We start from the raw sequence: 72,089 nt of genomic DNA on the forward strand, positions 1-72,089 counted from the left end.
TTTCCCTTGAATTAGGCAAGCATGGGCATATTGGATCGTCTGAAATTAACCATGTTTTTGGCGAGCTAATGATTTCCAATAGTTTATGTCAGTATCGTGTCCATAAAGTTAATCACGTTGCAGGTTAGTTGTACATTTCTTCCCGTTATCAGATACGACCACCATTCTTCCATATTGCCGTTTTTAGGGGCATAACGTTCGAGATGGAGGGTACGCTGTTCAGTAATTTGTGTACACTCGATTATGAGGTGTTTAATAGATTCAGGTTCCTGCTTACAGAAGCGACAGTTTGCGTCAATAGTCATGGGATCTTTTATTCTTCTTTTATATAGCTTGGTGTTGGACAAATTAAGGCGAAGCCTTAAAAATTGATTTCGATGATATTGAGAGGGAAATTTGGCCAGGTATTTCGGTAGGTTACCTCTTTCCTGTTCACACGGTCCAAGGTCTAGTCCAGTGGATAGTGTTGCTCGCCTTTCGGCATTTTTAATCCACTTGGATTGCATGAATTTTGTTTTTGCCTGTTTTGGCATCCGTAGCACCAGAGGCATTTTTATGTTTGCTTCTTCCAGGATGCTTAATAGATTTTCTTCCCAGTTTTTTAACATAGATGCAGATGCGTCAGTTATTTTGTTAGCCAAGATTGTGTAAGCAGTTGCTACCGGCACCATTCTGATTTTTCTCAACAGTAATATGGATTTCCATTGTAGGGTAGAGTGCAAGGAGTCAAGGCCAAGTTCGTGTCTCACAGCCACCATTGAGACACATTGTGGTAGTTGGAGGACTTTGCGCCAAAAGCAACCTTCAACTTGTGCCCATAGGCTTGCTCTGATATTCCACCCTGTTTCACTCCCAAAACATATTGCTGGGATCACTTTCTGTAAGTAAAAAGTCGTTACGGGTTGGAGTGAAAATTTCCCGTAATTTAAATGTAATTTGCGACCTTGTAGAGCAAACATTTTCATCCGCTGGGTGATTTCGTTTATCCAGCTCCACTCTCTGATTGATCCATTGAATGAAACACCCAGATATCGGATGGCTTCTGTTCTAGCTAGTATTTCTTTATTGATATGCCAGTTAAACCTCGGTTTTCTTAAGTTATTTCCTGATCCAAAGACCATCACTTGCGTTTTATTTGCATTTATCCTTAGATGGTTTTCTGTTAGATAGGTTTGCAAAGCTGTTAGTGATCGTTGTAGGCCTATTTCGGTGCAATCAAGCAACACTATGTCGTCCGCATAGATTATATGTGTTACGTGTGTGCCGTTGATTTTTGGGGGAAAGCATCTCGTTTGAGCAAAAGCTTCGGGTAGATCTGAGATGAAAAGTTTGAATAGAGTGGCTGCTAGAGGGCATCCTTGCTTCACCCCCTGTATAGTTTTTATTTCATCAGTTAGTTCTCCTTCTGCATTTAGACGCACGCGGATACTGGTATTGGTATGTAGTGCCACTAGTGGGGCTAATAGTTCGTTGGGACATCCCCATTTTTTTAGTTTGTGCCACAACAGGTTCCGGTTTATGCAATCAAAGGCCTGTTTTAGATCAATAAACGCTAAATACAACCTTTTTTTCTGTTTTATTGCATGTAGTTTAGCCAGATTTAAGAGTACTAAATTGAGTTCCACTCCGACTCCTTTGGTGAATCCGGTTTGTCTCTCATCATGGATCTTATTCAGTTTTGCCCACCTTTCAATTTTTTCTTGGAGGAATGTGGCAAATATCTTCCCCATTGTGTCAAGCAGAGCTATGGGGCGATAATTTGCAGGATCGTCTTTATCTCCTCTTTTAAACACTGGAACGATTATTGCTTTCGTCCATGAGCAAGGAATTTTGGATGTTCGGGCAATCTGGTCGAATAGCACCTTGATGAAATTTGTCCAGCTTGCTTTGTTAGTTTTGAGCATGATGTTGGATACTCCATCAGGGCCGGCAGCACGTGATGATTTTAGCTTCTGAATTGCGTGTGAGATGTTCTCGAGTGATTCTCTTACATCCCAGATATATTGCTCTGTTTTTAAATTTGAGGTTTTAACATTGCCAGTGTTGTTAAAAACTATATCATAATGAGTTATCCAGGAGGATGCATTCACGCCGTTTGCTAGATAATTTGTTTGAGTCAAACAACCATTATTTATTATTTTCCATATATTGGAGCTGTCTTTTTGAATTAAAAGACGCAGCATTAGTTCTGCTTGTTCCTGTCTTCGAGTGATTTTGAAGGATTTCAGCCAATTCCGATATTTTTGACGCCTGGTAGCTAAATGTTGAAGTAAATGTGACCCTCCGATAGATTTTAGTTTTTTTAAGTCACTGGCAAGTAGCTTCTTTGCTACACTTAGTGCTGGACTAAATGGATGGGTATGATCTCTCGTCGTTTTCTTGTTTGTATTTCTGTGCGGGTCCAGGAAAGGAGTATATTCTGTGTGTAAATTTGTGGTACATGCCTCCATAAAGGCTAAGGTTATTTTGTTGATTTGCTTGTTAGTTATTCTTAAACGGTTTAGGGAGGAGTTAATGTCCAATTGCGTAGGGTAACATTGTGGCGTTGTTATTGAGCCCGTAAACCATGATAGAATAAGTGGGTTATGATCACTATTGGGCATTTGCCTTACTTGTAAATCAGAAATCAGGGCATGCAGGTTATCAGATGCCCATATGTAGTCTAAGGTTTTAGATAGACCACCACATTGCCATGTTGCTGCAGCAGGGATATCTCCTTTTGTACTCCCATTCAGCAATACACAATTTCGAGCTGATATTTCATGTGTCCATTTCGTGCTCCGATCCGACCTTTCAGATGGGATCACTTGTGTAGTATCCATATTAGATTGCTTAGGTGTTTTAAACCAAGAAAAGTTTAGATCTCCGCAGATTAGTATAAATGGCGCGACAAATGCTGTATAGCAGTTATCTATTTGGGTAGTTATTGACCTCAAGTAGTCATCATCTGTAATCATTGCGGGATTCCAGTAAGTATTTACCAGCAGCAGATGTTGTTTTCCTTTTAGTCCGTGTATGGTATGGGGCGATGCTTCAAGCGTAATTGCTTGAACAAATAAATTTGGATTTTGGATGTCGATTACTTTCCATCCTGATGAATTTTTTATCATGGCAAGAAGGCCCGAGAAAGGCCTTCCCAATGTGTTTTTGCCTGCTTCATTTAAGTATGTTGTATATCCGTCGCAGGAGGGGGTCTTTCTAAGCCATGTTTCCTGAAAACAAATAAACAGGCTTCTGATGTCTTGCTCTCTTCCTTCCCGAAATAAGTGAGCAAATCCTCTGGTGTTCCAAGTTGTTAGTAATTGGGTCACTTGTCTGGACCCTCCGTGATCCTATGCGTTATTTTTTCGTCTATTTGTTTCGGAGGCCTGAGGTAAATGTTGTTTAGATTGATTTCTCAGGTCCTCTCTTTTTGTGGTAAGTGTCTTTTTGTGTTGGCCTTTTCCCTGTGTCGATTTGTTTAAAACTGGAGAATCGATTGCTGTGGTTAGATTAAATCCATAGAACAGTAGATCTTCTTTTGCGTCGAGAATTGGGCGCGCCACTGTTTTGGATTGCATATGCAGGATTACCCAATCTGATCTGGATTCATTTTTGTATTCAACGATATTAATATCATCAGATCGGATATTCCTCAAGGCAGGTATACTGTGCAACAGCTTCATCACATTTGTTCTGTTGAGGTTTATTTCATTTTTTTCCTCTAGAATATTTTCAAGCTCCAGTTTATCCAGACAACCTGTATGGTGGATCAGTTTGTCGCTTCTGCATTGTGTGCCAGATAGATTTAGATTTTTGGTTTGGGCCTTTGTATGTTTCGGGTTTAGTTTCAGTAAAGATTTTACAGGTGAGCTTTGGGATCGTCTGTTTGTTTCTGTCTTTTTCATTCCGAAAATGTCTCGCCGTTTTTCAACTTCTTTTGGCCAAAGCCCAATTGGGCCCAAAGGATAGCGCTCTGAATGTGCATCTCTTTCTTCTCTACTAGATGGTATTAAAGTGATCCGTTCTCTTTCTGACGGGTCGTGTACCTTAAGGACATCATCGGTTTCTTGTTCATCGTCGACAGAGTAAGTTGATAGATCACAAAGTTCAATTTCCTCTTCTATGATGTCGTTTCTTCTGCGTTTGATGGGAGGTTCTTTGTTGTTTGTGCAGTAGGCAGCACCCAGCCTGACAGTTTCATGCGCGTCATTCTTTTTTGGCACGACATTAGTTTTTTGTATCACTGGTCGCGGCGGTGTATTCAAATTTCTTATACATTTTTTTGCCTCATTTGTTCGCGGGCGTTTTGTAGCCGAACCTCTCTTTTGAGTTTCCAGGGTAATGGATTGAGTTGTTTTCAATTTCTCTGCTAGTTTTGCTGTTTGTATAGTTTTTGCTGTACCCGAGAAAATGTCAAAAGAGATTTTCTTCTCTGTTGGTGCTGCTTGATTCACCAGTGTGATCAGTGATATAGGGGGCATTTCATTCTGCTTTTCTCCAACTGTCACCTCTGCAGCTTCTTTTCGTGTGGTAGATCTTCTGTGTACATCAATCGCAGAAGCTGAGCCCGTTATATTGTTTGCTTTAAAGCCGGATCCAACACTTGGGGGCATTGCTTTCTCGAATTGGTTGCTTTTCTCGTTCTTATTTGCCATTATGTCACCGCTAGTCGCAGTATCTGTGAGTTTTTCCTCCAGATCGATTTGTTGCTTACGTGGGTGATCAAGACTCCCTTGTTGTTTAGACTTCTTCTCATGATCAGTATGCCTCAGGTTGGCTACTGTAGGCTCTCTCATTAGGTTGATGAGTGGTTGAACTGTAACGTTATGTCTAAGCCACTTGGTGCACTCTACTAAGGCTTCAGCAAGATCTGATTTTTCGTGTGCCTCCCGTCGTGTGATTTCATTCAGACGTGAGTGCCATTGGTGGGTCGACGCAGCCTCAAGGTCCAGACGATTGCTTAGATGTTCATTTCCCTTTTCTAAAGTCAACAGTTTGTTGTTTAGCCCTGCTAGAATGGCGTTTTGGTCCTGTACGGATTCTTTTATTGACTCATATAATTTCATGAATGGCATTAGTGCTATTGAAGTGGCCGCTAGGACATTATTATGGATCTGAATTCCTGCTGCGATGGAAATGTTTTCTTTGCAGTTCATGTGATTTTCGGGACCTTTAGTTTCATTTTGGTTCAATGTCCCGTTTTCAATCGAGTTGTTTTCTGACTGATTTACATTTTGTTCATCGTGTTTTTTGCGTTCCATTTTTGTCTGTCGATTGTTTAGTGGATGGGCATCAGGTACATCCAGATTCAAGTGGCTTACTACAGAACCAAGATTTGGTGAAGAAGGTGTTTTTTTTTCAGAATTATGTTTTACTACTTTACGCAGATTGCTTGCCATACAACCAGATGTTTGTTCATCGGCATTATTGGATGAAAAGCTTTCATTTAGGCGCTCACGCATTAGATTAAAATCTGATTTGAGACGGGCAGTTAGCCGTGCTTCCCGCGCAGCAATGTCATAGGACATGGATGTATTTGCGTTGGGTGTCAACTGTGATTTTAACTTGGGCAGTTTGTTTCCAAGCCTTGCCCAAGCAGCAGGTGCAGCGTTGTTATCTGTGTTGTTAGATGTGCGTCCAACTGCTTTGTCCGCAGTGCATGTTTTTACATGCGTAGTTATATGCATTTGAGAAGCATCTTTTTGAATTGGAGACCTCAGGTCAAAAAGTTTTCCTGTTTTTTGAATCTCTCGTATACTAGAGTGACCATGCAGCGCCTCTGTGTTATTTGATGTGTCGTCAGATTGCATGTAACTAGTATGTTTTTCGGGAGATTTTAGGCTTCCAATTGATGGAGATCGCATTGCCAATAGATCTGCATCAGTGATATCAAATGAGAAGGTCTCAGAGGCGTCTAGGTATACTGTTGGAGGATGTTCTGGCAGATCGATTTGTACAATTTTAGGGAGAGCAGGCGGGCACACAAAACGATCGATCTCGCTATGTTCAGTGTGCTCTTTTTGACGTTCTGCAGATATTGGACCTTTAATGCCGGACGCCGGGAGCATTACAGGCTGCACATTAAAGTTTGTACTTTGCTGATGGGCCATTTCAGAGTTAGTGCCTATATAGGCGTGGTGAGTTTTGTTATTCGCCTCAGGGTACGCCGCTACAGGCGGGATGTCGGCTCCTGCTTCCGCTTCAGCTTCCACTCCCTCTCCTCCCACTCCTGCCTCTGCTACAACTGCAGCCTCAGCTATCGCGGCTGCCGTTGAGGGTGGTAATGTAATAGAAGATGGCAATAATAGACTGACTGGAGATGCAGTTTGTGCCATGCTAGGTAAACCATCATTCAGAGTCTCTGAAGATGTTTCCACTGGGCGATCAAAAGCGCGCAGCTCTGCTTTTTGGGGCAGCATATTTGGCATGAGGTGGAGTGCGTTTATCTTACCTTGCTCCTTTTTTGAAATTTGTTTCCGGATCCGATTTCGCGTGTGTACTCCCACGCCTGATGTCTCTTCGCCTGGGGATAGTTCCATCAGGTCCGCACCCATAGCGCTCTATGGTCAGCCTCGGATGTCTCGGACGCTCAAACTGTTCGAAGGCGTACTAAGGCGGACTGGGCAGAGACGGTCTTTTCTGCCGGGCTTCGCGACGTTACTTTCAGCTGCCTTCCAGGCCCTCCAGAGCCAAACAGCAGCAAAACAGCGAAAGTTCAAAACGAAGCACCGCCCTTGACTCGCACCGGGCTTCACGCCGCAAGGGCGCAGGGCGCTTCGTTTTACTTCCTGGCTCCCGGCTCCAGGGGGCGTGGCTTGTCGCTCAGGAAGGCCTTAAAGGCAAAAGGCTCCTTTTCTGTCCTGTGAGCGCAAGCTCAAGTTTCTCAAAATTGCCCAGTTAAATGAAAGAAAGCTGTAGCTGTAGCTCACACTCCACACCGAAGGTCTATAGTCCAGACCAGAGCCACAGCAGCAAAACAGCGAAAGTTCAAAACGAAGCACCGCCCTTGACTCGCACCGGGCTTCACAAAATTCTAGGCTTTAGCTTACATGGAGTCACAAACCAGACTACAAACCTGAACAATCTGTTTAAAAGGTTATCTCGAACCATGTGCTCCAAAGTAGCAAGGTGCTCCAAAGTGCCAGAGCAAGTCAAGCTCAGGCAGTACCTGCACCATTCCTTGCTATTTGCAGGGGCAGACAGCCACCCGTCGGCATTGATGGACTTTAGAGTACAGCAGAGCACATGACAGTGCAACACAGTGCTCCAGAGTCAGCTTTTAGGATATAGTTGCATAATGCATATTTGTTTCGCCACTTACTGGTGGATCCCACTCGGATCGCTCCTGCCACAGAGACCGTAGGTTCTTGAGTTCTTAGGTCCCCGCAACGGAACTGGGACGAAAGTGACTACCGCAAGGAGCTTGCATGGTAGACTGATGAGGCCGCACTTCAAAGGTGCGTGACACTTCTCTAGCACACTTCACTATGCCTAAGAAGGTTTCCAAAAGGAATATAGCATTTTCAAAACATTTATATTTTTCAACATTTAAATACAACATCTGTTCTCCTTATGATGTAGGGAAATAATACATAACATTGCTGACCCGCTCCCCATTGCCATCCATTATTACACATTCTACAAAATGGTGCATAGTGCACTTTACCCTTACCTGTGACAATCCCCTTAGAAACTTGCTCTGGGATTGTGACTGGATCCTGGTTCATCATAACGTTATACATATTCCTAACTCATATTAGATAACATACTTTTAAATCAAAAGCTCAACAGAGATTTCTGTTCACTACATGTTTACATACGAATCAAATCCACGTCCTGTAGGCTATTATTTCACCTTTTTGGCTTTGCAAATCACTCACAAATTATACATGCATAGGTTCCTTGCAGCTGGAATAAAAGGTCTGGGGAATGTAGTCCTAAATAGTTAAATAATGTTACTTTCTATACTTTTGTCAACTAAAGCATATATTCTCTTTACTCTGTTGTGACAGTATGCGACCAAGGTATTTACTCAAGTCATAGCTGAGAAATCATTTGTAATGTAGACCATATGCCTCACTCGACCATCTGTCTAAAAACAACACATTGAGCAATCAATACAAAAGACTGACGGGGCACCGCGTACAGCGGATTTCATCTCCAACACAGGAACATTATTACCTTGCTTAATGCTACGACGAAGCAGACTGAATCTTGCGCTCAGATTCTTCTGCCCGCCATCTTCATTCCTCTAGAACATGACATTCATAATGCTTGGCTGGCACAGAGCATTCTATCACTTCGCGCATTTTGCCTTATGTTGCCGTGTCACTGCACAGACAATTCTGACAAAACCTTCTTACCCCCAGTCTGTAAGATGGAGAATAAAAGAAAGCAAGTCGTTTAACAATTAGGAACAACAAAATAGCATTATGCTTAAAAAGCTAATCGTGAGTCGCACTCCTAACACACAGGGCACGATTCCTGGAATGATTTGTGCAGAAAATAGGGTACTTGCGTGCCAAACCATGTGCAAATCCACATTTGTCGATTCACAGAATGGAATGCGTGGTGCTTTTCCAGGACTTGCGTGGTGTTTGCACAGGCTTGGCATTTCTCTGAGAGCTCTGAGAGCTGTTGAGAGCGTGGCTGAGGCCTGCGCAGAGTGTGGTGTATGGGCGGGATGGGAAAAATGGGGAGGAATGTGGCGAAAAAGTGGGCGTGATGAGGGACGGCCCACAGGCATTCCCTTGAACGGCCACAATTGCACCGAACGACACGTATTCATGGAACCAACCGCGCCAGAACATTTTTTTTAATGGAGGTTTGCACGCAGATTTCCTGAGTAATTACCGAGTTTCGATTCTTCATACAAATGTTTTTGAGGTTCCGGCAACAGTTATTAACAGCCAGAGCAGCTACCTTAGGGCACGCCCCTAGGTGCGAATACACAGATCAGGGTCCCCGAAATGCAGGCCTGCTTGGCGGGAGACCTCACTCACTGTTTGAAGGGTCTGTGTATTCGCACCTGGTGGCGCGCGCTAAGGTAGCTGCTCTGGCTGTTTAGGCTTTGCGTGTGGGAGTGCTGTGGGCGTTTAGGGCACGACTTGAGAATACGGTTACTTTGTGCAGTAAATTCCATGAATACATGGGGCACGCATTTTTTATTCAGCGTGCAGGCTCATAAGTGTCCTTTTTGGCGTACAGCCCTTGGCATTATTTCTGTGCACATTTCCATGAATCAGGCCCACAGTCTGCCAAGCGTTTGACACCCTTATCCGTGTTTATTTGTTGAGTTGTTTGCATAGTGTGTATGCTGTCTGTAGACTGCTTCAAGTCTCTTCTTATTATATGCGAATGGAAGCAGGGCTGGGATGGCCTGCAGGAAACTCTATTGTGTGGTTACCTATTTTATTTCCAAATGTTCTCATAGGTTGAGCATGCTCAAAATGTATAATATGAGGCCACTTTAAAAAGGATTTCCAGGGCCCATTTTGGTTCCCAGTCCACCATTGAATGGAAGTAAAAGTGAGTCTTAAGATTGACTCTAAGGTGGTGGTTGTGACACCTAAGTGGCCATCATATTGTACGCTGGTTCACAGAGATTTGCAAAGGTGTATTGCTCTATAGGTCAATGCCAAGCAGTGTGCTTCTTTACTTACATGCGACTCTCCGTGTCGATAGAGAAAATAAATGCCTGCATGAAAGCGTTTTATGATAACAGCCGACCTGACAAATACTTGTCTTGCTTCTCCAAAGCAATGTCACACTTATGCTGAACATGCGAGACGAATGTACGAACCATACATTAATCTGGCAAGGACCTTCACATGGGAAGTGTTTTGATGTTTTCTCTTTAAGCCCAGTTGCCTTCGATCCCTAATTTCACTGAGCCTCTCTAATTCATATTTGCATCAGACTGTTCCCAAGATTCTGATTTCTTGAATCTATAACTTGCTACTTTTATAGCCTCCACATACTCTTTAATTAATATCTACTTTCCCAGTGCATCTACCTGGGACCCAAGGCAAAGTTGCCAAGCCATGGAAGATCAGGGGGTCTGCGTGAGAGAGTTCACATACCTAAGCAAGCTGGGCAGATGTGTTGGAGCTATCAGCCAGAAGGGACAGGCATACTGAGCATGCTCAAAGCCAAGAATCCTGTAATGGGAAGGCTGGCAGGTCTGGTCATGAACAGTGCAGCTCACATAATGATACTCACAGAAGGGAGTTTCAATCAAAACCACTACTCCATTTTAAATCCTAGCTGAAAAAGGATTGTGGGAAGAGGCCAGTGTGTGCTGCGTATTGGCGATCTGTGTGTGTTTGTGTGTGTTTCGAGCCTCATTCCTCTAGCTTTTCGGTTCGATGTAGGCACAGCCTGCTGGATGATCTTTCTTGTGTTTCTGCGTGCTACCAAGCGTATTTGTCTCCAGGTCACCGCCTGTGCTTACTGTTTTGAAGTTCCCTTTGGTAAGCTTTGTCTGGCCCGTGGTCCACATCCGCCAGGGTTGTGGGGGGTTGATGGTGAGCCGAGATCGTCAAAGATGGCTGTGCAGCCAGTGATTGCTTTGACCACGTGGCAGGAGAGTGATACATCGGTCCAGCTTGGACGCTGAAGATGTCAAAGGCGGGGAGCACTCTCGGATTGGCAATAACATCAGCGCTAGTTTAAACGTGTAACGGCAGCACTTTAATGCTAAATCATATCCGGAAACGTGTTGCTGCCTAGCTTCAATTGCTAGTTACCCCATTTAAGAGAAAAGCACACAGTGACTATGGAGCAAGTATCCTTTGAGCTGTGTAAATTGTGCGGTGCGTGTTCAGCGAGTGTTGGGAAGGGGCGATATTATTGCCTGAAACTCTAAACCTGAACCTTGAATTTGAGCCAAGTTAAACAATTGAGCTAAGGGCAGCTGATTGTTTCCTCTTAGTGTCATTTTAATTGACAACTTACACTGACACGGCTGAACCTTTCAAGATTTTAAGGGAACTAGACAACCCCCGCACCAAGGAAGTGCCCAGAAGTGCCTGTTAGCCTGGAGGAATCGCTGTTGGACTATACTCTCTCTATATTAAGGATAAGCCCCGCCCCCGGCTCCCAGAATTCCACAAGAAGGTTGGGCTGCGCGCACCTGCGCGCGCGCACCAAGGAAGTGCCCAGAAGGGCCTGTTAGCCTGGAGGAATCGCTGTTGGACTATACTCTCTCTATATTAAGGATAAGCCCCGCCCCCGGCTCCCAGAATTCCACAAGAAGGCTGGGCTGCGCGCACCTGCGCGCGCGCACCAAGGAAGTGCCCAGAAGTGCCTGTTAGCCTGGAGGAATCGCTGTTGGACTATACTCTCTCTATATTAAGGGTGAGCTCTTTTTAGCTCACACATGGACATATTGACCTCAAAATCGTACTAGACAACCCTTCTGCAATCTCCTCCTCCCTGTCTCCCTCCCAGACCCTCTGCAACTCACTGGCCACTCACTTTGCCACCAAAACTCAGAACATCCTGAACTCCCTTGTCACTCACCCTCCCAACCCTTCCCATACCCCCTTGGCTCCCCTGGCCCCTCTCCCTCCACCGTCGACCCTCCCCCCCATTCTCCCCCATCACACCTGAAGTAGTTACCAGAGTTAGCCACTCCATGAAGGTCTCTTCCAAACAGGTTTCCGCTTGCTCATCCAGAACCATCAAGGACAACATTGGCTCTCTTCGCCCCTCACTTCCTATTTCTGAAATCACTCTTTTGCCACTGGATATTTCCACCCCCCCCCCTTCAAGCACTCCTTTGTGTGACCCCTCCTGAAAAAGCCTTTCCAACTGACCGCTCATACCCATGTCATCCTGGGCCCCTTTTCCTCTCCTACTTCCTTCTCCACCTGTGGTGTCCACAAAGGTTCTATCCTCTCCCCTTGGATTTTTAACATTTACCTTGCTTTGCTGGCATGCCTCATCTCCTCCTTTCCCCCCAACTTCCACTGTTATGTAGATTACACAAAACTATTTCTCAAACTTCCTCCTGACCCCATTGCACCTTCCATCACCCCTACTGCCTATCTGCCATCCAGTCCTGGAGCACCTCCAACAATATCTGCCTTAATGCCTTTACAACTGAGATCTGTCCCATCAGGACCCCTGCACCCTCTTTCTTCCACTCTGGCCTTACTCCATGGGCTCTCCCCCTGCTATTTCTTTTGAAGCTAGAAACTTTGGAATCATCGTAAACTCCTCTCTCTCCTTCCTCCGTCACACTTAGGACATTGGCAAGAAGTCTCACCTTCAGCTATTCCTTCTCAAAGAAATTTTCCCTTTTTTCACTTTCCCCAAGAGGCTCAATGTTACCCAAGCCGTAGTTCTCTCTAGGCTTGACTATTGCAAGAGCCTCCTCCTGAATCTACCTTCTTCCACTCTGAGACCTCTCCAGCTAATCCACAATAGGGCAGCAAGACGTATCCTTGGCCTTAAGCCCAGAAATCGCATCACTCCTGCACTAAAAAGTCTTCACTGGCTCCAGGTTGCTGTACAGATTAAATTAAAATCCCTCTGCATCATCTACAAGGCTGTCTGGGCCCAGGGACCTTAATATCTTCAACTTTATCTCACAAAATATTCCCCCTCCAGATCTCTACATTCCTCGGGCACCAACTTTTTGGAGGGCAGGAGGTCGATCGCATTCCTCAGCTGGCTCTCTACTATTGAACAGCCTCCCCCTCCCCCTGCGCTTGAGCAGGACTTCATTAAATTCCGGAAGCTCTGCATGACTTTTCTCTTTACCTGCTCCTTCCCATCTTCTCTCCTCTGCTAATCTCACAGGTGCTGTGATTGGTGTCCTCAGACCTTACGCATCTCTGGGTCCCCCAACCTCCCACACCCAAATTCCCTAGCTTCTGTCTACTCTCAACACTTGTCTTGGCCCTCACTCCGCCTTGGAGGCTCGCACTTACACCCAACACGGCTCCTGGCAGTGTAGCACTTACCTCTCCATGCACTTCATCTGTTGCTCGCTCACGAGCACGGACACTCCAGCACCTACCTCCTTTGCCCTTTTCCTTGCTTCACTTGCACATCCTGAATACTCACAAGGCATAAATCTGACCTTTTCCTTTCCCCTCCTCTGTTGTGTATTCAATTTGTATCACTCCCTTGTTCCCTCCATTGCCTTGTGGGCACTTTGAAACAGTATGTACTTGCTGTATAAGCGCCTAACAAGCAAACAATGAATAAATAAATATTTGACATGGCCTACAACTTGCGGAATAGACCGGGGCAGGGGACGACCAATTTAAGTGCAAATAAATCTGGATGTAGAAAAGTGAAGGAGAAATTTACAAGTTTCTTTCCAATCTTGTACAATCCTGAAATGTGAGGTCTGGATCCAACAGAGACAGTAGTCATTCCCCTTCTAGGTTGAGTTGGGGATCAAGCAGCTTTATCACTAATAGATAATAATTTCCTACTTGATTTATGCCTAAGTCTAAAAACGGAACTGAGAAGACGCAAACTAGATCTATGATTAGACCTGAGAGTCCAATGCTAACCAACTGCTGGATCCATGTGTTGGGATGAACGTCCAACGTCCCAAAAGCGAGAGAAAACACAAACGAATGAATTCCATAAAATCTGAGACTGAAACCACACTGAAGACCATAGAATCCAATGCTAACCAAACGCCTTGACATGGATACATGTGTTTGGATGAACGTCCACCGTCGCAAACGCAAGAGAAAATACAAACTAAGGAATCCCATTAAACAGAAGACTGAAAACACATGGAAGGCCAGAGGCCCAGGCAGCATGCATAACACACAAACCTTAGGTGAAGTCAACAAGAGAATAGACTAATTTCTGAGAATCCTCCTTGATGTAAGATAGATAGTAGTCAGCAATACACACACACACACACACATGCACTTACAAATGAGTTCATGTAGGATGATTGCAAAGATGAATAACGTGTGAGCAAATATTAGATCTAATAAAAGAGATGAGGAGTTCTTCAGGCAGCAATATAGCCACTCATTAGAAACACAAAAATACTAAAGGGTATATCAAACATGACAAAGGCATATCTAACATCCTTTAGCTGTGTAACACATAGAGGCAGCCTCAGAATAAAGCTAGTTTCATAGGCCATTTAGGTTTAATAGGCCTCAGAAATACATGGCTCATTCCACACAGTAAAATGCATTCAGTTTCAGTTCATACCAGAGAGACCCACATGCAAGCTCATCAGCCACAGACTGGGTGTAAACTCATGCTGTTATTGTTCAGTACAGAGAGGCAAAGCTCATTCCCAGGCTACTGACGACGAGCAGTGACTTCATCACATGTAACAACTTTGTAAAGAGCACATGAGAAAGGGTGATAGAGATTCACACAGGATGGGCTAGGAGCACAAGGACAGCAGGTTCCCAGGCTTGGAGTAAATGAAACATGTCACAAGTAATATGCCTATCCAGTGCTTTAGAAATTAGCAAAACAAAGGTCACAACTGTTGAGAATAAAAAAGTGAGCATAAGGGTGCACGAGACAAGTTGTTCAGGGAGAAGACACATTCTTCCCCATGTAGGAAAACATCCCCCTAGGAGTGGAATTATAAACACAGAACAACATGACCACCCCAACCAAAAAAGAGATCTGCATTTAGGATCAAGAGAGAGAGGCCAAAAGGTCCTCTTACATAGGGCCTCTTCACAAATCTGGCGGTAATCCAGTGCAATTTCTGCTGAGTGGAAATAGCGTTACCGCTGGGTCATGCTGCTGGTCTAGCGCTGCATCACAACCTGGTGTAAATGTGTGACCCACTCTGGCGGTAACGATATTACCAACCGGTGGAAACAGTGGTGAAATAAGGGCTACCACTGAATTATCGCCATCTGATGGGAAGCATTGTGGCGGTCAGTTTAAAAAATACAAACCATCAAAAAATTCCACTTCCTGCAGCCATCCAGACCGGGAAACAAGCCAGAATGTCACAGAAGAGGACCCGAGGCAAGGCGCCTGTAAAAAATAATTTGTGAAAGCCAAAGTTCATTGAGGGGGAGATGGTGGTCCTCACTGATGAGGTATATGGCAGTAGGCAGCGTAAGACCACAGGACAGTGCAGGACAGCCATCTGGCACACCATCAGCAAGAAGGTTACTGCAGTGGTGAGTTTACCCCGTGCCGGAGGGTACTTCCAGAAGCGGTGGAATGACCTGAGGGTCAGGGTGCGTGGACTGCTGTACCAACACCGGCAGGAGTTCCTGACGACTGGAGGAGGCATTGTGGAACCACTGGTCCTCACCATCTGGGAATAAAAGTGCAGCAAGGTCCTGGGTATGGAGTGAATAGAGGGAGTTGGAGGTGCAGAGGTGGGTCCCAGCAGCCAGGAGGCAGGAAGTGAGTGAATCCCCCCAGCACAAATGCAGGCACAAATGACAGCCTAGCATAAGATGACCCAGTGGGCAGGGACACATAACATCACACCCTGAAGCTGGGCATGCCAACAGTGTGAAATGACGGGGTGGCACATCAGCCACCTTCCAAAGCAGCCATGGGGCAGGGCACCAAGTATACCACTGAGCGTAACAGCAGTGGGAAGGTGTGGAAAGTGACCTATCCAAGTGCCATGCACATCACATTCTGCTGGTGCAATCAGTGCTAGCGGGATTGCAGTGCGTAAGCAACCACAACACTGTGCAGCAGTCACACCAGCATGTTGATTGAATGATAGATTGATTGATAGGTTATTTATAATGTGCGCATGTGCTTCCAGACACAACCAGGCACGGAGGGGAAAACAGGGGAGATCAAGACAAATGATCTTACTAACCCTAGTATCATTTAGATCATGCAAGTGCGCTGACAAGAAGTGCAGGGGTAAGGAGGGGGAGAAGTACACTCAGTGCAGCAGGGCACTGGATTAAGTGCAAGAAAGGCAGGGCTTCCAAGGGGAACAAGGCCCGGAAGTGCATGGAAGGCCAGGTGGCAGTGCAGGACGGCCCGAAGGTAAGTGCAAGGGACTGGACAAGAGGGTGGGCAGGTGTCCTACATTCCTCAGGGGTGCACCAGTCAGCCAGTCAACGTAACTAAGCAGGAATAAGGGCAGGACAGAAGAGGGAAGGCAGAGAGAAAAGGAGGAGGGGAAAGGTTAGCAGGGGAGAGGCAGAGATGAAAGAGGAGAAAAGGAAGGTCTTGAGGAGATTCTGGAACTTAAGCAGGTCCATCTCAAGGCGGAGATTGGCAGGGAGGCCATTCCATAGGGAGGCACCTGCTCTGGAAGGAAGGTATTTAGGAAGAGAGCATTGGAGATTGCAACAAAAACAAATGTAACATCTCACTCTTCCTCTGAGATCACTGTCCCGTGTGTAAACCAGCTTGAGCCAGGCCCTGTAGGTCATCCATCTCCACAAAGCTGCTCATACCCCCTCACCCTCGCTGTTGGAAAATTACTGCCGGTGTAACCCTTAACCTGATGCCCCATATAAGCCTCAATAAGTGATGATGTAAATACATGAATGAAGTTTATAGGTTTACAATGATTTTCTCAAAGGAGTTGCAATGACTATTGTTTAGTGCATGCTTTATTAGGTTGTATTATGCTAGCTTAGTTAGTGACCACCCTGCCTCACAGCGACCTGACCCTCACCCCTCCTGGACGCTGGCAGCCGGAACACGTGATTCTCACCCTCCAGCCAACTGGACAGCCAATCTGGAAGAAGCAGAGCCTACACCAATATATGTGCTTTCACCTTCCAGCCAATCCTGCACTAATGTAGTACCCTATGTTAGTTACATAATTTATGATGTTGTTTTCCTTTATATTTCTTTGTAAGTGTGTTGTATGCCAGAGCGCTCCCAGGCAGCAGAGTTCTCTGGATGCCAATTCTAGATAAACATTTGAAACTCTCTCAACCTGTCCTTTTAGCCTTATTCCCCATCTGGGGTGTGTCTCATGTATTTGTATTGCACATAGTAAGATGGGGAGGGCTCTAACAGTATACTCAATGCACACACAGATCCTGCTGTGAGTGTGGTTGTAGGCAATATCTAGAAGCATTTGTGGATCACGCATAAGGGTCAGTAGCAAGGGCAGCTGTGGGTATCCAGAGTCACCTGCATGGGGGAGGCACAGCCATTAGTCATGGTGTAAGGTGTGTGGGTGGCCTTACACAGTTTATGGGCAATGGACATCTTGTGCATGCAAATGGGTCTTCAGTTCACGTCATGTCTCAATTCAAAGTCTGTGCATGCTGTGTCACTCATGTCATGCATTGTTTCTGTTTCACATGCACCCTGTTCCTTTGCAGCATATGTTGCGTAACGTGTCTGTCAGTGAAATGTGCAGCTTACATGGTGGCTGTAATGTGGCAGTGTATTTCCACCATGCATGTGGCATGATGTGTTTCCCATGAACACTCCCTGAGCATCTGGGGCCACAGGGACACCATTGTAGGCTGGGTGCACATGGGTGCATGGCTGATGTACTTGCAGGGCTGTGTGATGCGATGTAGCCATTTGTCAGCATTGCGTTGGTCAGTGGATGTTGTATTGTGGTACCTGTAGTCATGTTTGTGGGTATAGTTGTAACTGTATGTGAACATCATCTTCTCCATCCAGGTAAGTCCAACATGTGCTGCTCCCTGGGCTATACTGTGATGTTGGTGCAGGAGGTGGTCAGGTACATATTTTTCATTTGCTTGTCATGCCATATTTTGTGTAGTTATTTGCATTCCCCCTCCATTGAGACATGGACTTCACATTGCATGCATGCAGGCATTTCTGCTCACCCACTATCCAGGTCCATAGTCCTCTGCGCCTCTCCACATATCCTAACAGTGTGCTGTTCCCTAGGATCCTGGAATCATGGGCGGAACCTGGCTAGTGCGCACAGCAGTGGGTGATGTACAGGTTGGAGTCGCAGGTCACCTGCACATTCAAGGAGTAGTAGTGCTTGCAGTTACAGTTAACTGCTTTGTGGACCTGTGGGACAGCAACGCAACATAGGTACAGTTCAGGGCAGCAATCACAGTTGGCCTTTAGGCAACGCCATACAACTGTTCCTTCATGGCATTGACCTGGGCTGGGGTGGCACGCAGTGAGATATGGCATAGCACTTGCCACCAGAGGGCTTCAAGCAAATGGGCCAACACTGCACAGAATATGGGCTGTGACATGCCGTGCATCATGGCCACAGGGTGCTGGAAGGTGCAAGTTCCAATGAATTGTAGGACAGACACTAGCTTCAGCAGTGGGTGCACAGCTGTCTGGAGCTTGATCCTTCTCCCTACGTTGTCCTGTATTGTGGTGAGCAGCTCATTTATGGCCACCCTGTTGAGGCAGTAGAGGGTTACCAACTGGTTGTCAGTGAGGGTCCTGGGTGAGAGCCTGACACTGGGGATCAGTGCACAAATTGCTTGGGCTCTCCTCCTGCTCCTCCTCCCACCTCTGTACTCCCTGCGGCCTGGCCTGGTTGTCCTGTTTCTTAACTTCCAGGAGCAGCATGAGCAGCTGCCTGTCCCAGCACACAGTGGCTAGAGGCAGCATGGTGTTGGGAATAGTAATTGTAATAGGGGTGTGCCTTATGTAGCCCTCTGGAGTGTATTGGGTTCACTTTTTATTCATTTCTGACACCTGGAAGCTGGAGGTAACTGTGCTGTGTTTTCAGCGATATTAGCACCAGGTTTTGGCACTAATACCACCATACATGGACTTGTGATGCGTCTGAGTTTGCACTTCATGTGGCCGGCACAGATACCGTTGGCTGTGATGGTGCCAGCTGTAATAGCGCCGACTGATTTTACAGGCAGTGACATTTTCTGCCGCCTCATGATCCGGTGAAGTGGTATTGGCAGGGCTAATTCTGTTACTGCCACTTTTAATGGTTACCGCCCAACTTGTGAGGTGGCCCATACACTCCATGAATTCATGTAGACACATCATGAGAAAGGAAGGAAAAGGGTCACATGTTTCCAACGAGAAGTCACCATACTAACAGTCACAAGGGTGAGAATGGAAAGTCAGTGCCAACCTTTGAGTCCCATGAGAAAGGATGTGAAGTATTATTTACTGTTGCCACACACTGTACACCTCACAATAGGATTGGCTGACTATGATGGAAGCCTGGAAGCGACCCACCCGAGATCATTCAAAGAGACATATCCAATGAGCAACCAAGTGATCTGTGTAACTTGTTTTAGCATGTCTACTGTCAATCAAAACTGTGTGAAACTAGATGACCTCACCATGCAATCATTACCATGCGTATATTAGAATGCCCATGAGGAATAGGATAGGCCAGTGTGGACAGGTATTGTACACAATCATCTATAGCACTACCAAGACTGTGCAATCAGCATCTTGAAACATTGTGCAAGAATCAGCTCCACTTCCCACTATATGAACCGCCTTTTAATGATATAATATTGAATGATTTGTGAATTATTCCAGCTGTGGTTGCATGTAATAAACGTGTGTTTTCCTTGCTTCCATGCACTTCATTGGCTCATTAGATTATTATGTAATACTGATTTTTGGGGCTTACCCCACACATGTTCAGGGCTAGGGTTGTCTCACAATAGAAATGTAAGTGGCAGCCTTCGCCATGGCCATTTACACCATTGTACTATGGTCAATCGATTTTAATAGAACTTCACCAGGGATCCTCCATGAGAGGAAGACTGTCAAAATCTGGGTCCCTGACTGAAACAATTAAAATCATTAGAGGAGTCTGCCAGGGATGTCTGATTGCCTCTTTTTTGCTTATGCTTATTCTTTACCTTTCTGATTTGTTACAATGGTTGAGTGACTCTGGTTTGACTCTGGTTTGGTTAGCCCAAAGATTGGTACCTTAAAGTTAAATTGCATAGCTTATGCAGACGATATTGTAGTTTTAGATTAAACTACAGGCTGCAGCGTCTGTTAACAGCACTAGCTGAATATGCAATTATTAACAATTTGAACATGAATCCTATGAAATCTCAAATACTTACCTTTAAACATCTGTTAAAAAAATGAAAGTCTTATTGTTGGCTTTTGCATGATTTCTCAATTCCCATATCAAAAGAAGTTACATATTTAGACAATCCAATTTGGGGTTTTCCAACCAGTTCCCTTCTTCTCTCAATCATTGATCAGAAAGTTTTGAGCCTGGGCTCACATATGAAAATAATTTATGCACAATTCTGTAAGTTTTCAATACTCCCTCTTCTTAAATTCTTTAGTGTAAAGGTGATTCCAATTATTCTGTATGGGTTGGAATCCAATTCTCAAACCTGTGCTGTAAATTGGGATAGAGTAGAGGGAAACATTTGGAAAAGGACTCTGAAATTACCTATTTGTGTACCCATAGCATGTAGTAGATATGCATTGGGGGTTAGCTCCTTGCAGTCTGGGACTGAGTGGAAATGGGTTTCACTGTATAGGATGATTCTGGATCCTCCTAAATCATCTTGATTTGAGGAGGTTAAATTGTTAATGTTCAACTCGAACAATATTTTCCTCGAACAGCTATGTTCCAAATGTAATGTGAAACTGCTTGTCTCGAATTGTTCTATAGACCTTCTATTGCAAAACCCTCTAAAAGTAAAGGAAAGAATGAAGTGTCAAGATTGGATTAGGACAATTAAAGAAATGAGAAAGGCAAAATTTCGGCATCTTGAACCATAAAGGACAAACCAAGGTCCTTCCTGCCGATGTATTTAAAGACATTTCCGGACCCCCAAGTACAAGCGGATTTTCTAAGATTAAGGCTCATCATCTTACCGACCTTAGAAATTCTGCACACGAGCGAAGGATCTATATCCATCCAATATCTATGAAAAGTGTGCTGATAAGGAGCCACAGCCAGTTCAACATCTATTGTCAAGCTGCAAAGGCACCTAAAATTCTCGAGGTTTCTATGTGATGAATGTTTTCTTGACTCATTTTGGTTTTGGCAAAGACTCTCGGCGGGAAACAAAGTCTTCCTGACGACTGAGGTGGTTTGGTTACTAAAGGACTGGAACTTAACCGGGTTGAGGGAAAATTGATACACATGTGATGTATTTTATTGTTTGTCTTTTATGGTTAAAAAAGCATAGGTTTTCTTCTGCATTTTTATTTTTTATATATATTGGTAAATTTGGTATTTTTTCTAATTCATCTTTTAAATACAATTTCTGTTTTTGTAGTTGAAACGTTGTGAATGTATTGTTTTTTTCTTTCTTTTCTTTTCTTTTCTGATATTATGAAATGTTTTAAAAGTAAATTTTGTTTTTTTGTTGGCTATTGCACAATTAAATATATATATATATATATATATATATATATATATATATATATGGTCTTTCCCACTCCCAGTCGCTGATCGATTCAACTAGTGTCGCTCAAAATCAAAATTAATATGACTCATTAAGGAACATGACAACAATAACGAGCTAGTGGAGGTATGTTCAGTCTCTCTAAATATTAAAAATGATCAGTATTTAATTTTAGTGAACATTGAAGCCCTATTGCATAAAAAATGTTGGACACCATTGCTAATAATATACCGACGGCTACAGTAATGGTTCAGACTGAAGCGAATGTCACCAACCAAGAAGAAGGGCCATTCCTTAGCATGCAGGAGGTGGAAGATAGCAAAGTGAGGGTTCAAATCAAAGGAAACACACATGAGCCAGCATCCCTCGAGGCAGTAGACACAGGAAATGTAGAAAGAGCACGTCCTTTGAGTGCTTCCTCTCTTACACATGCATTTTTAAATCGTTATAAGATAACGCATGTGGGTCGCAAGAACAAATCATGTCAAAAGAAACTAAATTAAGACAGTGAAGGCAGCTCCGAGCCAGTGAGTCTCAGGAAGAAAGTATTCCGGCCACTGAAGAATCGAAGCATTATATCTCACTCACCCATATCATTATATCTGAGAGAAGCAAGGGAAAGCGTCAAACAAATGAGCGATTGGATGCAATTATTAATATAATTGAAGAAAAAAAAAACACAATAAGAACCGAATCAACAGCAATCTCGTAATGCAAAGGGCAAGAAGGGAACATCTTTAAAGAAAGTATCTAAGCAGAAAAATAAGTTTGACAGGTGGCTAATTCAAAGCAAGCTGAATAATCAGCAAACAAGTGCGTCAAAGCAGAGTGAGTCAACTGGAAGAAAGACACGTCAAACCACTATTAACACTCTAATAAATTTGGATGACTCTAAGGGCGATCTCACTGACCCTTCTGCAGATGCTGATTGCACATCATTGAGGGAACTTGAAGATGCTTCACTTGAGATGCAGGAGAAAAGAGACAAAAGGTATGGAAAAAGCTTAAGTGGGAGAAGATGTTAATGAGCACATGTCTGACATTTCAAGATATTCTTGAGCAATTCGATAATGCCATATTTAGAGGGAAAATGCTCTTATGCTGCCCCATCTAATACCGGCATTACAGGTCATTACGTCAGATGATATAGAGCCCTAGTACAAAAACACTGCCATTCCTAAAATTACAAATAAACTCTTGAAAATTGCATCTTGGAACACAAGAGGTTTTAAACATTTACTTCAAACACTAAAGTCTTCGCCTTTCCAAGATGCTGATTTTATTCCTATGCAAGAAACGTAGCTGCGCACTCCTTGGCTAGTAGATGGTATGGAATCTTGGATGGATGGATGGTTCCAGGAGTCGGCCCATTGGGGGCTTCCAATAGCTGTAAAAAATTCCACGAGATTCGAAATTGAGAAAATGCCTCTATTAATACATCTGACTTAGTGCAGAGCGTGTGTCTATGAATAGTGTTTTGACATGCTTATTATTAACGTTTCCATCCCATCGGGTGGACTTAATCAGAAATGTATCCTGAATGGGATATATGAACTGTTACAAAACTATCTATGTAACCATCCTGAATGCCTAGTTGTGATTGGTGGGGATTTTAAAGTCCATTGTTGCTTGACCTACTTAGATGATAGTTCTAACAGCATTCGTTTTGATAAAAGACAGCTGAGCAATACATTTCAGAAGATAGATGTACTGGGGAAAGTACTGCACACATTCATGGTCACTAAAGGCCTTGTTATAGCTAATCACGACTCTAAATGCCGTATTGCTACTAATCCTACTTGGCAGATGGGTGAGAAACAAGCAGTGATTGGTTATTTTTTGTGGACCCAGTCACGTGGGATACACTAAGTCATCCCAAGGTTTTGAAAGCTGGTTGCAGCGATCATAATATACTGAAGATATCCATGTTCATTATCTCAGAGCAACCTAAATAGAGTATGGACTGTGCTCTACCTACTAATAGACAAGGGAATCACATGTGTTGGTCTAAAAAGAGGACTAAAAGAATTCTTCATATATTGTTCGACTCAATCTCAGTGAGGCAGATTGCATGATTGCTATCATAATGAACAACTGGGGGACACCCAGTGATAACACATATTTTAAAATGAGATGCAATACCTTTGATAGTGCAATTGCAGGAATGAAACTCCAACTAAGATATCTGATATGTATAACCCAAAAAGAACCACTCTAAGAAAAGGCACTCTGATTAGGGGATACAGGAATACTTATAAAAAGTGATTGAGAGAACACAAATTCTCAGGAAGAACTAAGAATTGGCAAGATTTGCTTTGCGTGTTAGCCTCTTAGGACACCCATAAATGTTGGTCCCTGGTAAAGAGACGAGCAAATATATCACTAATTAATGATGTGCCCTCTTCTAATTGGGTGGAATACTATTCTCCGAATTCTTCCGACTGGCAACTGCCTTTAGATAAATACGCTTTGGATGATGTTGACTTGAATGAAATAGAGGCCCTGACAAGAGCTTACAACATGGGTGTGTCCCTCACCCTAATGGCCAGACCAATTTAGTGGTAAAAGAAGATCCTTGCACTTGGGCACATATCCTTTCATCTTATTTCACGTGTATAGTGAAGCATAACACAATACCCAATCATGGAAATATTCACTTTTAATACCCATGTGTAAAAGGGGCAAACAAGATATAGCGGCTAATTATCGCTTACTCTCGATTGCTAAATGTGTCCAGCCACATCTTTGCAATATTGTTAAAAAAAAGTATTGGCAATCTGGGCTAAAGCACATTACATTCTCAATGTTGCACAAGTGAGATTTTGTGCTAATTGCTTTACGCCACGCAATCTATTCATACGCTGAACACTATTGCAAGAGCTAAATAAACAAAAAAGTCCTGAGCTATTAGTTACTTTTATAGATTTTAGTAAAGCATTCGATTGAGTCAATTAGATTACATTTTGGATTAAACTAACTAAATGGGGCATCAACTTGGGGCTTCACAACATGCTTTACCAATTGCATTCTGGAACCAAGTTGCGGGTGAGTATCGAGGGCTTGCGTCTATTTACTGACTTATGGCTTGATTCATGGAAAAGGGAGCAGAGATTCTGCAAAAGGCCATGTGCTGAGAACGACTAGTTTTCCTACATGCTCCATGTATTCATGGAATTGTTTATGGAAAGTGACTATATATGCAAGTCATGGCCGGAACGCCCACCGACACGCAAAACAAAAGGAGCCAGATACAGCTAGCTTTGCATGCTCTTCAGGCGTGAACACATGCGCCCTTGAAACAGTGTGTGGGGTCCCCTGCAACCAGGTCTGCACCTCAGGGACACTTCACGGGGTCCCCTGTAACTATTTCCAACACCCTGACAACATGCATACAAATTTCTGTAATACTGATAAAACTACAGAAAATCTGTGTGTGAACCCCCGTAAACCAATCATGCACCCCGCTACACCGCCTACGCACACCCCTATGTTAGTTCAAACCCCTGTCTGCCTGCACGCACCCCTAAATCCAACATGCCATCTCACCCAGTAGAGGTGATTCCTATGCACAAGTGTCTGTATGCCTGCCTTTGGGTGGCAGATATATTGAGGGCTTTGCATGGGCCTTTCCCCGACAAGAGCTTGCGCAGACACATCCATGAACACACTTCATTCCGCGAATTTGGGCATGCGTTGGACTGCCTGCGGCCCGTCCATCCTAACACCCACATTTTGGTTCCATGTAACAATGTCCCCGCAAAAATGTCACCTGGTAAATGACTCGCCAAATAGTTGCTGTTTTTTTGCGGGGACATGATTACATTAAACATGCCAGGGACAACCCTGCAACCCGCAAACCCTTTTTTTGTCAAGGGGAGCAGGAGACACCCCCGCAACTACCACTCCCATTACCCCATACATATGGTCACTATATATAATGTTGCCATGAACTTTTCCCAGCGACATTATGCATGACGACCATATGTATGGGGACACTATTATCTGATACCCACATTTTCCTATGTTCTTCCCAATTTTGCGTGTTCCCTCCCCTACTCTGTCCTCTGCACGGCCACGCTCTTGTTCTGCGAGGTGTCTCAAAGTCCAGGCAAAGTACGAAAAAGTCCTGCACAGTTGATTACATGAATCGACACATGGGATTTCGAGTGTGGCTTGGCATGCAACGTCCCTACCTAAGGTGCAGTTAATGCCCTGAATATCTAACAATAGAGGTTTGAAACCAAACAGGGGTGTGTTTTAGCACCTCTGTTGTTTAACCTCTATCTGCCTGATCATCCCGGCACAATAAACAAGGTTAGAATTTTTGCACCGAAATGGGGATCTGGTCATGTACCTATGTTATCGTATGCAGACGATTTAATTTTGCTAGACCATACAAAAATTGGTATAACAAGAGCTATGGGTATGTTAGTGAACTATGCTTCTACAAACGACCTAATAATAAACTTCAAAAAGACACAGGTGACGTATTTTGATGGCAATAGACATTCTTCCCAGATCAATGCTAAAATAGATAACCTCCTGGTGGAGTCAATAGATGAGTATATCTATTTGGGAAGTACGATCTCCATAATAACATAGTGAGTAAGCTTGGATCTCAGCCATAGAACTAACAGCCCATAGGAAACTTGGTGCAATGATGGAATTTTTTAAATCTAGAAGTGGCTTCAGCGTCAGGGGCTTCTACGCGGTATGTAAACAAAGCCCTGTGCCTCTGATTCTGCACAGTTTAGAGACGTGGAATGAAATAGACAGAAGATTGTTAGATCACTTGGAAGGCTCCCTATTGAGGCATATTCTATGCATTGCAAAAGACGTTCCCTTGAATATAATGAGACTTGAAGTGGGAATCACTTCTTTAAGTACATTGGTACGAATTAGGCAGCGATCATTATGGATGCAAATTAAAATGGAGCAGACCATACCTAGTTTTAATTTAATGAAAGAAGAACTCAGTGTGCGATGGTCAAACAAACTTGATTGGTTGAGATAAAACTGTAGTACATTCTTTGTGAACCAGATATGGAGGAAAGCACGTGTAAACTGATTTCGAGCATGAGGAAGAAGGCCCACCTTTGGGACTTTCAAAAGAATCTGGAAAATGTCATTCAATACTCCTCCCTTCAAGCTCTGGTTCAATTCACACATACAGAAGGGAAACCACAAGATAGTCTGCTGAAGTATCCTATCCCCCATATAAGAAGGTTGTTCTTAATGACTAGACTTAATCAACTGCCCTGCTATGATGTGGTGGGGGCGCAAATGCACATTCCAAAGAATGAGAGAATATGTTGACTATGTCATGTTAGGAAACATATAGAGACACTTTGACACATTTTGGGTATCTGCCCTAAGCTATAAGTACATTGGTTAAACACTTTTAAAAAATGTGTTTATAAGGAGGACTTGCACAGTACACATCCTTTTTGGGGCAGGTGTTTGATGGGTAATATACCAGCACTGTCTATAGCACTTTAAGATGTCTGGAAGACGTTCTTAAATATGCTGGAAGGCAATAATGTTGTTTAGAATAAACTTTTATAATTAATCGGTTTTTTTTTTGCATAAGTGTAATGAATTTTTCTTTTTAGAATGATTAGATGTTTTACCTAAAGCAAGTATACTATATTCTGTACATTTTATGATATCACATTTTATTTGTGTAACATCAGGTGTGAAACGCTTCTGCTATAACATGCCTATAAACACATTAAAAACAAATTATAATAATAATCAAAAGGGGCTGATTTCTAATGGCCGAGTAATAGCATGGTGAGGACCAAAACCGCTAAGGAACGAATGTCTGCAGTCTTTTTACCTGAAATGTTGTGGGGGACAATTTATCAATCCAAGCGGTCCTGGATGTCCATGATTATTTACACCCCTTTACAAACCCAATTGTAAATGCTGTCCTCCATTTACCTGCATAGAGGGCAGCATTAGCAAACACCCATATGGATTCTGTCTGGTGTATGTAGCTGTCAAAAAAGTGCAATCAATATGGTTTCTAGCAATTTGTACATTCTGGCGATGCATGCAGATTTGCAGTATGGAGCAGCGAGGCAGCATGCAAGAGGCCTTTACATTATCCCCACGTGATGCAAATGCACGAACATAGCATGCATCATAATTGAATTGTGAAGGTCATGAGCAGGGGAAGTGCCGATGAACCATGGGTACAGCATGTACAAAAGTGTATATGATAAAATAGACATTGCAATTCTGTCAGACAACGTTAAAGGGAACTTATGGTTACGTTTACCTTAGTAATTTCACATCTCTGTAAAACACAGAGTTCCTAAAACTCGACTAATTATACATGATAAAATAACTCAAGTGCATTTAAATGTGGCCGACTTTATGAAAATCAGAACAATGCTCAAAGGATGTAATCTTTATTTTTGGCAAAAAGATCCCAATAAACATAGGGCATCACGTAAAAAAATAATTTTTTAAGAATGGAAACTTAAAATCATCCTGTATGCCCCCACTAACAGGGTAATTCATGGAAATTCGCACAAAAGTGTCGCACGCGGCTGGAGCACAGCGTGCCCGTGCGAATGTCTGCGCCTGCCGCGTGCGATAAAATCAATTTCCGCGCACAGCGTATTCATGGATTCTCGCCTCCAAAAGCAGACGTGGCGCAGAGTGGCGCAGCGACCCTGCAGCAGCGCCAGTTACGCCCCCAAGAACGCCCTCACGCAAGGAAAAGCCATCAAGATCGCAAAACCATCGCAAAGGGCTGCGCCAACCCTGTACCAGTTTACCGGACTGGCAAACAGCAAACGCAAAGCGGGAAACGTGTATTACAGGTTTCGGGAACACGCGTGCGCGAGAAGTTTCACACGCGATCTGGCCTGGGGGAGCGCGTGCGTGTATTTCAGAGGTGCGCAAGAAGTTTCACACGCGAACGGGCTGGGTGCGTAATTTCAGGGGTGCGTGAGAAGTACCACACGCGATTGGCCTGGGCGCGTGTATTTCAGAGGTGCGCGAGAAGTTCCACACGCGATCGTGCCTGGGGGAGCGTGTGCGTGTATTTCAGGGGTGCGCGAGAAGTTTTACACGCGAATGGCCTGGGTGCATGTATTTCAGGGGTGCGCGAGAAGTTCCACACGCGATTGGCCTGGGCGCGTGTATTTCAGAGGTGCATGAGAAGTTTCACACGCGAACGGGCCTGGGGGAGCATGTGCGTGTATTTCAGGGGTGCGCGAGAAGTCTCACACGCGATTGGCCTGGGCATGTGTATTTCAGAGGTGCGTGAGAAGTTTCACACGCGATCGGGCCTGGGGGAGCGTGTGCATGCATTTCAGGTGTGCGCGAGAAGTTCCACATGCGATCGGGCCTGGGGGAGTGTGTGCGTGTCTTTCAGGGGTGTGCGAGAAGTTCCACACGTGATTGGCCTGGGCGCGTGTATTCCAGAGGTGTGCGAGAAGTTTCACACGCGATCGGGCCTGGGGGAGCATGTGCGTGTATTTCAGGGGTGCGCGAGAAGTTCCACATGCGATCGGGCCTGGGGGAGCGTGTGCGTGTATTTCAGAGGTGCGCGAGAAGTTCCACATGCGATTGACCTGGGCGTGTGTATTCCAGAGGTGCGCGAGAAGTTTCACACACGATTGGGCCTGGGGGAGCGTGTGCGTGTAATTCAGGGGTGCGCGAGAATTATCACACGCAATTTCAGCAGGGTAGGTGTATTTCAGGGGTGCGCAAGAATTTTCACACGCAATTTCAGCAGGGTACGTGTATTTCAGGGGTGCCGGGGAGTCCTATATGTGATTTGGCAGTGTGGGTCCTCCCAGGTGTTCCCTGTACACCCTCCACAGCCCATGCAGGCAGCCCACACCACAGGGGACTACCATGCATCCCTGGTCATGTCCCGCAGGCAGCCCACCCAACATGGGCATGCCCCCCAGCAAAGGCACATGTCTCCTTGCACTACTGATCACCAACTCATGTCCCCTTGCACCCCCACCCCCAGCATTGCGGGGCACCTGCCAGCAGGCCCCCACTCATGTCCCACTCATGTCCCCCTGCACCCCCACCCCCCAGCATTGCGGGGCACCTGCCAGCAGGCCCCCACTCATGTCCCACTCATGTCCCCCTGCACCCCCACCCCCCAGCATTGCGGGGCACCTGCCAGCAGGCCCCCACTCATGTCCCACTCATGTCCCCCTGCACCTCCACCCCCCAACATTGCGGGGCACCTGCCAGCAGGCCCCCACTCATGTCCCACTCATGTCCCCCTGCACCCTCACCCCCCAGCACTGTGGTGCACCCTCCACCAGGCCCCAACTCATGTTCCCCTGCACCCCCACCCCCCAGCACTGTGGTGCACCCTCCACCAGGCCCCAACTCATGTTCCCCTGCACCCCCACCCCCAGCACTGTGGTGCAACCTCCACCAGGCCCCAACTCATGTTCCCCTGCACCCACACCCCCCCAGCACTGTGGGGCACCCTCCACCAGGCCCCAACTCATGTTACCCTGCACCCCCACCCCCCAGCACTGTGGGGCACCCTCCACCAGGCCCCAACTCATGTTCCCCTGCACCCCCACCCCCCAGCACTGTGGTGCACCCTCCACCAGGCCCCAACTCATGTTTCCCTGCACCCCCATCCCCCAGCACTGTGGGGCACCTGCCAGCAGGCCCCCATTCATGTCCAACTCATGTCTCCCATCACCCCCACCCCCCAGCACTGTGGTGCACCCTCCACCAGGCCCCAACTCCTGTTCCCCTGCACCCCCACCCCCCAGCACTGTGGGGCACCTGCCAGCAGGCCCCAACTCATGTTCCCCAGCCAACATGTCATCACAATCTAGATCCCTGGTCCCTATGGTCAGCCTCCAAATGCAGAACACCCACCTGAGTATTGCATCCACCCACTTAGAAATGGCAATAACATGATAGAACACCAATTGCAAGTTTGGAAACGAACACATGTCCCTCACATACACCCAATGGGTGTCAGTGAATCTCAAAACCCATATTATGATACGCATGAAACCAATGAGATGATACTACACATTGAAGTTTGATCAAGAAATATGTATTAAAGGAAACATAAATTGAATCAAAAATAAACAAACAGAAATGGGAATGTAAAAAAATAAAAAGAAGCATGTCCGTGAAAAAGTGCAAAACCAAAAATCATAATCCATAGGAATGGTGTCCAAAGTCACAGTCCACAAAAGAGAATCCTATGGAAAATAATAATCGAAAGCCATTGCTCCATGGCTAAAATTGTAAAATAAAAAGAAAATCCAACAGTGAACTATGTACAGAGGAACAAGCCAGGGTCCATGATCCCAACAAAAGAAATGAAAACTATCTAACAACACTACCTAATTAAAAAAAAACTATATACAAAAATGTGGCCCATTGTCCAAAAAGTCCAAAATAAATAAAAAAGCAAAGGAAACCTAACACTAACTACATAACTATTTACAAGGGCAGCGGGCTAGTCCGACGGCTCACTGGTTGTTGTCATGGGCCAGGGCATCATCGAACCCCTGTTCAATGGCTTGGAGGTGGGCATGTTCCCTGGCCCCGAGGTCCCACAGGGATAATGCAGTGTCCAGCTCCAACTCCCTGCGAAGACCCTCGAGGCACTCAGCCCGCCTCAGCGCCCTCCACATGGAGTTCTCCACCCTTACCATTGTGAGCCATTCCTCCTCTGCCCGCTGCCGCTCCGCACCTATCTGCTGGCCCAACCGCTCCCACACGGAAGCCAATCCCATTCCAGGGTTCTCCGGCCGATGCCTGCACCCCTGATGTTGATGGCCCCGAGCCATGATGCCTCCCACGTCGAGCCTGCCGCTGCCTCCGACGCAACTGCCTGTGCCAGCACGACGGCATCCCGGCTGATGGAATCCACCGACGCCATCGTGCCCGTGCCCTGCCCGATGATGCCGTCACATCCTCCATCTGCTGGGGTCCAGTTGCTGGTGTGTCCACCCCTGCTGGACCTCCGACTCCCGACTGTGGCAGGGATGGGATCCCCACTGAGGTGGCTGCATTGGTCGGGGCAGGTCCACAGGGGGCCCTGGTGGCATCTGGGCCGGAAGATGGCATGGAGTATGACTGGCGCATAGCCTCCAGAGAGGAGGAGAGGGTCGCCAGAGTGCCCGACACATGTACGAGACCCCCGACCATGACCGCTCCCAACTGGGCCACGTTGCCACAGTGCTCTTCGTGATGACGAGCGTGCTCCCCCCGGGAAGCACGCACCTCATCACGAATGACAGCCGTGAGCAACGCGACACCAATCAGGACCTTCTCCATACGGCCAGGGGTTCCCTCGTCCGCAGGTGGAGAGGAGTCAGATGACATGGATATCCCCCCTACCTGCCGACAGGCCTGGGATGGGGCATCCCTGCTGGTGCATGGTGGTGCAGTCACAGTGTCAGGGACAGTGACATGCAAGGCACCTCCACAGCGACCTGTGCTGCCTCCTGCCCCTGCCCCTGGACTGCAGCACTTGCACCAGCAGGGATGCCCCCACCAGGCCCCATTTGCGGCTCAGTAGCGGCCTCCTCCTCCTCTGTGGAAACCACCAACCTGGATGGCTCCACACCGTCTTCCGCCGTTGCAAGCCCCTGTGGGGGCTCACCCACCCCTTCCGCTGCAACCGTGGGGGCATCTCCGCCGATTAGCTCCACAGCGCCGTCTCCGCCCTCTTCTTCACTTTGCGCTGTGTAGAGGGAGACATAGAACACAAGCATCAGGGTACTGTACAATGGTCCCCTAGACAGGAAGCAACAGCAGATGAGTGGCACTGTCAAAGATCACTTCCATCATGTCCCTCCACAACACATGGGTCAATGCAGGCAAAACACATGCAGTAACAGAAAAGGCGCATGCTATGGACATAAGCAAACATGTCCAAGGGACTCTTGAAGCAAACAATGGTGTTTTTGGACTCAAATGCATCATGGGTCATGCCTATCACATGCACACACTTCAACGTACTTTCATCCATCTGGACTCGTACACCCCAGACACAGTGGATGCAAGGATAACTAGGCTGCATCAGTGATTCTGAACATTGTCACAGACATGTGTCATGCATCCATGGCATTCACAAGTCACAGACACGCAGGTCAGAAACACAGACATGGACACCATACATGTACATGGCATCAGCACCCATCCCTCACCCCCACCCATGTCCAGGAACAGAGACTGGCATGCTCTCATGTGTCCATTCCGCATAGGGCTCCCCATGTTGCATTCAAACACATACACCAACCGTGTGCTTCACACATTACTGGTCTCACATGCATGACCATGATGTCCCTGCACACAAACACGTGTACATGGCCTATGTCACACATACAGGCAAGTATCAGACAACCAGCACACTGCAACATGCCCTGTCTCACACAGCAATGCTTGGCCACTTACCGCTCGACTCCAGACGGGTCTGCCTCTCAAGGATCTGGGCATGGAGTGCTGGGCGTACGCGTTCCAGGACCCTCAGCTGGATGGTACTCATGCTGCCCCAGCCCCCCTCCACGAGGCGCCGGGCCTTCATGAGGGTCCTGGACCTGAAGTCCTCCCAGCGCTTCTTGACTTGCTTGATGTTGCGGGTTGCCACCCCCTCCGCGTCGATGGCAACCACAAAGTCGTCCCAGATCCTGTCCTGTCCTTCCTTGTCAGCGCGTGTTGATCCGAAGAGGGCATCATAATGCCCCAGGACAAGCTCCACCAGGACACCAACTTCCTTCTGACTGAAGCTGGTGGCCCTCTGCCCCTCTGGCTGGGGGTCGCCAGTGGTCTCGGATGGTGTTTGCCCCGACATGGCGATCCCCGAGGCAGGCGTGGGTCGGCAACTGGGTCCTGGGGCTGGGCTGTGGAGCGATGGTATCCCAGTCGGGAGTGTTCTGTTCCAGCAGGGGTGGACACAGCAACTGGACCCCTGGACCCCTGCAGATGGCTGATGTGCAGGCACCAAATGGCAGGGCACGGTGGCAGCAGGCAGGCAGGCAGCAGCAGATGGCTCGTGGGAGGCTGCTCGGGGCTCTGGGGGGCAGTAATTTGGCCTTTTGGGCAGGAGCGTGGTCTTCCGTGTGCTTACGCATGGCCAGCTTGATATGGAGTGATTTGGCATGTGAAAATTCTGCACGTCAGCGTGTAAATCGAGGAAAGGCCCTTAACGCATAAGCGCGTCAGCACGCATAAGCGATTCCATTGGACCAAAGGCCCTTAGTGCGTATGCGCGTCTGTGACGTATCGCGCATGGGCATTGCTTTTCGTGGGGTGCGGTGCGGTGCGTGTGTTTTGCAGGCGTTGGGGTTCACACGCTATTACTTCACAGCGGGTGGGTGTTGGCTACGTGTTCTTCTACACGCAAGGCAGACGGTGAGTGGTACCCTGCTCACACAGGCCCGATCGCATGTAAAAACACCCGCGAGCCCCTGCAATACATGTACTCCGCTCCCCCAGGCCCGATCGTGTGTAAAAACACCCGCGAGCCCCTGAAATACACGCGCCCAGGCCAATTGCGTGTGGAACTTCTCGCGCACCCCTGAAATACACGCGCCCAGGCCAATCGCGTGTGGAACTTCTTGCGCACCTCTGAAATACACGCACACACTCCCCCAGGCCCGATCGCGTGTGGAACTTCTAGTGCACCCCTGAAATACACGCGTCCAGGCCAATCGCGTGTGGAACTTCTCACGCACCTCTGAAATACACGCGCCCAGGCCAATCGCGTGTGGAACTTCTCACGCACCCCGAAATACACGCGCACAGGCCAATCGCATGTGGAACTTCTCGCGCACCTCTGAAATACACGCACACGCTCCCTCAGGCCCGATCGCGTGTGGAACTTCTCGCACACCTCTGATATACACGCACACGCTCCCCCAGGCCCGATCGCGTGTGGAACTTCTCGCACACCCCTGAAATACAAGCGCACAGGCAAATTGCGTGTGGAACTTCTCGCGCACCTCTGAAATACACGCGCACAGGCCAATCGCGTGTTGAACTTCTCGCGCACCTCTGAAATACACGCACAAGCTCCCCCAGGCCCGATCGCATGTGGAACTTCTCGCGCACCCCTGAAATACACGCGCCCAGGCCAATCGCGTGTTGAACTTCTCGTGCACCCCTGAAATACACGTGCACAGGCCAACCGTGTGTGGAACTTCTCGCGCACCTCTGAAATACACGCACACGCTCCCCCAGGCCCGATCGCGTGTGGTACTTCTCGCACACCCCTGAAATACACGCACACACTCCCCCAGGCCCGATCGTGTGTGGAACTTCTCGCGTGTGTAGAACTTTGGCGCACATTTTTTGCCTGCGCAGGGACGCTACCGCCTGCTTTCATGTGGCGGACATGTATGGGCCTGTGCGCGTTTTTGGCCATGCGCTGTTTTTCCCTATTCCATTCCATGAATACGTGTTGTAGGCGAGCGTGTGGGCATTCCGCGCACTTGCCTCCTGTACTTCCCCCGTGATGCCCACATTTTCACAAGTTGTTCCCCATTCTGCGTGTAACGCCCCGTGTTACGCCTACTTTTGTTATGTGCGCTGCGCTATGTGCGAATTCGCTGTGGCCTTATCGCACGGCGTTCGATGACTTGTGCGCCAGCGTGCGCCGCGCACTTTTTCAGCGCACATCCCACATTTTGCGCGTGCACGGACTTCCATGAATAGATGTGCGCTGTTTTCTGTGCGATAATCGCACTTGCATTGCGATTTTCGCTCTTTCACTGCGAATCGCACGTTTTCGCACGCTTGCACACATTAATTCCATGAATCGGCCTGTAAATATCTGGAAACACATAAAGCAATACTTCTTTCAAGTTAACAGCCTACGGTATTTTGTTTCCCCCTCCCCATCCCCTTCCCTGAAGGAAACCATGTATTACATATACATATTAAAAGCCATAACAGGCCATTTAGAACAGACGTGTTTCTCCTATTCATTCTAGCCTCAATGACACAAATATCGGTGGAAAGGCATTGTGCAGCACCTGTAGCCTAAACCAACATATGAAAAGTGACCAAGGAGCAAGAACGCATTCCAGTGGGCATTGCTCCACGCACAACGTCTGTGCCCTGGAGTTCTGCAAGCAATACAATACAAATACAAAATACAACTTTCTGAGAGCAGGTGCGCAATGGTCAAATCAACAAGAAGGGCAGCACTTAAGGCCGGAAGAGGTTGGACGATTAACAATATCTCTTTGCAGTGGCCGAGCTAGGTTCCATTTAGTGGTGCACAGAGTCGCACTAGTGGCCCTGGGCACTTGGTTTTCAGAACAGGGCTTGAGACAGTGTGTCATTAAGCGGGGTTGTACGGTTCCTAGTGACTTTTTCGAACGTCACATTTTCGAAATGCCAATTTTTCGACACCAAAATGCCGAAAAAAACATTGGAATGTTTTTTATTTTATTTTATTTTTTAAATGAGGGGGTCCCCCCAAAACCGTTTTTTTTTAATTTTTGACACTTTTTTTTACAAAAAACAAAACAAAATAAAACATAAAATAAAATAAAAACATTCCGAATTTTTTTTCCGCCATTTTTTTTGTTGACAAAATGGCATTTCGAAAATGTGTTTTTGAAAATTTGACTGGATACCGGGTTGCACATGTGTCTCTCCAGATCAAGAATCAAAGTGAAATCTACATCACTTCCTTTCCTGTCTCATGAAAAACTGAGGTGACATTTTAATTTCTCTGCACCGTGTATTACCTCTGTAGACCCAAGAAAACAAATGACACACATTAAAACTGAAGCAGAAAAGAGGTGTGGAAGCATTTCAGTGTTTGCTTTCTGGAATGTTCTACTTTATGATGCAGGCAAACTGATCTCAGAGGCAAAAGGAGGCAAGCACACATGGTATGTGTGGACTGTTGCCCACCACTTAAGGGTTAAAGAGCGCAGACCCCCACCGTTGTGGGGGCGGAGCTATAGTACGGCGGGAGGGACAGGGGATTATGGGAAAGGCGCGCTGTGGCGCCAGTTCGGGTTAGAAGGAAAAAGAATAAAGGTGTTGTCAGCAAGCCTCCGTGTGTGCGCGTCCTCCCTAACACTGGCGACGAGGATGTCTCCATAGGTGCACACGGAGTCCTTCACGGCAATCCGCCGTTCCTCCTTTGACTCTTCGTCAGTCCTCCACTGCGGCCTGCCGCTCCTCCTGATCTCCGCCAATCTTCATCGCGCTGTGAGCGCGTACGTCCGCTTTTGGCTGTCCGCCAAATTTTCGCGTCCTGGCTGCCCCAGGCCTCTTCGAGCGCACGCTCCACGCCCACACTGGCAGCCCGCCAACTCTACGCGCTCTGAAGGCCCCGGGCCTCCTCCTCCTCCATTTTCACGTCCTGGCTGCCCCAGGCCTCCTCGAGCGCACGCTCCACGCCCACACTGGCAGCCCGCCAATTCTACGCGCTCTGAAGGCCCGGGCCTCCTCCTCCTCCACTTTCATCCTGGTGTCCCACTCTTCCTCCTCACAGTACCTACAGCATCACACCTTAAAGGCTCCCAAGTCCTCCTCCTCCCCCATCTGGACATATTTCCACTCCACACCGCTGGAAAGCCATTGAAGGAACAAAGGACCCTGAGGGCCCAGCACTCGCCCCTGGCACAGCAGCACCCCGCACGTGGGCGAACAGCTCCTGAGACACCCCAACACGTCGGAAGCTGGTGAGCTTGGCCTACCCACACAAGGATTTCAGGTACACATTGCGTCCCGCACCATGAGCGCGCCAGCCTCCCCGTCAGGGTCCAACCCGGGGTCACCTACGCCGGCTCATGTGGTGCAGCCGATTCAACTGCGATTACCGCCCCCTTTCGCCATGACCCCACAAGCAACGAAAGGTCCCAGATGGACCGACTGGATGGAAGATTTCCAGCACTACGTCAGGGGATCTGGGGATGGAAATTCTCCCAACATCAGAGACATCTTCCTTAACCTGGTGGGGGGCGAAATAAAGACTGTGGTCAAAACTATTCCTCCAGCTGAACAGAACACTTTCAAGGATCTAATAAAGGCCCTCGACAAACTCCTCATCATCGAAGTCAATCGCGACTATGAACGTTACCTCTTCAACAAGTGCACCCAAATGCCACAGGAAACAGTTGACGAATTCATAACCCGCCTGAGAGTAAAAGGTGCAAATTGTCAATTCGACGCATTTTCTCTGGAAGAAGCCATAAGGTTAAGAGTAATTGAAGGCTGTTTGTCCCCTGCCCTCAAGAAATAGCTCCTAAAAAAGCCCCTCTCCATCCAGGAAGTGAGTGAGCTCGCTCGCATACATGAGAGGGTCGATGCCCAGGCCACATCCATGGCCAGCCCAAGCAACCCCAAACATGACGCTGCAGAACTCATCGCAACCATACAACCATCTCGTCCAGGCGACAGGGTGCCTCAGACACATAGAACCCAAAACTTCCAAACACCCCGATTTCAGAGACAATGCTATCGCTGCGGAATGTCTTTTCCACACGCGGGATCCTGTCCCGCCCTGTCGCAACGATGCACAAACTGCAGAAGAGAGGGGCATTTCCACTCAGTGTGCAGGGAAGGCATACCATTTCCTCCCGTCAGACCCCAACCGCCGGCGAGGACTCTCGTCCGTCCGCCACCTCCTAGACATTTTCAACCCCGATCATACCAACAGAGCCAAGGACTGAGACGATACGTCAGAGCCATCGACGAATACCACATGCCGGGATACCTGCCACAGCCTGAGCACACGGATCGGACCAGATACGTCACCGATGAATATGACCACCCACCTGAAGAATATGGGCCTGAAACGTTCTACCAAGAGATGCAGGGAGCTGCATATGACATACCATATGACTCATATGACCATGATGAGTTTGTTAATCTCATTCTTGACACCGAAGAAGCCAGTGAAGCGCCAAAAATCCCCATCAAAATGGGAAATAGACAGTTTCAGTTCATGATTGACTCAGGCGCCACCGTTAACATTATGGGCGAACAGGACTATGCCATGTTAACGAACCCACCTGAACTCCAATCGTCCCGCTCAAGAATATTTCAGTGGGGCGCCACCACCCCCCTACCGACAGTAGGATGCTTCACGCAATGTCTCCTCCTAAATGGCCGGAAAGTAGTCACCACAATACACATCATCCGATCACTCGCCAGAAGCCGATGCCTGCTCAGCTATCACACAGCGTCCCGTCTGGGTCTAATTGAAATACATGTGAAGGCAGGAGACTCCATCACGGCAACCTCTGAAAATATGCACACAGGAGATGCCGTCAACACCGTCGCTTGCCATCAAATACGGAACCTGTTGACGCAAGCCGACATCACCAGAGACTTCCCCAAACTCTGCAGGGGGCTGGGCAAACTCAAGGCCCCTCCCATCCGACTACACATCGACACGTCGGTGCGGCCGGTACCGCAACACCCCCGGAGAGTAGGTTTTCACCTACAAACGGCAGTATCAGATGCACTACAACAACTACTATCTGATGGCATTATTGAACCAGCCACAGGTCCGACACCGTGGGTTTCCCCACTCGTGATAGTACCAAAGGAAGGAGGAAAGATCCGTTTGTGCGTGGACATGAGGGTGGCAAATACGGCCATTCAGCGCGAGAGGCACCCGGGCCCTTGCATCGAGGACATGATCGTGCAACTGAACAACGCCCAGATGTTCTCCAAACTCGACCTCAACCAAGGTTACCATCAGCTCGAGCTACACCCGGAATCCAGACCCATCACGACATTCGCGACCCATGACGGCCTATACAGATATAGACGCCTGAACTTCGGCATCTCATCAGCCGCAGAAATATTTCAAGAAGCAATCCGACAGGTGATCAGACCCATCAAAGGTACACTGAACTACAGTGACAACATCCTCGTTTTTGGATCATCACAGGAGACTCACGACAAGGCTCTGATCGCCACATGTGCAGCACTCCAAGATGCGGGCCTCACCCTCAACATTGCAAAATGCCGGTTCAGCAAGACCAAGCTGAAATTTTTCGGACACATTTTCTCCAGCGAGGGAATGCTGCCAGATCCGGACAAAGTTGACACCATCACCAACCTGGAAGAACCGCGACAAGTTGCTGACGTCCGTTCATTCCTCGGCATGGCTGGATACTGCGTGCGATATGTACCGCACTACGCATCCCTCACCGACCCCCTAAGGAAACTTCTCCAGAAGGACACGCAATTTGAGTGGACCCCCGCATGCCTCCAGGCTTTCTCCGACATCAAGCGTGCTCTGATGGAAGCACATCGCCTGGCATACTTCAATCCCGCCTGGCACACTGAAATAGTGGTGGATGCGAGCCCGGTGGGCCTTGGAGCCATCTTAGCCCAAACCAGCGGGGCGGATGTCCACCCGAGGCACGTTGTCGCATACGCAAGCAGGGCCCTCTCCACCCCAGAACTAGCCTACTCTCAGGCAGAAAAAGAGAGCTTAGCGGCTGTCTGGGCGTGTGAACATTTCCACGACTTCATCATTGGGAAGAAGTTTACCCTAATAATTGACCACCAAGCTTTGCTCTCGTTGTTTGGCAACCCACACACCAAGATGCCTCCAAGAATCGAGCGGTGGGGAATCCGCTTACAGGAATACGACTACGACATCGTGCATCGCCCCGGGGGTGACCTTAACCCCGCTGACTACCTGTCACGCCACCCAGTGGGGGCCCCACTGACCCGAGAGGGAGATATTGCCTATGTACAGTACATAGCATCAAACTCACTACCTCCGGCGCTGTCCTTGGAGAGAGTGGCTGCTGCATCCGCTGCTGACCCCACCATGGCACTTGCAATCAGCCTCACATTATCCAGCAAATGGAGAGACCACCATAGAGCGACGCTGGCACACCCAGGAGCGGGCAAACAAGAAATTGAAAGACTGGCCAGGGTACACAGCGAACTGGCCGTCAAGGACAACGACATCCTCCTCAGAGGGTGCAAAATAGTCATCCCCGCCACACTCAGGAACGAAGTGGTAAGCACAGCCCATGAGGGCCATAGAGGCGCAGAAAACACTAAGAGACAGCTGAGGCGCCACGTCTGGTTCCCGTTCCTGGACGCGGCAGTAGACGAATGGGTAAAACACTGCCACGCCTGTCAGTGCACAGCTCCCGCAGACCATCCACCCCCGCTTCAACACACACAGATACCCGAACGGCCATGGGAACGGGTAGCCATGGATTTCTACGGACCCACGGACGAGGGGGACTACCTCTTGCTCATAATTGACGAACACTCACGTTTCCCGATAGTCAAAACGGTCAACACCACCGCATTCCCCCAAGTGGCGGCGGTAATAGAAGAAGTATTCAGCGAGTGGGGGATCCCCAAGATAGTCAAATCGGACAACGGGCCCCCATTCAGTGGCCATGAATTCAGAACACTGGCAGAGCACCTAGGATTTGGACATACAAAAATAACTCCTCGTCACCCTCAAGCAAATGGAATGGCTGAACGATTCATGGCATCAATCAAAAAAACGAGACAGAGAGCAAGAGTGGAAGCGGTCGACCCACACCAGGTGCTGTGCCGACTCCTACGGGACTATAGAAACACCCCTCACGAAGCCACCAATAAGACACCTGCTGAACTCATATTTCGCTATAAAGTACGAACACGCATACCGTACAACCCGTCTGACGAGGAGCCGATTGACATGGATGTGCTCCGAAAGGACGCAGAGGTCAAGGAGAAAGCGAGACGAGAGACAGATGCCCGCCGTCACGCAGTGACGCAAGACTTCCACCTTGGAGACGAAGTACTCGTCCAACAACCAACGCCCAAAAAGACAGATCCGCGGTTTGCTCCAAGCCCCATGAGAGTAACCGCAGTGAAAGGCACTATGGTGACAGCCGAGGATCATAACAGAACTGTCACCAGGAACTGTCAACAATTCAGACACTACTCCAGACGAGAAGGAACGGAACCGCCGTGTCGACTGGCCTCTCCAGAGCCGCGAGAACCATGGGATGACCTATGGCTTCCACCAGGAGGAGACCCAGGAGGGACAAGCAGAGAAGAGAGAATCTTGGACCCACAAGATGCAGGTGACCAAGAGGAGAGGCCACGGAGAACTGTAAGGAAACCTGTGAGACTTGTTGAAGAATGTTAATCGTTGATATTTGGACATATTGTTCGGGGGTGATGTTGCCCACCACTTAAGGGTTAAAGAGCGCAGACCCCCACCGTTGTGGGGGCGGAGCTATAGTACGGCGGGAGGGACAGGGGATTATGGGAAAGGCGCGCTGTGGCGCCAGTTCGGGTTAGAAGGAAAAAGAATAAAGGTGTTGTCAGCAAGCCTCCGTGTGTGCGCGTCCTCCCTAACATGGACAACATTCCTACCTGTACGAATATCACAAGCATCAGACAAAAAAGCAGAAGCCAACATACTACTTTTGCCGGAACAAGTCACATGTGTTGATGCCAAGGCTGCCTAAGCATTGGGAAAACGCTGCTCTTTGTCAGGAAAGTACAATCATTATGGGCAGGTTTGCCAGCAGAAGAAATGTATCCTTTACCGGAATAACACTGTTGTACTCTTGAATTACCAGCACAAGAATTCATACATCAGTGATTACCTGCAAGATGTGGCCCTCATTTTAGGAATGGAAGAAAAAAATGGATCACCCAGACCTTCAACTCACATCACCATCATGTATGTAGTACCCAGGGACCCCTCCTAGTGGAATCAGGTTCTCTCAACACTATAATTTCCATCAGATATTTGATTAGGAATTTAAGGATGTTAATTAAATTCTGGTTCCACCCAACATTCTCGCACAGGGCTACTCAGAACACAAACTTAAATAAACTAAGGTGTTTCAAGGCTGCAATGATATATAAAGGCAGACATACTGTGGGAAGACTATTTCTGATGGCCACTGGTGCGCCATTCTTAGGTTGGAAGTATCATGCTCACTTCCAAATGACGCTCAAGCCAGGTAGCATGGACGGAAGTCCTCACAACAAACTGTGATCCAGAAAAGGAAATGATATGACCATGTCCCACAATCTTCAGTCCATTGGTGGTGTGAGGAATATCCCAGTATGACTCCAACCAAAACCTCAACAACACCTTGCCAAACTAAACGGAAATTAAATCATAGAGCCAGCAGAATCATCTGAATGGATCACTCCTAGTGCACAATCCTCCAAATCAGGAACAGACAATATCCTCCTATGTGTGGACCTCCGATTATTTTGCAACAACATCCTTAATAGACAGCCACCCTTGATGAAACATCAGTAACATGGCAAACCTCACAAACTCGAACATGCGTGCTCTCAACACTTTTGATGCCCTTCAACCTTGCGAGTGTTGCAGCTCTTTTCCAGCACCTTATGACCAGGTTATTCAAGGGGGTAGACGACGTAATATGTTTCCAAGATGTTTTTTTAGTATATTTAAAGATAACAAACGTACACAAATGCTCTCTTAAGGCTGTTAAGGCTATGCTCGACAACCTAAAGAGCAAACATCTTACCCTCAAGAAAGAGAAGTGTATGCTGTTTTTCAAGGAAGTGGACATGCTATCTCCACCACAGGTGTATGAAATTAAACAAAATACACCAGAAAGAAGCTGTCAAGAAAGTAAGCACATCTTAGATAAAACCTGAGTGGTCCCAGACGGACTGTCAGGATCTGGTTCTCGCTCACCTCAGGCAACCAATAAACTAGGTTTTCCCCTGGTGAAGACAGGCTGTGAAAAATGTAAACCATACTTCAAAGTAGCAGACAAACTTGTTCTTCAGGGACACTGTATAATTCCCCCAATGGCACTTGGACAAAGGTTTCTATAAGACACCCACAATGGCAACGTTGACATCACCTTAATGAGAGAAGTCAATTTGCGAAACATCTGGTAACTGGACATGGACTTTCAGATTGACTGTTTCATGAGAGCCTGCCAAAAGTGCTCCGAAATGACACGAACATTACCCCTTATGTTCATTCTATGTCCACAATAATACTCCTAAAGGGCCTGTGGCAAAACAATAAATGCTCTATATCTCACATAAACGTTCCACACATTACCCTGGAACAAAAGGTTTGCATCTTCCTCATATACTTTCTTTCAAGGTTGCCAAATCTGGAATTTGTGGAGCCGGTTTGAATATCGGTTGTAATACATTTTCTGAAAAAAGTGTTAAACTGTGAAGCCTGGCCTGAGACCATTGCAAGTGAAAACAACTGGTTTCACTAAAAAATTAGGAAATCTGCGTGACTCAGAAATCAAGCATCATACTGCAGCTCTATCTCACCCACAAGTCAATGGCCTTGTCAAAAGGATCAACAGGTCTGTGACTGAAGGTGTGCAAATTGATGTACTGCATGGATACCAGGTAGATGGCGTTATCAACAACACCCTAAAAAATGTACTCTACTGCCAGTAACCTCATAGGGGTAGCCCCCTTTGACGTGGTTAGAGGAAGAAGAGAAGCTAATCATGTAAGACAATGGTGATCAACCTGGGAGCGAAACATGAAAATAGTGCCTCCCCACCCCCCACATCCAAAGCCTCATAAAAGAGAAAGCGCAATAGAGGCAAAGATCAATTAATGGTTCTTATGGTGCCTTGCACAGTTATTGAACCCGAGTTCTTTATTGGCCAGGGATTCCCTATTAGTCTTCCCATCCATGTAGACAGAGCATATAGGCACTCCCGTGTACACAGGGTTCTCCAAGGCTTTCAGGGCCAGATTCCCTGGAGCTGGGAGGGCCCCATCAGTGGCTCCCATTTAGCATGGCCGAGTAGAGTTGCCCTTAGAATAAGCGTCATATGTGGCTGCCAGAGTAAAGAAGTGGGGATGTCTATTACACATCCTGGTCAGGTATAGGTATTGTCTTCCCATGAGGGGAGTGCTCACGGATTTATCTGTGTCCTGTGATTGGCTCATAGTACAGATTGTTGAATGTGTTGAAGTATTTAAAAGGGGGATTTGTTTCATTTGATTTGCCTTGTTCTCATTACCATGGTTAATGTTATTCATGATCATATGTCTCTCTCTCTCTTTTACCCCCTCATTTACTTCCTCGTTCTATGTTTCTAGTTGTCTGTTTGCATGTAGTAGACCAGGCATGGGATGCACAGATCCATTGCTGCACCAGTCATACTGAATAAAATATAGTAACAACTTACCAAGCCTTTGTTCTCTTTACAACACATATTCACCACATTAAATGTTCAGCCTCACATATCCAGTTGGTGCCATTATATGATGATATGCCAGGTGAATGCTGAAATGGTCCAATAAAGCCAGATAATGCCTTATACAAGGTATGGTCACCATATGTAAGGTGCAGCCCTCAAATCATGTCCCAAACACGGGCTTGAATGTTATGCTAATTATGTTTTCAAAAAGTGATCTTTCATACAAGGGGCTCTGTTGGCTATTGCCGATTACACCAATGTGTCCTGAGAGCAAGGGAAAAGGATACAAGCATCGTAATGAGATGCAGAGTGATGTGTCTATGGTTGTGTTTTAAAGATTAGCAACTGGGCTATTTCTCTAAAATGCCACCCGATGACAGTTAAAGTCCAAATGCAGGGTATGTTGTGTGTTGGTCTAGTCCTTTTTGTCAGAGAGCGTCATGACCACGTCATGACACCTCTGTAATAAAAGGGGCTCTGCTGCAACGCACAAGGCAGTGCAGCAAAGCCCCAGGAAGCGGCAACTCGTGTCTGTGTCCAGTTATTGTTCATGGCCGAGGTGGCCCACCTTGACTTGGGTGCCCACACGTCACGGTGGACCTGAGCTGGGTGCCCCCAGCTGTGGCGCTGCCTGATGACGGGCACACACGCGGCGGCGTGACGTTGCATGCCGCCGCGTGCAGCATAAATAAACGGGGCGTTTCCCAGCCGTGCGGAGCGACCGGGAAGCCCGACCAGCAAGGACCTGTGTGAGGTGTCGTCCTTGTTAGTTGGGGGCTATTGGACCGCATGGGGGCATGGACGAACCCTCAACAGTGGCGACGAGTGGGGGAAATGATGCCCGGACCCGGCGGTGAATATTAATACAATTTTTTTCACCGAAACGAGGTGGATGCAACACTTCGTTTCTTTGCCGTGGGTAGTGCGTTACCCACGCGGCTGGCGGCCATTTTGGAACACAAGCTGTGGGACTTCACGAGGCTCCGGTTTCGGCTCGGAAGCGGCCCCAAGCTTAATTTTTGGAAACCTTGACAGCAGGAAGGCACACCTGCAGGAATATGTGCCTATCTTCAATGTTGGTCTTTTGTTTGGGTTTACTACGTCGAGTGGAAGCAAGGAAGAAGCCTTTGGGCCTAGGATCTATATGACCCACACACTTTCCCTCTTCTAATTTTTGGAACATTTGAAGGCTAAACTGTTCATCCTCATCTCTTTCATCATCAGGCTGATGGACACACTCTGCTTCATCCTCTTCATCATCAAGGTGGTGCATCTTCATCAACAGGTGGGTGGCCACGCTGATTTCACCCTCTTCATCATCACAAGGTGCTGCAGTGACTGTGGAGTTTGAGTTGCGGCCCCGGTGTTCTATGCTGGGGTGCCTGTGCGCTCAGACTAATGAGTGACACTGAGGACCAAGGTGGCGCAGCGGCAGTTCAATGGCCTCCTCCACCCCCACCACGTGCGCCACCTCAGGGGCAGCTTGTGCAACAACCTCCACTTATTCAGGTGGCTCCTCAAGGTCTTCCACCTTTGGTACAGCCAGCGGCGGGGCCCGTTGCTCCACAGAACCCTCCGGTCATGGCCCAGGTGCGCACCCAGGCGGCTCTGCAGCCCATCCCCGAGTTTGATGTGTCGGGCCCACCATCTAGCCTAGGACCCAGATGGAGAAAGTGGGTGGACCGTCTGGACATGTACTTTCGAGCGGCCCAGGTGGTGGATGATGACACCAGGCTGGCAACCATGCTGTATTCGGCAGGACCGTCCTTGCAAGAGATTTTTGAATCGCTGTCGCCTGGGGATGCATCATATGGTCAGGCGAAGGCTGCCCTGCAGGCTTACTTCTTGCCTCTTGCCTAAGCGGACAATGAGCGTTTTGTGATGTTGTTGGCCAAGCAGAAGGACGATGAATCCCTGGACTCATTCTATGGCCGCCTGAGGCATCTCTCTCTTTAGCCTGCGCCTGGGGGGATGCAGAGGACATGATTAGGACAATGCTCATCCAGGTGTGCTCATCAGGCAAACTCAGGCGCCAGGTGCTACGAGAACCAGGAATCACGCTGCATCACATCCTTGAATTGGGGAGGTGCCATGAGGTGTCAGAGGCAAGAGCAACCAAGATGGAGGCAGGATCCCACCCCGTCAAGACTGAGGAGGTATGTGCAATGTGGCGCAGCGATAGGGGTGTCAGAAGGCCTGGAGGTGTTCCCCGTGAGAGGACCGGAAGGGCAGGGGAAATTTGCATAAAGTGTGGATACGACCTGCCCCACCCAGCAGAGTGCCCGGCGGCAGGAAAGACATGTGGGCGGTGTGGCTTGCCAGACCATTTTTCCAGGGTATGCAAAGCAGCAATGCCTGTGCTAGTACCGAGAGGCCCAGGCTGGGCAAGTTTCACCCACCAGGGTCGGCCGCCCAACGTCGCTCAGGTGGATCAGAGCGAGGAGGACGCCCAGGTGGAGGAAGTGGAGGAGGACGAGGAAGAAAATGTGTTTTTTGTCTTGAGTGTGGGGGTCCTGAAAAGTAAGAACAGGAGACAGCCCAGGTGTGTAATCGAGGCGAATCAATCTCCCGTTCCGGTCCTCGTGGACACTGGGGCATCCGTCAATGTAATGGCACGGGGACATTATGATGTTATGTACCAACCCCCCAAATTGGCTGCACCATGGGGCCGCATCTTTGCTTTTGGTGGTCGTCACCCTATTCCCCTGGACGGTGCGTTTGTGGCCAAGGTGGAGCATGATGGCTCGCAAATTAAAGCACGGTTCTATGTGACACCTGTGAGCACCAACACGTTGCTGAGCTGTGCTGCAGCGGAGGCCCTTGGTATTGTCACTTTTGCGTATTCGGTCTACTTGGAGGACATAAATGACCTGTTGGAGAAATATGCAGCACTGTTCAAGGGAATCGGACAGATGGTGGGGGAACCTGCGAGACTACACATTGATGACTCGGTGCAGCCCATTGCCCTGAAGCATCGACGGGTGCTGTTTCACCTTCGAGAGCAGGTGGATAAAGAGCTGGATAGCCTTGTGGATCTGGACATAATAGAGAAGGTGGAGGGCCCCACCCCCTTGGTGTCCCCCATCGTAGTGGCATGAAAATCCAAGCAGCCCGACGCTGTCAGGATCTGCGTTGACATGAGGCTCCCAAACAAGGCCATCAGGAGAGAAAGACACCTCACCCCGACAATAGACGACATCATTGCAGAGGTACAAGGTGCTCGTTTCTTCTTGAAACTGGACCTCAGGGCGGGGTATCACCAGGTTGTCCTCCACCCCGAGTCGAGATATATCACCACTTTCACCACACATCGGGGGCTCTACTGTTACAAGAGGCTTAGTTTTGGTGTCTCCTCGGCGGCCGAGGTATTCCAGATCATAATCCGGGGTGCCCTAGCGGACTTGGAAGGTGTTCTGAATATTAGCGACGACATCTTGGTGTTCGCGAGAACGGAGGTCGATCATCTACAGTGTCTGGCAAAGACTTTTGAGAGACTGCAGTCTTTGAGCCTCACCCTGCACAAGGAGAAGTGTGAATTCCTCCAACCATCCATAGAGTTCTTTGGTTTTGTGTTCAAGGAGGGGGCAGTGTCTCCTGATCCCAAGAATGTGCAGGACATAAAGAAGGCGCAGCCTCCGGAGTCCGTGTCTGAGGTAGGGTGCTTTCTGGGCATGGTTACGTACTGTGGACGGTTTATCAAGAATCTTGCCTCCAGGTCAGAACCGCTCAGGGCACTAACGAGAAAGGACACGATCTGGAACTGGGGCCCACTGGATCAGGCCTAGTTTGACGATATCAAGGGCGCCCTGGCAGTCCTTCTTCGATCCCATGTTACCATCGGAGATCATTGTTGACGCCAGCCTGTTTGGACTGGGCGCCGTCCTGACCCAGGTAGATCCGGATGGGGGTGTCTGCCCGGTGGCCTACACCAGCAAGGCCCTGTCAGAGGCGGAACAACGATACTCGCAAATTGAGCGGGAGGCACTGGCGGTGCTCTGGGGATGCCGGCATTTCCGACTCTATGTCCTTGGACGCCCGGTGAGGGTCGTGACGGACCACAAACCATTGCTGCCCATCCTGGCAAAGTCATCTTCCAAGCCACCCGCACGGATTGAACGATGGATGCTCACCTTGCTGGAGTATGGGGTCACTCTAATCTATCGGCCTGGGACGAACAACGCGGCCGATTACCTCTCCAGACACCCGGGGGCACCCGGCAGAGGAGACCCGGACACGTGCACTGAGGAGGCCGAAGAACATGTCCAGGTGGTAGTGGAGGCGGCGACACCGAATGACATGCCTCTCCAAGAGCTGGAGGTGGCGGCAGCCGAGGATGAGTGTTTTAACATCCTGAAGCAGTCCATGCAGCACGGCTCTTGGAAGTCGGTGCTGGAGGCCCTGGCAGGGCGCACGCAGGAGGCCAGGACTGTGCTGGAGCAGCTGTGGAAGGTCCGGGAAGAGCTATCATTTTCAACGTCCGGGCTCCTGCTCAGGGGTGACCGGATTGTGGTGCCACAGTCGAAGGTGGGCAACGTGATTGCGCTGGCCCATCGTGGTCACCAGGGTGCCGCCAAGACCAAGGGCCTCCTAAGGCTGAAGGTATGGTTTCCGGAACTCGAGCGCAAGGTGGATGATTTCGTGGCGGCCTGTGTGTGGTTCCAGGCAGCTTCTCCACTACAGCGAGAGCCGGAGATAGAGATGATGCCTCGCGGGACGCGACCATGGGAGGTTGTCCATGCGGACTTCGGCTCCACCAAGATGGGCACCCACTTCTTGGTCATATATCAAGAGGTGGAGTTTGTGGATTCAGTAGCGTTCGAGCACGTGGTGGTGGCCGTGGAGAAAATATTTGCGGCCCATGGATTCCCTCAGACGCTGTGCTCGGACAATGGCTCACCATTCCAGAGTGAACGCTTTTCGGAGCTGTTGGAGAGCTATGGGGTGGTGCACAGGAACATCACTCCCCTATGGCCAAGGGCCAATGGTGAAGCTGAACGGCTCATGAGGACCCTCAACAAGACCTTTAGAATTGCCCAGGTCTGGGACAGCCATTGCAGAGAGCGTTGTACCAATTTCTGAGGGTCTATCACACCACACCCCACGCATCCACTGGAGTGGCCCCGGCGGAGGCCCTGTTTAGGCGTTGCCTGCGTGGGCTGCTACCCAAAGTGGGGGAGAAGGCACCGGGCGTGATCGATGATCGGCAGGTTGAGGCTGACCGGAAAGCACGGATCGAGCAGGAGAATGCCCACAACGACTAGAACCAGGGGACGAGGTCCTCATTCGCAACAGACATCCACATGGGAAGCTCTCTCTGCCCTATGAGCCAGAACCGCTGGACGTTGTCGCGGTAAAAGGGTCTATGATAACTGCGTCGGACGGCCGGTCTGCGGTCACTCGGAATGTCAGCTTCTTCAAGAAGCTACGGGATCCCAGAACTGACCCGCCTCCTGAGCCCGACCCCGGTGAGCTCCCCGAGGACACTGATAAAACACCGGGCCTGCCTGAGTCTCCAGCCAGTCCAACACCTGTGGACAGATCACCCGTGCCGGAGGTGAGCAGGAGGTACCCCCAAAGGGCTGGGCGAGGGAAACCTGCTTGCCTCACCGATTACGTACTGGGACATTTGGCTGAATACTGTAGTGGTAATCACTGTTGAAGTAAGGGGACCCGGGCGGCTGGTAATAAAGGGGTGTTTCCGACAACGGGGAATTGTTAAAAGATTATTGTTATGGTGTATCGTGTGCAGTGCATAGTTGTAGTGTGTGTTTGTTTGTTCACCTGGAAAAAGGAGGAGTGCGGCGCTGCCCGATGACGACCGGGAAGCCCGAACAGCAAGGACCTGTGTGAGGTGTCGTCCTTGTTAGTTGGGGGCTACGGAACCGCATGGGGGCATGGACAAACCCTCAACACCAGCTATAAACACCAGAGCCAGTGATCCGGCCAGTGCAGGGTGATCCCTGCACCTCACATGCTGTGTGCCCACAGCATTGATCCTGTGTCGGGTGCCCTGACACTGTTTGTGGCCTGCCCCGGTGACCGGAGGCGGGCCCCTTAACAGGGTACATGACAATTTCCTTTAGAATGCATTATATTAGAATATTTTTCTTTAAATGTTTTTGTGAATTCTTTAACTCCTATGATTTTCTTTTTAAGTCCCATCATGGTTTTGGCCAATGTTACTGGCACTTGGTGCTTTAAACTGCAAACTTTGACACAATTTCTGTTATTCCCACTTATTTCATTGAGGAGTGCACGCAAGCCTCTCTATAAAGTGTTTTTAACATCTTATTTTGTGTTACTTTAATTTCCCAAAGTGCTTTAAAACACACTACTTGATACAGTTTCAGCGACAATTCATTTGGTATGTAAAAACCACATGCCACCTCAATACAGGTGTGGTGTAACACAAATACTTGCTCTTTTAGCAACCACAATTTTACTGGCTTGGGAGAGAAGATACCCCTAATGGAAGTTCTTTTGAATGCTGCCACTGGTAAATAACACTGTATTACAATGTGGTATCGCACCTCTAATACCTCCAATGTTTCCCTCCACCCAAGAGGTGTTGGGAAATAGTTTACAATAGTGATGCTCTCCAATTTTGTACAAAAAGCGTTTCAATCTTCAGTGTGTGTGTGTGTTAGTGGGGTTGTCTGTGGCCAAAGACAAGTTCCATAGCTCCCAAGTTTCCCAGTTCTATTTGTGATGCCTCAAGCTATTCTTGATTTTTCGAATTTCAAGCTAGAAGTTATATTTTTTGTGTTTCCCCATTGTAAGAAAGGGGCTAAAAGTACCATCATGCATTGGGAAAAAAAACAGGACTGGCTCAAGGTGTAACGCATGGAACTGGGGTACTTGACAGTTATGTAGTTCTTGCATGTTTTTTTGACTTCATGAGGTTTAGCATTGTCGTTTCCCAACCCTTAGAGTTGGTAGTGACACAGACCGAGAGACCATTAAGGGACAGGTACACCACATTTGTCGTACCGTACACAACACTGAGTTTTTACTAAGGTAGGTTGACCAAACGTATGAGAGCAGTGTGGAATGTCTAAGAGAAACATAACGACTGAAGTAAGAACTCAAGCTAAGGAACATGATATTAATGGTCCATGTTCCTTTGTGCAAAACGTTCGTGGTTGGGGTGAACCTCCTGACTGATATATTCAGTCACTCACAGTTCTTAAGGTTGTGGGATATCCAGCAGCCTTCATGGCAGCTAATTGTGTATGATTGCACTCATATGATGATCACCCCAGGCAGTTATCACCTGACTGCTGGTCAGTCTGTTTTCTCCCCAATCAGCCCTGGATTAAGTTTCAAGTCATCATACGTATATCCCTCCACCAAGGGTGATTCAGGAGCTGGGGTTGGTGAGCTTCCTTGGCTCGGTGTCTGTAGAGACCCCCTTTGAGCCAATCACCAATATGAATCAGGCTCGTGATTCCACCCAAATCCAAAATATGGCTCCTGGCCAGCCAACAATGATTCCCTTTCTTCAAGTCTCTTGCTTTGCTGCACGTCAATTCAGGACCCAGTGGGTTCAGCTGTCTCTCAGCACCACAATTAGCACATGCCCCTCTCGACTTTGTCAAGCCTCTCTCTACTTAATGTCCTCATCTTCCTCCTGCCTCCAGTAGTACCATTTTCCATTCCCAATCTCTCTCTTCCTAGATAACTATTCTCCTTCCTCTCTCCACCTCTCTAATGCTACCTCCTCTGGTGTCAACTCTACCTCTCTGTGTTCCTCCTCTGTCCCTTCCAAAATGCCAACTGCTCCCAAACAAGTCCTTTCTCCTATTTCTTTATCTACCCCTCCTCCAACACCATCATTTCCCTTCCTTACCTCCGTCCTCCACTCGCATGTTCACTCACTCCACTCATGTCCTTACTGACTTCTCCTACAATTTAATCTAGACTAATATTGATCTGTGACCTCTGGGTGATTCTACCAACAGTGGATTTACTGAGAAATCTTTGTGGGGTTATTCGTCTAGCCCTCTGATTGGACATGTATCATAAGCCCTCCCCCAGCCCATCTCTGGGTACTAGTACAGGTAGTAGGGAATCCGGCTCCACCGGTCACTGTTATAAAACGGCTGGGCAGCCATTTTAAGATCAGTAGACTTCATCATGGTCAACTCCTGATTCCATTAAAGATGTGCAGGTGCCTTCTATGATCCTGGCTGTGTGTTTAATTAATGGATGCTATAAATATTTACCAATGGTAATAGAGATTAGTTGTATGCCGTAAATTCAAACACTCTACCTGTGTGGTCAGTGAATAGACAATTATCAAAAAATAAGAAATACCCAGCTATTCACTGTCTGTTCGATTTATTGTATTCAGAATTCATTGTAATTCACATGTTCAATGTTGATAGTCTTAATTTATATATATATATTTATGCATATTTTCAATGAAAAAACATTGTTAAAGGGGCGTTATGATTATAAGTAAAACTCAAAAACCCCAGAAATTCACCAGTTATGGTAAACTAAGCACATCACAAATGTCATTGATGACATCACCGATGACATCACATATCTGGGCCACTTGTTTTTGTTCACTGACATATATAGGCCAGGTAGATTTCTTCACTGACAGTCAACATAAAAATTGAAAAGGTTCTATATATCTAGACATTAACCTTGTCATATGTTCTTAAAATACTCATGGTGCACATACATGAAGATACACTTTAATGTTAGTAACATTTTCTGATGATGCTGTTTCTTTCTTCCTTACTTTAGTTTCCCTGTATGTGCCTCTGATTAGTATGCATTGTGGTTCTTCAGATGTATTGTTTGTACTAGCACAAGTGTTGTAAGTCTTGAATTGTTAGCTAGTTATTACATGTTTAACATTACTCAAAGCTGTGATAAGTTAGCATTCATTATTGTACTATCTGAATTTACTAGATTATAAATATTGTACTTTTATGGTGCATGCTGCAGTCATTGCCTATGTTTATACATGATTAAGTTTCTGTTTTAACAACAACACTCCAATAAAATGATTTTAGATGAGTAGATTCTTTAATAGATTAAGAAGTTCATGATAGGTCTCCCGAACACCCCTGACATCGTGTTACCAACAGTATAAATACAACCCCTTGTAGGGACTTTCCATAAAAATTAATTTCACATTTGTGATGTCATCTTTGACGTCCTGATTGTTAGTCTTAGCAGTGCACGGTGGTGGCGCGAGCTATGGTTGCTTAGCTTACCATAACTGGAGAATTTTTGGGGGTTTTCGGTTTCAAATGTAACCTTTCGGTTTTACATGTAACCGTAACGTCTCCTTAACAAAGTTTTTCGTAGTTTTTTTTATTGGTGCAACTTAACCAAAACATCTCTTTAACAAAGTTTTTTCATTGAATTTCATAGGTTTTTATTAGTGCAACTTAACCATAACGACCCCTTAACAAAGTTTTTTCATTGAATTTCATAGGTTTTTATTAGTTCAACTTAACCATAACATCCCTTTAACAACGTTTTTCAGTGAATGTCATGGGTTTTTACCAGTGCGTGCTATTTTCCTTCAACTTGTTAATATCATACTTACCCAATATACTAATATTTTTGTGTCCATTTTACATAGTGCGACCTTAAAACTTTTCAATTTCCCACCTTCTAAAATCATTTTTAACACTGCTATGCACTTTTGCAACAATTCCAACTAGTTTTACACCCGTAGACGTCTACGAACATCTGCCTTAATTGTGAAACATTTGGACAGAGCTACATGACCATATGTTGGCGCGCGGCATGATGACGTGTCCGAGAACCCGTCCACACTTCAGGATAAAATCCGTACTTTGCGGACAGTTCGGAACTGCATTTGCTACTAATCTAGGCGCTGTCAACTTCAAAATTTCCCTTGCACAGCTCCAACACCTATTCCTACTCATCCATTAACAATCTAGTACACTGTACATACTTTTAGCAAAACTGCTACTTATCTTAAAATGGAATCAGCTAATGCCATCCCTCCTCCCCAAGAGACACCACCACTGCTGTAATCAAGGAGCATGAGAAACACTGCCCCCCCCTTAGAAATAACACATGTGCAACATTTTCCCCCGTCCACCTGCCCCTCCATATTAGTGTGTGTTGCCTCTTCCCTCATTTCCCTCCCCACCTTTCATTCTAAGCTCTCCTGCCAAAAATAAATAATACATCTAAAAACAATAAAATACATTTTCCTTTAGGACCCACCTTTCACAGTAAAATAATAGAGCTAAAAAAGAGGTGTAGACTCCATCTACTTTAAATTTCTCAGTAAAGTACATAGAATCAATAAGATTTTTTCAACATTTCCATTTGCATTTTGTGTTATGCTAATAGAATATTGTGGCGTTAATCCCCCATTTCAAGGACTGGAATGATGGATACCGGCCTGGCAGCCCAAGTTATTAGCTCAAGCGAAGCAAGGGTGGATAACGGGGTCTCTGAACCATTATCCCCCATTCCAGCCCCTGCAATGGGGAATGAAGGCCATTAGCACCTAGGTTCCCAAAGTGGGAACCAACGGTGCTTAAAAAAAAAAAATGTTCTTCCTACACCGGGAGGCCTCCGGCGTCCCGGTGTACGAAGGAAAATCCTTTTCCAAGATGGCCACCATGGAAAGGCAAGGCGAGGTTTCGTACAGGGCCCCTCTTCGCTTTCCATGGCAGCCTGCATAAGGTGAAAAGAGAACCCTAAGACCATATTACCACAAGCACATTTTTTTCCCTTTCAAAACTATCCAAATTTCAAATAACTTTACCACAAAGTCCGTCCCAGGTGGACATAGCCACTTTAACCCCATGTGTTGTCCCTCGTGGTCATGGCCAGTAGCCAGATTGTCCAGATCATGAACTTATTCCATGACCCGGATAATCTGGCCACTGCTCGTGGCCATAGGCTACACCTCAGTCACCAGAGGTATATTACTATTTTTTTATACCTACATTGTGATACTTGTCAAAAAATAAAACACGGGCACATTTGCAAAACCATGCTTTCAGGTCATTGCCAATGTTCCTTACATACAATAGTCATATAACCTATCCCCCACTTGACAAAATCCATTCTGACTTTACAAAAACATTTATATCTAGATCTATAATCTTTTTACAAACCTTTGTGTAGATTTCTCAAATGGCACCAAATTTATAAGCCTTTACAATATTTTGGAACCCCCCTTCTAAGTTTGCTCCCTCTTGACAAAATCCTACCAAACTTCACTAAAACATTTATATATAGATCTGTTATCAGTTTTCCAAATCAAGTGTAGATTTGTCAAATCCACTTTATTTATAAGCCTTTATATTATTTTGATACCCCCCTCTAATTTCGCTCCCTCTTGACAGAATCCTGCCAAACTTTGCAAACTCATTTGGAATAAAATTGCAACATTTCATGCAGTTTCATTAAAGGAGTGGTGCGCTCAAAAATATTATTGTCCCAATCATTCGGGCATGTGTATTTAAGCATATGTTGATCGATCGTAAAAACTTTTCCTAAGCACCTTACCGTGGTTTTCCTCACTTTTACATATGCAAAATCAGGTAGCAGGGCAACAGCCATTTTGTGCCAATCTTCTCTGTTGCTGGATCGCCCCAAGCTCAAGTGTCTTTACAGCACTAAATCATAGTCCCCGCCCCTGAAGCTGACATCACTATTCCTAGCGATGTTCTTCGCCTATATCTGTGAAGCTACTGTGCAGCATTGCTAAACGCAGCCAATCATCACCTACGTCCAGACATCAGTTGACGCAAAACCCAGAATATCAACACACATCCTTTCACAGCACAGCACGTCCCAATTCTGAATACAAAAGACTATCTTTAAAGGAAACCACAATACTCTGCAATTTAGAATGTGCTTTCATTTCACAATAAACGCTGTGAGAACATCTGCCGATTTCCAATTTCAACCACATTTTTCATTACGTTCTTTGTTCTCGATACAGAAATGTTCATCGAGAGTCACACAGTATTCCTTTGGGTATGAGCTCATTGGATGGAGGCACTGTGATTTGTAAAGCTTCGGCATCAGCTTGTTCCTACACCACCGTAAATTATGTCAATGTACTCCTAATTGCTGGTACCGTGAAAGGGCATATGGGCCCGGGTCGATCATCCCAAAACACTGTTACGCTCAGCCAACCATTGAGGTGTATCATCAACTGCCGGCTGAAGAAGCCATCAATTGGTATCTGGAAATTATGACATTGGCAGTAGGGCAGGATGTGGCTGTGTAGAAAACATAACAGAAATGTGTCTCAGTAGCCGTTCTTAATTCTATTCCATTACTTATGCACCGTGTGAAAACTAAGGATGAACACAAACGAGAAACAATGCAAACACAGAGGTAACAACGTGCAATGTTGGAGTCAATTATGTCATTGAGAGGTTAGTGCTATGCAGTGTCTTTAGCTCGCAATGGGAGGCCGATGCAGAAGTTGACTGAAGAATTCGAATAACACATAGACAGCATTTTAATGTAACATTAGCCTAGAAATGGGCATTGGTGGAACCTGTGCCAATACTGACGTGGACTCCATGCATTTCGGTGCTGGACTGCCCACATGCCATGTGACAAATACAAGTACACACCAGTTCTTTCTGAGTCTCCTCGACAACTGCCAAAAATAACAAACCATTGCAATGTTAGCCAGCAATCCATACAGGTCATAAAATGAAACCTTGACTCCTTTGTCTACAAATTGATCTACAGTAAAACTTATATAATAATCAGCATTTCCATTCTCTTGGCTTATCGTGGAGTGTCCAGATCAATGATTTTTCATCAAATGAAATGAAATGTTACTTTGTCCAGTTTTGGAATGCTGACCCTTATCATGTTTCATGTTTTACATACCTCATTCCATTCCTTTCCTTTCCTTACAAATCCTCTGTTTATTTCCAAGGACAAAAACCAATACAGGCTTATGCCTAGCTTGCTTTTGGTAAATGGAAGCAACAAATTACTTCGGCAGGATACGAGGAAGTAGACAGCTCACGGCATTCACCTTGAGGCCCACAGCATCGATTCCAACGTGTACCACTGTAGCATTAGGAATATTTATGAAAAACAAATTGTTTGCTTGCATACACCAATGCCGTGCAAAATTTCCAGAGATTTACTCATTTTATGAAAACACATGGAATTCATAATCCACCTGTCAGCTGATCACTTCTCCGGTTTTCTACTAGCGAGCTTCGAGCACAGGGCGCACCAACAACCCCCACCTTTGCAAAGGCTGCGCACAGCGAACAGTGACTGCCCCCACTTTCTTCCTCCAGCGCCTGTGTCAGACTAGCCTATTTGGCACGGCTGGTCCACCATGTAAGTGACTTCAATCCAGCACTCCAACTAAGTCAATGCTTAGTATTGGATGCCCAATGGAAGCCCTTATTTATATATTTTTATTTCAAAGTTCTTTAAATCTGGATGATGAACCCTTTTATAACACCCCTCTCTTTGGATCTCCCCGACCTCACTGAGCCAAGAAATAGGTTTGTTTTGCAAATTAAAAGGTTTATTTGAAGAATTGAGCAATATATATATCACACTTTTATGAATAGAAGAATATCTGAATAGCACACTTATGAGTATCAATGGGTGATATTACAATATCAACAATCTCTTTAATCAGTTAGGATTAGGAATAGGAAGGATAGGGTAGCAGATAATACTTTGTATGATTCAAGGAAATGCAATGATGGGAAAGAATGCAACACAGAAATTAACTTGATATGGTTTCAATCAAAATACAATATAATCACCGTTTCCCCTGTGACTACTCCCTCCCCCCACTATGCAATATGAAGAGATGAAATGAGGGCACACAGGTTTCAGGAATACGATCAATAATGCAGTTCAATTTCAGTTCCCCCAGCAAGCTTAGAGAGAACAGGTATGATTTTAAAACAGGCAAAAAATACTTTTGAATGTGATTGTAATGAAAGGGAAAATATGCTAAAATGATTTTAATTCACTAAAGGAGTTTCAGGATAAGTGAGAGTAACTTTGGATTGGTTCAGGTCAAAACTAGCAATGATCCATGAATGATCACCAGATTTAAAACAAATTTCAGCAGTTGGAAACACGAAACAGCTATTTTGACATGTGGTGAAATGGAGCTAAATTGCAATTCGCTGCAATTTTTCCGCGTGCGTGAAACGCGATTATGGAAAAACTATAATGAAGTGGAATGTCGTTTTAGATTCGTTGGAAAGCTTGGGATCTTAGCTTCAAAATGACAACATTTCCTCTCTAGGACGTGTGGTTCCAAAGTTACGGAGTTTTTTGTGAAGGTAGATTTTTCAGAAACAGAATCAAAATTTCAAAAATGACAGATGTGCTTTAAAGATTTACCAACAAGGATAGGCTTATACTAAGGAGCTATGAAGAAGCAAGACACTCAACGGGCAGCCACCTGAATAGCGGCGCCTCCGCTCTGATCTCTGTCCGTCAAAACACCCGTCCCTTTTCAGAAAATATCAGCGCAAAGATGATTATTGCTACAATTATTAAGAATTATGTGGAGAAGAGAAGAATTAAGGATAGACAACAGAGGTTCTGTAATGCAGTTCTGGACAGATTGAAATGGATGGAATAGTATTACTTTAAACTAAGAGATTGGTTATGTGCAGTTCTAGACTGGATACTCACTCCTATGGCTTTGGAATGGAGTGGTATGGGCCCCGTCAAAGAGCTGGTCAAGGGCTTGGCTGGGAGTCTCTCACCACCGGACAGGTCTCAGGCACTCTGGTCTCAGCACTGAACTGCAGTCTGCCTGGTCTCTTGGACTGGATCTGACAGGTTCTGGATACAGTTCTGCTTTCTGGGTCTGGATCTTGGTTCTAGCACAGGGTTCTTGGCTAGAATAGCAAAACAGCACAGCCCGGCTCTTGAATGTGAGAGCCCCTTGGAAGTTTAGGTGTTAGAATCAGGTTGCTAGGTTCTGCAGGCCTGCTGAGAAGGGTTCAGCTTTTGGGTTATGCCTCTTCTGCTTCAAGGTTCTAGAGTTTGGTTCTAGAGCTTGGTTCTGGAGCCTGGTTTCTGGATCTATGTCTGGAGTCTGGAGTCTTCCTGTAGGGTGCTTCACCAAGAAATTGGTTGAGAAGTGGAAAGTGTTTGTCTTGTCTGTTCTCAGTAGTCCCTATTTATGTATTTCCAAAGTGGGTGGGGAGGCTGATTCTACAATGCCCAACCCTCTAAGGATCTGATAGGTTAAAGGATTCCCTGTCCCCTGATTGGAGAAAGGATCAGCGTGTCATCCTGTGTCATCTTTATGGCTTGGGGAAAAACACTCCCCTTGGTCTCTGAACAGCATATCTTATTTTTCATAAAAAAACATATTTACAATATACACAATGTGTTAATACCACAATAATCATGTGACAGATTAACTAAGGTACATTTCTGTTCAACTCTCATCTTCCTAAGAGCTTGGGTTCAGAAATGACCACTTTTTGCGCTTTTGGTGGGTTTCTCAATATTATTTCTGCACCAATTATTGGACATGCATGCCCACCCCATCTGAGCACAATTCTGTAATTTTTCAGGTTCCCGGCATAAACATAGTAGCTACAATATGAATAATACTGGGGTTTGGTCTCAGAACATCGCACGGAGTCCAGCTTAGTCTTAAACTGTGAGTGAATTCTTCATTTTAACAATCTCAAAGTTTCACATTTTGGTCAGTTCAGTGCAATTTGTTATAAGCATTTTTCTGAAACGTACATGTGCTGTGCTTTCTGAATCCACACAATGGTTTGTCTCCACCCCCAAGGTCTGGGCTGACTCAGAGGTCACATGCCTCTCCTTCCTGGCAGCAGTTTGTTGTCAGTCACACCCAAATTGGCATTTTCTATTCAGCCCAAGGATTCCTTTGTCTGCACTGAGAGCAACAGGCCAGGGTGCCACTCCCAGTTCCTTTTGACACCAGCCTGTCAATCCCTTAGCCAAGGGCAGGGGGAAGTTTCCTTTGTCCAGGAAGAAGGTGTGGAATTCGTTTGAACACAGTGTGGGAAACTTTTAACTCTGAAACCGAATGTCTATAAATTGTCTTTTCTTTTCATATAATTCTCATTTTTAACACCTACATCAAACACTTTCTTACTTCAAGCCTATTCAGAATATAGTTTTAAATTGTATCCACCTCTTAGCAAGTCTTTCTTTGGCATAGTTTGGGCTCAATGTACAACTTTACACAAAATGGTTTCAAAACGTCGGCTTCTGGTAGAGGTGAGTAACGGTATTACACCCATTTCTGACACATTTCTTCCAGCAAGCAATCCTCAAAAGTGGACTTTGTTCAAATATAGATACACTTCTGTGGCCCTTATATTTATGTAGATTCTATAAGGAGAATGAATTTGACCACCCCACAAAAAAGTTGGATCTTTTTGGGTGGTTTGTGAGCCATCATTTTTGCAAATTTGACACCAAATAAAAATGGATTTTTAAAGCATGTCTGTGTTTCTTTTGGCAAACAGCATTGCTTTTTCAAATGATTTCAGGCTACTTTGTGGGTAGCCCAATGGAACTACCCAGTGAACCTGAACATTGCGACAAACATGTGTCATGCATCCCTGGCATTCACAAGTCACAGACACACAGGTCAGACACACAGACATGGACAGCATACATGTACATGGCATCAGCACCCATCCCTCACCCCCACCCATGTCCAGGAACAGAGACTGGCATGCTTTCATGTGGCCATTCCACATAGGGCAACCCATTTTGCATTTGAACACATGCACCAACCGTGTGTTTCACACATTACTGGTCTCACATGCATGTCGTCCCTGCACACACACATGCATACATGGCCTATCTCACACATACAGGCAAGTATCAGACAACCAGCACACTGCGACATGCCCTGTCTCACACAGCAATGCTTGGCCACTTACCGCTCAACTCCAGACGGGTCTGCCTCTCAAGGATCTGGGCGTGGAGCGCTGGGCCTACACTTTCCAGGACCCTCATCTGGATGGGACTCATGTGGCCCCGGCCCCCCTCCACGAGGCGCCGGGCCTTCAAGAGGGTCCTGGACCTGCAGTCATCCCAGCGCTTCTTGACATGTTGGTAGTCGCGGACTGTCACCCCCTCCGCGTTGATGGCAGTCACGATGTCCGTCCAGATCCGAGTCCGTCCTTCCTTGTTGGCGCGCTTACTTCCGAAGAGGGCATCATACTGCCCCAGGACTTGCTCCACCAGGACACCAACTTCAGTGGCAGTGAAGCTGGTGCCCCTCTGCCTCTCTGGCCGGGGGTTGCCAGTGGTGCCAGATGTTTCAGTGCCCGACATGGCAACCCCAGAGGCAGGAGTGGGTGGGCAACTGGGTCCTGGGGCTGGGCTGTGGAGCGATGGTATCCCAGTCGGGAGTCTTATGTTCCAGCAGGGGTGGACACAGCAAATGGACCCCTGCAGATGGCTGATGTGCAGGAACCATGGCAGGGCACGGTAGCAGCAGGCAGGCAGGCAGGCAGCAGCAGATGGCTCGTGGAAGGCTGCTCGGGACTCTGGGGGCAGTAATTCGGCCTTTTGGGCAGGAGCGTGGTCTTCCGTGTGCTTAAGCGTGGCCAGCTTGATACGGAGTGAATTGGCACGTGAAAATCCTGCACGTCTGCGTGGAATTCGAGGAAAGGCCATTAGCGCGTATGCACGTCAGCACGCATATGCGATTTCATTGGACCAAAGGCCCTTAGCGCGTGAACGCGTCTGTGACGTGACGCGCGCGGGTGTTTCCCTCATTACACGTGATGACAGAACACACGTGGATTTCCACCAATCGCGTGTGAAAGTTCCCGCGCACCCCGGAACACACGTACCCAGGCCAATCGCGTGTACGCTCACTTCCCTCCGATCACACGCGATGACACTCGGACGTGCAGTTTTACCACGTGTGCTCTGTCATCACATGTAATGAGGGAAACACCCGCGCGCGTCACGTCACGTCACAATGAAATCGCATATGCGTGCTGACGTGCATACGCGCTAAGGGCCTTTCCTCGAATTACACTGGACCTTTTGGACATTGGCCACATTTTTGTATATAGTTTATTTTATTAGTTAGTGTTGTTAGATAGGTTTCATTTCTTTTGTTGGGATAATGGACCCTGGCTTGTTCGTCTGTACATAGTTCACTGTTGGATTTTATTTTTCTTTCACAATTTACCCATGGCTTTCAATTATTATTTCCCATTGGATTTTCTTTTGTGGACAGTGGTTTTGGACACCATTACTTTGTATTATGATTTTTGGTTTTGCTTTTTTTCACAGACATGCTTCTTTTCATTTTTGTACATTCCCATTTCTGTTTCTTTATTTTTGAATCTATTTATGTTTTCTTTAATACATATTTTTTTTTCGAACTTCAATGTGTAGTATCATCTCATTGGTTTCATGCATATCATGATATGGGTTTTGAGATTCACCAACACCCATTGGGTGTATGTGAGGGACATGTGTTTGTTTCGAAACTTGCAATTTGTGTTCTGTCATGTCATTGCCATTTCTGAGTGGGTGGATGCAATACTCGGGTGGGTGTTTTGCATTTGGAGGCTGACCATAGGGACCAGAGATCTAGATTGTGATGACATGTTGGCTGGGGAACATGAGTTGGGGCCTGCTGGCAGGTGCCCCACAGTGCTGGGGGGTGGGGGTGGTGGGGAACATGAGTTGGACATGGGTGGGGGCCTGCTGGCAGGTGCCCCACAGTGCTGGGGGGTGGGGGTGGTGGGGAACATGAGTTGGACATGGGTGGGGGCCTGCTGGCAGGTGCCCCACAGTGCTGGGGGGTGGGGGTGGTGGGGACATGAGTTGGACATGGGTGGGGGCCTGCTGGCAGGTGCCCCACAGTGCTGGGGGGTGGGGGTGGTGGGGACATGAGTTGGACATGGGTGGGGGCCTGCTGGCAGGTGCCCCACAGTGCTGGGGGGTGGGGGTGGTGGGGAACATGAGTTGGACATGGGTGGGGGCCTGCTGGCAGGTGCCCCACAGTGCTGGGGGGTGGGGGTGGTGGGGAACATGAGTTGGACATGGGTGGGGGCCGGCTGGCAGGTGCCCCACAGTGCTGGGGGGTGGGGGTGGTGGGGACATGAGTTGGACATGGGTGGGGGCCTGCTGGCAGGTGCCCCACAGTGCTGGGGGGTGGGGGTGGTGGGGACATGAGTTGGACATGGGTGGGGGCCTGCTGGCAGGTGTCCCACAGTGCTGGGGGTGTGGGGGTGGTGGGGAACATGAGTTGGACATGGGTGGGGGCCTGCTGGCAGGTGCCCCACAGTGCTGGGGGGTGGGGGTGGTGGGAGACATGGGTGGGGGCCTGGTGGAGGGTGCCCCTGGTGGCTGGGGTTGCAGGGGGACATGCGTTGGTGGGCAGTAGTGCAAGTTGACATGTGGGTTGGCTGGGGGCATGGCCATGGTGATGTGAGCCACCTGCAGGGGCCGTGGAGGGTGTAGAGGGAACACCTGGGAGGACCAACACGTGCAATTCACGTGTGGTGCTCCCCGCGCACCCCTGTAATACATGTACCCTGATAGAATCGCGTGTGAAACTTCCCGCGCACCCCTTAATACACGTAACCTGGACATTTGCGTGTGGAACTTCCCGCGCACCCCTGTAATACACGTACCCTGATGGAATCGCGTGTGATACTTTCCGCGCACCCCTGATATGCACGTACCCCGCTCAATCGCGTGTGAAACTTCCCGCGCAACCCCGAAATACACACACCCCGCTCAATCGCGTGTGTAACTTCCCGCGCACCCCTGTAATACACGTACCCTGATGGAATTGCGTGTGAAACTTCCTGCGCAACCCCGAAATACACGTACCCCGCTTAATCGCGTGTATAACTTCCCGCGCACCCCTGTAATACATGTACCCTGAAGGAATCGTGTGTGATACTTTCCGCACACCCGTAATATGCACGTACCCCACTCAATCGCGTGAGTAACTTCCTGTGCAACCCCGAAATACACGTAACCCGCTCAATCGCGTGTGTAACTTCCCGCGCACCCCGAAATACACGTAGCCTGGACATTCGCATGTGGAACTTCCCGCGCACCCCTGTAATACACGTACCCTGATGGAATCGCGTGTGATACTTTCCGCGCACCCCTGATATGCACGTACCCCGCTCAATCGCGTGTGTAACTTCCCGTGCACCCCCGAAATACACGTACCCCGCTCAATCGTGTGTGTAACTTCCCCGCAACCCCGAAATACACGTACCCCGCTCAATCGCGTGTGTAACTTCCCGCGCACCCCCGAAATACACGTGCCCCGCTCAATCGCGTGTGTAATTTCCCGCGCACCCCCGAAATACACGTGCCCCGCTCGCACAGGCCCAATTGCTGTATGTTGCCACTTTTGTAATGCGCAGGGACGCTACCGCCTGCCTTCGTGTGGCGGACGTGTTTCGGCTTGTGCGTGTCTTTGGCTGTGCGTGGCTTTGCCCTATTCGATTCCATGAATACGTGTGGTTCGAATGTGTGTGGGCATTCCGTCTGCTTCCCTACAGTACATCCCCAGTTACGCCCTTATTTTCTTGCGTTGTTCCCCATTCCGTGCGTTACGCCCCGTGTTCCGCCCACTTTCTGGTGTATGCGCCGAGGTTGTGCACTTTCATTGTGCGCGTCGCGCACGTCTTTCGGGATGTTGCAGTGACGTGTGCTCCATGCACGGGTTTGGTGCACATGCCGAGGAAAACACGCGCAGGGACTTCCATGAATTGCATGCGTGCGCGTGCGCCTGTTTTTTTGCGCTTGCACCTGCTTGCGCAAAGATTTTCGGCGCACGTTTGTTCCATGAATCGGCCCCTAAGTATATTATAATAAGTACAACCATCACAGCAAATCACACCCATAGTGGCTTATAACTGTGGTGCTTATAAATTTGGTCTTGGCCATGCACCCAAGACTCTAGGCCCTGGCCACAACCACTACACTATATCACTCCCATAGTGGCTTATAACTTTGGTGCTTATAAATTTGGTCTTGGCCATGCACCCAAGACTCTAGGCCCTAGCCACAACCACTACAGCACATTACTCCCATAGTGGCTTATAACTTCAGTGCTTATAAATTTGTTCTTGGGTGCCAAACATATAAGCCACTATGGGTGTGATATGCTGCGGTGGTTGTGGCCAAGGCCTTGAATCTTGGGTGCATGGCCGTATGCACCCAAGATTCTAGGCCCTGGCCACAACCACTGCAGCATATCACACCCAAAGACCACACCCATCGAATCAAACATTTTAACCATGCCATATGGGCACTTTTAATGTCCGCAAACAGTATGAGTGTTCTTAAAACAATTTCAACTTGCCTACAAACAGTACGGACAGGTATAGTGTCCTCAGGCCCCCCCCTTTAGTTTATTTATGAACAATTCAGGACACTGCGTGTGTTCTAAGAACAGTTTCAACTTGCCTACGGAAAATACGGACAGTGTCCTCAGGACACCCCCATTTCGTTTATTTACGAACATTTCAGGACACCGTGTGTGTTCTTAGGACAGTTTCAACTTGCTTGCGAACAATACGGACAGGCATAGCGTCCTCAGAACACCCCCATTTTGTTTATTTACGAACATCCCAGGACACTTGATGTGTTCTTAGAGCAATTCCAACTTGCCTATGGACAATACGGACAGACATAGCGTCCTCAGGATGACCCCCATTTTGTTTATTGATGAACATCCCAGGACACTTAATGTGTTCTTAGAACAGTTTCAACTTGCCTCCGAACCATACGGGCAGGCGTAGTGTCCTCAGGACACCCCCATTTCGTCTATTTACGAACATTTCAGGACACCTGTATTGTCAGCGGTCAGAATGAACACAACAGGGGTGCCTGCCACCTAAATAAATACAACATTTAACCCATCTCTTACTCCCCCACCCTCCCCAAACAGTCTTAGACGCCAAAACACTTGACTAAATAGTATTTTTCCACCAAGTTTCAGTGCGCTGTCCGCGAATACAAGATGGCAGGCGTGCCCAGAAAATCTGACGCACCACATGCTCTCAACCACCCAATCAGTGAACACATCCAATGTCCGCGGACACGACGTGCATCACCCAGCCAATCAGGACCCTGTCTGCAGAGCAAACAGGGAAGTGTGTCTGCGGACCGAACATAGATATCACTAATTTTTTGTGACCTACTTTTTGGTCATTTTTTTAAAAACTACTGGACGGATTTTCACCAAATTTGCAAAAGCACGCTTTCGGAATCAAGCCATTGCTCCTGGTCCAAATTTGGTGAAAATCCGTCCAGCGGTTTGGGCTGTAGGCGTGAGCAAAGTTTTTTACCCATTCAGTCTATGGGAAAAAAAGAAGTTTTGGGACCCCCCTTATAACTTTGCCCCCCCTGGACCAAACCTCACCAAACTTTGCAAAAAAAATTAGAGTGCCCCATATACTTTCTTTGCAAGGATTGGTGAGGATTCGTCCAGCGAGAGCGACGTTATAAGCCACCCAAAAAGGGCTCTTCCTATGGAAACAGCAACTTAACCATAACTACACAGACACTATCATGACTGTGTAATATATATATATTTACAAGGCCAATGGTAGCGGCCCTGTAGTTATGGTTAAGTTGCGCAACCCATAGGAAGAGCACTTTTTGGGCAGCTTATAACTTCGCACCCCTGAACCAATCCTCACAAAAAGTGGCAAAAAGTGTACATGGCCCTGTCAGATCGATCCTGCAAAGCTTGGTTAGGTTTTGTGAATGGAGAGTAAAGTTATATGGGGGTCCCAAAATGTACGTTTTTCCCATAGACACAATGGAAAAAGATTTTATTTTTTTATTGATTTAGTTGTTGAAATAATGCTTCAATATAGTACATATTACAGAATGTCAAAATATAAAAAGTGCAAAACACAGCTATTATGCACCAATTCATCAACTTCATCTGATATAAAATGACTGCATCATTAGCGTAATGATAATGAGATCATGCTATGCAACAAAAAATTCATTAGTATCGAATTGCTCCATCATTGACATAATAATAATGAAATCATTTTACATTTACATCATTTGAATTCTAACCAGTGCTATTATACTGTCATCAAGTGGCCGTAGACTCATTGTATACTTCTTCCACCTCATCCAATTTTAAAGCCAACAGATAATTCACTGTTGCCAATCTCATTCTCATTGATGTAGTTTGGGCATTATATATCAAATTCTTTTTTTTTTTTTTTTTTTAAATGTTTATTTATAGCAAGGCAGTATAGGTTACAAACAGTATCGGATGGCAGTATAACATAGCAAAAGAAAGATTCTGGCTGTGTGTCCTTTTCCCCCCATCATTCCGGTTTTCCCGGGCCAGAGATTTAGTCTATCACCCCCACCTGGTGTGTACTCTCCCGGTCCCTCAGGGCCCAACGGGCGTTGATTGGTTTGAACGTCATTGCGGGAAATCGCTGATCATAGTCCAGCACTGGGGCCCATACATTCTGGAAGCGGTGCAGAGTCCCTGCTCTCGCTGCAGTGACCTTTTCCGCTATCAAGATGGCCCACAGTTTTCCCCACCAGTGGGCTAGGCAGGGGCCATCTTGCGACTTCCAGAAACGGGCCAGAACTGTCTTGCCCGCCAAGAGGCATTGTGTGAGGAGCTTAGCCCTGTTGCCGGAGCGGGGGTAGATTCCGGGGACCGGGATCCCCAGCAGAATTGTTTCAGGGTCCAGTGGGAGGGCGGAGCCGGTGATTTGTTCAATGGTTGAGAGACACCTGGTCCAGAATTGCTGGATCTTGGGGCACGTCCACCACATGTGAAGGTAAGAGCCTGGCTGAGTGCAGCCTCTCCAACAGGCGGGGTCCACTTGTGGATTCATGTGGTGGAGTCTGAGAGGGGGGTAATACCAACGCAGGGTGAGTTTGTATGCACATTCTTTGTTGGTGACGCAGGTGGAGGAGGAGTGGGTGCGGGACCATATGTCCACCCATGTTTGGTCCTCAATCGGGTGGCCTAGGTCCGCCTCCCACTGGGCCATGCATCGGGTTTTTGCCACCAGGAAATCCCCCAAGAAGCGTCTATATATGGCTGAAGTTCTTCCTCTAGCCGGCAGATCCGCGAGAGTTAGCTCCAGAGGAGTCGGGGGGCGAGTTGCCGCTTGGAGGGTCCGGGGGTGCGAACACCAGTGGCGGAGCTGGCAGTACGTGAATCTGTCCCTCTCTTGAAGCCGAAATGTCTCCTTGCACTGTTCGAAGGTCCGGGGTTTGTTTTCCTAGTACATCTGCCCCAGGGTTTCAAGGACCCCGTCTATCCAATTCTGGAAGTTGCGGGGATGAGTTCCCGGGGAGAAGTTGGGATTGTGGAAGATCGGCGAGAGGGGGCTCTGGCCCCTCGGGATTCCTTTCTGCTTTAGAGCCCAGTCCCAGGAGCTTAGGGTCTGCTTCGTTGTCAGTAGGACGTCCTTCCAACGCGCCCTGAGGGAGGGTTGGATGTGAGGGAGGAACCGGAGGGGGAGCGGAAGCTGGGCTTGCTCCAGTTCCACCCATCTGGGGCGGGCTGTGCTCGACTGCCAGGCGTGTATGTGTGATAGTTGCGCCGCTGCGCTTTAGGCCTGCAGGTCCGGGACCCCCAGGCCTCCTAGCCTGGCGTTACCAATCAGGGTCTTGTGGGGGATCCTGGCCTTTTTGCCTTTCCATATGAATTTCGATATCTTCCTCTGTAAGTGGTGGAGGGTCTGGGCCGGGAAAGGCACCGATAGGGACGAGCAGGCATAGAGGAACCCAGGGAGCAAGTTCATTTTGACGGCTGTAATCCGGCCCATTAGTGAGATCTCTTGCGTGGTCCAGCGCTTCGGGTCCCCCTCCAGCTCCCTGATCAGTTTGGGAAAGTTCGCCTGATAGGTCTCCCTTGGGTTCGCCGGGATGAAAACTCCTAGGTAGGGGATCGAGTGGTCCCGCCATTCGATCGGGCATAGACCCGTTAACGCCTCTTTTTCCTCTGGGCGGAGGCCGATTCCCAGGGCCACTGATTTGGCGAAGTTAACAGTAAAGCCGGTAACCTCCCCCAATTCCTTTATTTCGGCCAGGGCGTGCTTCGCTGAGGTACTGGCTTCTGTGAGTGTCAGTAGTACATCGTCCGCGTAGAGAGCAATTTTGTGGTGGGACGGGCCCACCTGAAGTCCCTTGATGGACTCATTCCGCCTAATCTTCTGGGCGAAGGGCTCCATCGTGAGGGCGAAGAGCAGGGGTGACAGCGGGCAGCCCTGCCTTGTCCCACAGGTCAGAGGTATCGGGGCTGAGTGGACGCCATTGATCCTGAGGATGGTTTTGGGCTGCTTGTAGTTCGCTAGGATCATGGCTCGGGTTGTCAGGCCGAACCCAAATGCTTCCAGGGTACATTCCAGATAGGACCAATCGACTCTGTCAAAGGCTTTGGTTGCGTCCAGGGCCATTAAGGCCAGGCCTTGGGAGTTGCGGTGGGCAATGTCCACCAGATTCAGAGTCCGCCGGATGTTGTCCCCTGCTGCTCGATGAAGAATGAAGCCTGTTTGGTCGGGGTGGATTATTTCCGGGAGAATAAGTGCCAGGCGGTTAGCCAAAATCTTCGAATACAGGTTGGCGTCAATATTCAGTAGGGCGATGGGTCTGTATGACGCCAGATCCCTCGGGTCTTTCCCCGGCTTAGGAAGGAGGATCGTCACCGACTCTTGCATTGTGGGGGTTACGGAACCCGAAACCTGGAAAGAGTTGAAAAGAGCCACCATGTGGGGGATGAGCTGGAGCTTAAATATCTTATAGAACCTCGGGGAGAATCCGTCTGGGCCCGGGGCTCGCGGTTTGAGGGCCTTGATGGCTTCGTCGACTTCTTCATCTGTTATTGGGGCTTCCAACTGCTCTCGTGTGGAGTCTGGGAGACGCGTTAAGGCTGCGTTTCGCAGGTATGCCTCCTGCCTCGTCCGATCTCGGGGGGGCGCTGTCATGACCTGGGTTAAGTGGTCCGAAGCTAGTTGTAGTTTCATCTGTTCGGAGTGATGCGTCACCCCCCGTGGGTCTCGGAGCCCTATAATTGTGTTAGTCCGTCTTGTTTTAGCTAGCTTGGCTACCAGCAGCTTGTTGGCCTTGTTGCTTTTGGCATAGTAAAATTGTTTGGTCTTCGCCAAAAGTTGCGCAGTGTGTTCCGCATAATGGGCCTCCAGTTTCTTCCTGGCCGAACGAAGCGCTCGTTGCGTTCTGGGAGACCAGCCACTCTTTTTCTGGGCTTCCTCAGCTGCTCGCAAGTCCTCCTCCAAGGATAAACGGACGTGTTTCCGGTTTCGATGGTATGCTACGCCTTGGGCTATCAGGGATCCCCGAACTACAGCCTTCATTGCATCCCAGTTATTGGCTAGGGAGGTGTCCGCGGCTGGGTTCTCCTCAAAGAAGTTCTTGATGGTGGTAGTTATATTGTCTCTGATTGACATATCATTGAGGATCGGGTCATAGAGCGCCCATCTGCGTGGCGCCTTAGCGTGGGTGTTCTGAATGCTTAATTCCATTATTATCGGAGCATGGTCTGATAGAATTCGCTGGCCTATAGATACCTCATTAGCGAGGGCGAGAGTTTGGGGGGAAGATAGGAGGAGGTCAATTCTGGAATAAGTTCGGTGAATGCCCGAGAAGAAAGAGTAATCTTTCTCGGTGGGGTGAAGCACCCGCCATGTATCCACCACCTCCAGGGTTCTGAAGAGCCGCAGCAGACTGAGGGCCTGACCGAACTCGCCAAGAGCAGGGGGGTGGGATTTGTCCTTAGTGGGGTCTGGAACCCCATTGAAGTCCCCTCCAATTATTGTCTGGCCTTCCGCAAAGCTTGAGAGGGAGGAGCCCAGTGAATCATAGAAAGTTGCCTGTCCCGAATTGGGTGCATATGCCGATACCAGGGTGTAGAGGTCCCCCAGTAGGAAGCACTTGATGGCCACGAAGTGGCCCTCCGGGCACATCATGGAATCTAAGATCTGGGGGTGCAGGTCTTTCCGGAACATAATTGCTGTGCCCCCCTTTTTAGAGTTCCCCGAGGCGAAAAACTGGCGTGGATACATGCTAGATCGGAGACGACCGAAGTCTGCCGGGAGGAGATGAGTCTCTTGAAGGAACACCACTCCGGCCTCCTCATTTTGTAGCTTCTGGAGAATCGATTTGCGCTTGGGGGGAGAGTTGAGTCCGTTAACATTCCAGGAAAGACATCTCAGCGTCTGGTGTTCCGGGATCGGGGAGCTAGAGGTTCCATGCTTGGGGGATGGAGGGGGGACTCCAGGTTGTCCATTAGCTGCCATCGTGAAGAGGGTGTAGAAGCGATCTGTACCGCACTTGCAGTTTTAACGGAGGCCCCCAACGGGAGGCCAACTTTTTAACTGGCGGGGTGGGAAACATTGTGGGTGTAACCCCACCCCAGGCCAACAGGGCCAATTGTATTTGAAAAAGTAACGTACGCATCCAAGGACTTTAAAATGGAGCGGACCTTGGAGGGGGGCATAGGCCGTGAAAGAAGCCCGCCGCACTGGGTGAACATAGGACTGTGTTGGGCCGGAGTTGCCGCTTCTGGGTTTAGCTGAAAGGGCGTCGGGCGTCCGGGACGCCGGAGGAGCGGAAGATATTTAGGGCCGCTCGGACTCCGGCTATCTTTTTCTGTTGTTTCGGGAGGCCCTGGACCATGAGG

This window comes from Ambystoma mexicanum, chromosome 5p (assembly GCF_040938575.1).
Source record: "Ambystoma mexicanum isolate Mex_15411 chromosome 5p, UKY_AmexF1_1, whole genome shotgun sequence".
Lineage (NCBI taxonomy): Eukaryota > Metazoa > Chordata > Amphibia > Caudata > Ambystomatidae > Ambystoma > Ambystoma mexicanum.